The following is a 72,089-nucleotide window of genomic DNA, read 5'->3' on the forward strand; positions in this document are numbered from 1 at the left end:
ATAACCTTACATTTGAAACAATGCCTGTACAGATCGTAGACAGGAGGATCAAGCAGTTAAGAGGCAAACAGATTGCATTGGTAAAAGTCATTTGGAATAAAGACACTGGAGATGCTACTTGGGAACTCGAAGAAGAAGTTAGAAAAAATTATCCTTATCTATTTTAAGCAATAAAAATTTCGAGGACGAAATTTCTGTTAGTAGGGGAGAATTGTAATATCCCAAAATTTATGCAGTATTAAGAATTATTTTTTATGTATTTTAAATATTTATGGGATTATTAAAAGTTAAAAAAAATGTATTAAAGAAAAATAATAATAATAATAATATTTTATAATATTATGAATAGTAAATATAATATTATTTTAATGAATAGTAAATTTAATATTATTTTAATAAATAGTAAATGGCTGCTACAAAGCTACGGAAGGGGGCTGCGGAATTCAATGAATTCCTCCAAATTTCTTAATTTGAATATAATATTATTTTATAAATAGTAATCCTAATATAATATTATTATGAATAGTATTTTTCAATCATTATAAATAGGCTTCACATGGAATGAAAACACAAGTTTACGGAAAAAAAAAAATTTAGTGAGAAGGAAGAGAAAATAGAGAGAAGGAGAGAGAAAGAAAGAGGGAAAGAGAGGGAATCCAAAAGAGGAAGTTCTGCTCAAGTTGTAGCTCTTGTTTATTTAGGTAAGGGGGAGGAGAACCTTATCTTTTTAAAATTTTATATACTATTATGTGTAATTATTTATGCATTTATTTGATTATATTTATTTAGTGGGGTGCCCCTAACCTCACTATATTTATATATTTATTCAGTGAGGTGTTTCTAACTTCACTATATTTATATATTTATTCAGTGAGGTGTTTCTAACTTCACTATATTTATATATTTATTCAGTGAGGTGTTTCTAACTTCACTATATTTATATATTTATTCAGTGAGGTGTTTCTAACTTCACTATATTTATATATTTATTCAGTGAGGTGTTTCTAACTTCACTATATTTATATATTTATTCAGTGAGGTGTTCTTAACCTCATTTAACTACTTAACTTTTAATTACAATGTTTATTTATGTTATTATTATATTTATTCAGTGAGGTGTTCCTAACCTCATCTAACTACTTAACTTTTAATTATTATGTTTATTTATTTACGTTATTATTTAGTGGGGTGTTTCTAACCTCATATATTTGTTTAACCTTTAATTACTATTACTTATTCTATGATTATTCTTATCTATAATAATTATTAATATATTCACATTTTATATTGTTTAATTATTTTATAATAATTGTCATTGTCATTTAATTAATTAGTGCTTTTAATATATTTTATTTAAATTTGTGTTATTTAATTAAAGCTTAAATAATGATAAATTCTTAAATTTATTTTGAGTAATTTTTTATGATTAATATAATTTGTTAAAATGTCTTTTACTCATTTTAAAGATAATTAATACTCTATGGCCATAGATGATAAAGTTTGAATTATTTGTAGCTGGAGGTTTAACCTTGGGGATTTAAATGAGTAAGAAATGGAGGTGAAATATCTTTTGGTTGGTGTTATAATGATGCTCATTTATCCTGACTAGTCACTACAAGTATAATTCAAATTTTATTGTATCAAGAAAATCTAATATTTAATCTGTATATATATATATATTTATATATATATATATATGTTAAAATTTTGTTTATAAATAATTATGTTTATTCGTTCGAATTATTGTATTTATTGGATATTGTTCTTACTCCTTTCTTTTCTTTGTTTTTAAATTAAATATATTTTAAAATAGATGGATCAACTTGAGATTCCAGATCATTTTGCTGTTATTGTTACTGCTGTCCTACATGGAAGGAAATTGGAATATGGAGGCTATTTGATGGATCTGTTATAACTTACTTGTCAATCATATTATTTTAATTGTAATTTTCTTTCCGTTATGAATATATATATATTTTATTAAAAGAGTAAGGAAGAGGAATAATGTGTAAAATAATACGTTATTCTAAATATTTTAGAAAGATATGTCATGTATTAAATTCACAAAATATTCTTTTCTTTACTTTTATTTTTATTAAATAAATATATAGATATTGTTAATGATATAATTTTGAAAAATAATTATAAAATTTTATAATTTGTATTAAATAAATTGGGTATTAGAATTAGGCGTTACAATTATTGTGCATGCATGCATGTTTAATTCTGAGTTTGAATATGTTTTGATATGAATTAGAGTGTTCTATGGGTTCCTATGAAAAACCCTATGAGAAACATGCAAATTTTGAATATTTTTTGTTTTGGCTTTTGAATTTTTTGTAGTATTCCTTGATGATTATTGAGCATGAAAGTATATTTAATTTTGAGTTTGAATATGTTTTGATAGGGATTAGAGTGCTCTATGGGTTCCTACGGGAAACCATACGAGAAACAGACAAAATATGAACGTTTTTTATTTTGATGTTTGAGTTTTTTGTTGTATTCCTTGATATTTGTTGAGTGTGAATATGCATTTCGAAAACAAATAAGTTTTAAGCCATGTTTGAAGGTGTTAATGGTGTGAGAACTATCTTATATATTATTGTGTTAATGCAAGTGATGTGTTTCTATGAGCATGATAAGGATGAGAATCTCTTATATGTGACCTTGTGACTATGAGTATGAGAAATGTGAAATGTGAAATGTGAACAAGTGACATGAGACCTGATGTGATATGTTAAGTGAAATGTTGAGTCCATGAGTTTGTGAATGTGTGGCATGCATCATATGCATTTATGTGACGGGGTACGATATGGAGTACACCGTTAGGAAAAACCCTCTAAGTGTGAAACATCTTGGAGGAGTCCTAGGGGATAGTGCGGTTTGGAAGGCCCAGTTCTGTCTGTTTGTGTGCATGGGACGTATCTTGCGTAGCTTCGCTATCCTAATGAGACCCTAGCAGTACGTCCTTCTAGTTAAGAGTGCGCAGTTGAGTCGACATGTACTCGTAGACTACTCTAGGTATGTTGCTTTGGTAGCATACCACGTGATATGTGATTATGAGGCATGTGACTGACACCACATGCATGCATTTATAAGTTGAGTCCATGACATCATTGCATGATAAATGAATGTGCATGTGATATTGATTGTGTATGTGTATTATTTATATGTGATTTGTACTTATGACTTGTATTATGTTTGTTGTGTGTGCGTTCTTTAACATTTATTTTTGCACCTGAACCTGAGTAAGATGTTTCTCACTCCCTTGTTGCTCTTTGTATGTGATCATCAACATGAGGATGTTGGTGATGGGGCTTAGGCTTCAGTTGAGCGTGCTTTGATAGGATATGTGACATCGGGGCATAATTAGGCTTTTTAGAATTTTATTATTGTTATTTTGTTTTGAAAAAACTCATGTTTTATTTTCTTGTAAATTTTGCATTTGATCATGATTTACGTTTATGAATGTGAATTCTTTACTCTTATGTTAGTGGAACCATTGTTTTAATTTAAAATATTTTATTTACTCTGAGAATATGATTTTATAACTATTATATATGTATATTGGGGTAGAAGGTGTCACATTCTTGATACTTCTGACAATCAATTTTTTTTTTTGGTTCGTCCCTGGAGTATCCACCGCTGACAGCAGTGACTAATCTCCTCGCTACGTTGGAGGCACCTCAAAGGATGGGATAGCTGGCCCCAAGATTTAACGCGGCTGCATACACAAGGCAGGATTCGAACCCCTGACCTTGCTTAAGCGTGGATCAACTCCTACCGCTGAACCACACGCTTGGGGTTTCTGACAATCAATTTGGGACCATAACCCAACTCACCTGCATTAAAATTAACCTAATTAATTTTCTAATTGTTAGAAACTAAGCTTTTTAATAATACAACCTATTTGGATAAAATTTTCTACAAGAACTAAAAATTGGAAGGAAAATGAAATAAGCTTCACAAAATATAATTACCTTATTCATAAGTTAATTGGTAAAAACTTTCTAAATTAACTTATCCAAAATCTTAATTTTAACTTAGGTAAAAGCTTTCTCCAAAATCATATTTATAAGCTAGCAAGTTTTAACTTATAAAAAGCTTATTTAGATTTTCCTTCTTATTTTTCTATGCCATAGAAGTGCTTCTAGAAAAGTATATCCAAACAGAATTATATTAATCAATGAATTAAAAACAACAACTGCTACAACCTTTTACAAATTTACTACTACTAACACGAACCCCACTACCTATTTGTAGAACACAATCTCATCTCAACAAGAGAACAGAAGCAAAAAAGTAGTAGAAAAATCTCATAACAAATTAGCAGTAATAATAGTACTTCATGTGGAGAAATGCGAAGTTCAACTTCCTTAGATTATGAAGAAGAATGAGAAGAGAGGATGAAACAGTAACAAGCATTGGGGGAACAACTGTGGTTGATTCAAGAGAATGTGTAGTCAAAGACCGCGATTTTGAGGATGCGCCCTTCTCTATCTTGCACCTCCATGCGTTTGTTAGAATGAAGCAAAGCGTAATCGTAGCCTCCTCCAAAACGGCGTCATAGGTGACATTGGAGCAGGCCATGGTGCTGGCCCTAACCTTGATTTTCTCGAAAACATCATCGTCTTGGTGAGTTGTGAGGGTGTGGTAGTTGGAGAGGAGGGTGGAGGGGGAGGAGAGCGCAACGATGCAGGGAGAGGAGCAGAAGAAAAGAGAATTGGGATTGGGAGAGAAACAAGCAAAGTAGTGAGTGAAAAGATGGCACTACAAAAAAAAGTCAATTTAGCCACCGAAATTTGCGACGGAATTAGCGACCGAATAAAATTTGGTTGCAAATTTTATTTAGCGACCAATTTAGCGACCGAACTTTTAGTGGCAAATAATCGGTCGCTAAATCGGTCGCTAAAATTATAATTATTGATTAAAATAGCGACGGAACGGTTTCGGTCGCTAAAAAAATAAAAATATAATTATTTATAATAATTTTAGCGACCAAATTAAAATCGGTCGCGAAAATTATTATAAATAATTATATTTTTATTTTGTTAGCGACCGATTTTAATTCGGTCGCTAAAAAAATAAAAATATAATTATTTATAATAATTTTAGCGACCAATTTAAAATCGGTCGCTAAAATTATTATAAATAAAAATATATTTTATTTTTTTAGCGACCGAATTAAAATCGGTCGCTAATAAAATAAAAATATAATTATTTATAATAATTTTAGCGACCAATTTAAAATCGGTCGCTAAAAAAATTAAAAAAATGTTATTTATACTAATTTTAGCGACCAAATTAAAATCAGTCGCTAAAAAAATAAAAAATATTATTGTTTAAAATAAATTTAGCGACCAAATTAAAATCGGTCGCTAAATGTAAATTTTTGAAAAAATTTAGAAATATATTTCTTTTAAATGAAAGAAAATATAAAAATATATAATATGATTTTATAATGATAAAAATATTAATGATAAGAAATAAAAATTAATACCCACCCAATAAAATTAATTTATTTTTTAAAATAATACAAATTATATAGTTTAAAATAGATAATTAGTATATCATGATGTATTCAAAAAATTAGAAACATAATGCTATAAATAAAAATTAAATAATAATCTTTTTAATTGAATCTTTTTTAAAAAAATAGACTAATTTAAATAATAATTTATCTTGAAATTTTATTTATTTTTCTATTAAGAAATTTATTTCTCTTTTACCATGCTTAATATTTTATTACATTATTAGATAATATGAAAATACATAATTTATTGTGTTTTCCAATTTTGTTAAGATAAATAAACTTCTTTTCATAAATCTTATTTTATTTTCATTATTTTTCAAAATTGATTTAAACATCTAGTTCAATTGATATAAACACGTTAGTTCCATTAAATTAAAAATAATTGGCTTATATGAGGATTAATAAAAATTTATCGAACAAATATAAAATTGATAAAATATAATTAATGTTCCATTAATTTAATAAATAAAAATTATAAAATAAATTATATATATAAATGTATACAACAATATCACATGAGATTAATTACTTAAAATACGTTATACCATCTATCTTCGATTATATTCGTACTACTTTGGGTAGATATTGCTTATTTGAGAAGACATGATTCTATTATTATATATGAATATGATCCCACCATGAAAAAATGATTCAACAACAACCATATTTTGAAATATTTTTATTTTTTTTAATGATAAATTAATTTTTAATATAAAAATATTTATTTAAAATATATCTAATTATACATATATATTTTAAAATTATATTAGTTAGATATGTATATAATAGTTTATCTTAAAAATCAATTCATTTAGATATTATAAAATATTTTATTTTAAACATCAATTAAATAATACATTGCTACTTATAATTTATTTAAATATTTATAAATGAATATTACATTAACTCCATTGAATATTTTAATTATTGTCTTTAATTTTATTATATATAAAAATTATTTACAAAATATATTTTGAAATTATTTTCATGAATCTTGTTTTATTTCAATTGATATGTTAAAAGTTAGGCTTAATCATTCAATTCAATTGATATAATCGTGCTAGTTTCAATTTTTAAAAGCAATTGACTTATACAAAAATTAGTAAGAATTTGTGAAACAATTATAAAATGAAATATTTTTTAGTAATTTAAAAAAATTATTATCCTTTGATTTTAATTTACTCATAAATGTTCATAGTATTTAACTTATGATATATACACCTCCTTTTTATTACAATTACACCTACTTTGTTTAAAAAGGCTAAAATTGCTGATATTAATGATAAGAAATAAAAATCATTATCCTCCCAATAAAATTATTTTTTTAAAATAATAAAAAATATATAATTTAAAATGGACAATTAATATATCACGATGTATTAAAAAATGAGAAACATAATGTTATAAAAGAAAATTAAATAATAATCTTTTTAATTGAATCTTTTTTAAAAAAAATTAGACTAATTTAAATAATAGTTTATCGAGAAAATATAATTAATGTTCCATTAGTTTAATAAATAAAAATTATAAAATAAAAAATGTATATATAAATATTTACACCAATAACACATGAGATCAATTATTTAAAATACGCTATACCATCTATTTTCAATTATGCTCGTACTACTTTGAGGTAGATATTGCTTCTTTAAGGAGACATGATTCTATTATATATGAATATGATCCCACCATGGGAAACTGATTCAACAACAGCCATATTTTGAAATATTTTTATTTTATTTAATGATAAAATAATTTTTAATATAAAAATATATATTTAAAATATATCTAATATACATATATATATATATATATATATTAAAATTATATTAATTAAATATGTATATAATAGTTTATCTTAAAAATCAATTCATTCAGATATTAGAAAATATTTTATTTTACACATCAATTAAATAATACCTTGCTACTTATAATTTAAATATTTATAAATGAACATTACATTAATTCCATTGATTATTTTAATCCTTGTCTTTAATTTTATTATATATAAAATTATTTACTTAATATATTTTGAAATTATTTTCATGAATCTTATTTTATTTTAATTATTATTTTAAAAGTTAGACTTAATCATTCGATTCAATTAATATAATCATGTTAGTTTCATTGTTTAAAAACAATTGATTTATACAAAAATTAGTAAGAATTTGTGAAACAATTAAAAAATGGAATATTTTTAGTAATTTAAAAAAATTATTATCTTTTGATTTTAATTTACTCGAAGATGTTCATAGTATTTAAATTATGATATATACACCTCCTTTTTATTACAATTACACATCCTTTGTTTAAAAAGACTAAAATTACTGGCAGTAGAGCTCGAATCCACACACATATTTACGTGGAAAAAATCTTAAGTCTTCCCCATAACTAATTAGACAAACCACCTACTTGTTCTTTTTGATTAGTTTTTAATACACCACAATGTGTTTCCTTACTTTTTTCTTTATCAAACAGAATATATGACCATTTTGACGGAATTTTTTTTATTTGCACATTTATTTTAAAGTTTCGTGTTGAAATAAAATCCCAACACAGATTAACATATTTTATTATCTTTTCATTTTAATTTATTCTAAAATCTTGGAAATATTTAAGTTAACATCACTAAAAAAACACCATTATAAGATTTTAAAATTTATTTTTAATATAATTATTTATTAAAAATACTTTTAACCATCATATTCACCAAAAATATATTTTTAATTAAAATATATTTTAAAAATCTAGTATCAGAATATTTATTATGGTTTTAGTTATAATTTTTTATAATCTTTTGATTTAATATTGGATTTCTTTTGATTATAAAACATAGTAAATAAAATCTAAAATTTGTATCAGTTTATTTGATACAAATATTTAATTAATTTTAAGATATAATAAATTTAATATCAAAATATTTATTATGATTAAAGCATTTTATTTGAAACATAAGTTAAAATATTTTATTATCTTTTCATTTTAAATTATTGTAAAATAATTATAATATTTAATTATCATTCACTTACTTTATTAAAAAATGATAAAATATAATTAATTTTTAATTAATTTAATAAAATAAAAACTTTAAAATATATATCTAAAATATGTAATAATTTTTTAAATACAATTATTTAATTAATTTTAATATATACTAAATTTAATATCATAATATTTATTATGATTTTAGTTATAATTTTTATTATCTTTTGATTTAATAGTGGATTACTATACATAATTATTTATTCCCTTTAAACATACAAATAGGTAAAAAGAAAAATACTTAATTTTGTTTTACTAAAATATAGGCAAATCTAATTAAATAAACTTTGTTTGATTATTTTAATAAAAAAAATGCTATTTGAAATAATATGATTAAGAATATTTGATATAAAATCTAAAATTTATACACTTAATTAATTTTCTTAATTTTTAAAATTTGTATTTTTACTCACATATAGATAAATATATGTAAAAATATGATAATTTGATTTCCATATGTTATGTTTCTTAACTAATTTAAAAAGTATTATCTAATTCTTTTAAAAAAACTTAATTTCAAATTAAATGGAAACCCTAATATTCTCACGCCCAAAGACTCATCATCAACAATCACCCAAACTCCGTGCTGCGGCGTGTGGCGAACATGGCTGGGCAACTCCATCTACGCGAAGTTCGCCCCCTTCCTCTCTTTCCCCTCTGCCTGGGACTCCTTCATCAGCTCCACCACTCACATCCTCTCCAACTCTGTGTCTGCGCCCTCGTCTTCGAAAAACCCTTCGTTTCTCTCTCCCTCAACCCTAACCCCTCCCTCCACCTCCTCAACCCTACCTACCTTCAATTGCACGTCGACGACTATACTTCCCCCTCGACAACGCGCAACATGACTCTAAGGTCCTCCAAACAAAAACCCTACCTCTTCGCTTTCGCTTTCTTTTCGCAGTTACTTACATTCTTTTCTTCCTATTTTCAACACCATTCCAAAATTCCACTACACCTGTTCCCACCTGCACCATTTCTAACCCTCCCTCATTTCTGCACACAATCCGCTACTTTTTCTTCCATTTCCTGATTTCCTACTTTTCCTATTCTCGACAAACACTCATATTTACACACTTTTTCACCTTTTAAGCTCCTCTGCTCTTCTGGGCACCGCTAAAGGTTCTTATTTTTACCTCTTCTTTAAAAAGAGTGATTTTTATGACGGTGTTGTTGCTCAATGCTCTTTCTATTGGGCTGTTCAAGGCCTTTGATTCATTTGTTTGATGAATCAGTGGGTTTTGGTTTCTGGGTTGGTGCTTGATCTCCTTGGTTGGTTGGTTGTTAGTTGGTGATTTTGAATTGTTCAAGTTTTGTTGGGCTGATGAATTTTTTTTTTAATAATATTTTTTTATGACATTTGTTGGATCTTGGTATTGAAATTTTGAAGTTGGATTTTTGGTCCTAGGCTGTTCTGGTTGGTTGTTTTTGATTTTTTTGTTCTTGTTCTGGTGTTTTGTTTTTTCCTCATGCTTTCTGGCCTGACCGACTCTGAAAGATGATTTATGTGCATGTTGTTTACAGTGTTTTTGAAATCTTTAGCCTTGTTTGTTTGCTTTTCTTCTTCTAGGGTTCTCTGGATCTTGCATTTCTGGATGTGTTCTCTCTGATCAGGTTTTTTACTTTTGAATTTATTGGTGAATTGGCGGGATTGTGTTTTGTTTGCTTTAGTTTTGTGGTGATTACTTTTGAATTTCTCACTTTGCTGGTTTTTCATTTCATCTTCTTCAAGGTTGTTCTGGTGTTTTCCTTACGGAGAAAAATAAACTCACATGGTCTGCTTTTCACCGCAGCATACCACTCGAATCCATCAAGAGTGGAGCTTGATATGATCATTGATATTGTGGAGTAAGACCCTATTAATTTTGCAAATGCTAAATTTTGCTAGGACCAGAAGTCAGCCAAGGTCTACCAGATCTCTGTCTTTGGGAGGTAAGATTTTAAAATTGATAATAAATAGTGGTATAACTAACTCTCTTTTTATATTGAATCAAGCTTAGGTACTTTAAGCTTTAATCAATTTTAAAACTGTCTTTTCTAGCACTTCAGTATAGGGTAGTTTGGAGTCTTTGGACACTCTTGATGTGGCATATGTTGTTCGTAATTTGTGAATTCATTATTTGTCAAAATTCTGTAATTTATTTTATGTTTTGTTGGTTGTTTACTAATAATTCATCATTACATATCATTATAATTAAATTAATGTTTTAAGATAAATTTATTCTTTTTTCTATTTTTTGTCTTTTAGGCATGGATTATGTGGATCCAAAAAGGAAGAGCAATTTTGTTGGAAAAGTTCTTCTTGCTGCAGCATTAACAACACTATGCATTATCGTGATCACGAGATCTCCATCTTTGAATTCCCTTAGTCCGGTACCCTATATTCCTATGTGAGTTTTACTTAACAGTGGGTGTGGGTCTTATTCTTTATTTTGCAGGTTTTATTCCCAAATTAGTGGGATATATATGAATTTAAACTGATGGAAGAAAATGTGTTAGAGATTGAGTTGATATGCACATCGCATTGTTATTTCAAACAAGGATAACGAGTCCTTATCCAAGAAACTTTGCGTAAAAAATTATGCATGTTCGAAGGAAATAATGCGGTGTTATTATCTTATTTTTCTATCATGTCCACGTGCATCAGAATAAATATATCCTTTTATTATGTTGTACCAATTAGTGTTAAGTTTTTGACATTGAACACGCACGTATATAGCATTGATAAACCATAACTTTTTTCGAAATAGCCTCGAATATATTTATAGTTCTGCTCAATTATTATGTAATTAATAATATCAATATTGATTCTATGTAAACCAGGATGTTTGTTGAATCATGCAAGCGCTTACGTATCATGAAAGGAAAGGAAGCTATTGGACTGGGTTAGTATCTTAATTTACTTGCGTACTTTTACTTTTTACTTAACAAAACACTACATTTAATTATTAGTCATGATTCCAAGTATATATAATTAATCCTTCCATTAATTTGATTAATTAACATGGATGTTCTGTAGAAAGGTTCAAATTTTAATTATTGAAATAAACACATCTGAAAAGAAATTAAACTTGTTTATTGTGCCCCAGCACCAAGAGCCGTGGAGAAATGCAAGAACAGGAGCTAGACTAGAAGTTACGAGTCCATAACCTGCTCCATTGTCAGTGATGCCCAGTTGACTTAGTAATTGAAGCAAGGTTAAGCTGCAGCAGACACAGATGGACAGAGCAGGGTGTTCAAAATAGTTATTAATCTGTGTATCATTATGGTTTGTTATATAATATCTTTAATAATTTGTTTGTCTGTTGTAGCTATATATTTTTTGTGGCTCTATTGTGGCTGTTTGTGAAAAAATAAGCATAATTAAGGAACATAGGTAATATTTCTTGTTTTAATGTCCTGTCTATCCATAATTAAGGATATCTAGCAATATTCAATAATTGGCTTTAACCAGAATATAAGATATCTACAATATCTAATGGTCCTCTCAAGCTAGAGCATATAAAGTATATTTATTGAGCTAGTTTCAAATATTACGACACTTTCAGATTAACTCTCTTATGCCAGGGCCTAGTTTACCAACTACTACTATGGATGACCCCCAGACACCATGTTGAGGACGAGCAGCATGATCATGTTAATGATACACCAAAAGATTTTTGATTGTATGTGTATTTCTTTTTTATGATATCATATACTTGTTTTAGTTTTTATTATTAGTTAAATGTTATATACTCCTTTTGGATGTTTTTAGTTAGTTGTGTATTTGATGACTTATTTTAGATGTTTTATATTAATTGTGGTTTAGAAAACTTTATTTGATTTTTACTATTAGTTATTAGTTAAATATCATTTTTTTTATTCTTTTTATTAGTTGTGATTTTGTAGATTGTATCATATATTATATATTTTAATTACTTTTATTATGAAATTAGGACTATATATGCATTATCAACTTTAGTTTTATTGTTTTATTGTTAAACAGGTTCAAAATGAAAATGAAAATAAAATATATAGTGTTTAAGGTATAAAATTAGCGATCATGTCTAAAAATAAAGTAAGCCTAGCGACCGAAAAAAATCTATTTTTTTATTTTTTTTCAAAAATAAAATTATGTTTAGCGATCGATTTAGCGACCGAAATGAAAATTATTTTTAAAAATAATAAAATTTAGCGACCGATTTAGCGACCGAATCAGAAATTATTTAAAAAAAAAATAAAACAACACCTTTAGCGACTGATTTAGCGACCGAAATGAAAATTATTTTTTTAAAATAATAAAATTTAGCGACCGATTTAGCGACCGAAATTAAAATTAATTTTTTATTTTGAAAAATGTTAGCGACCGACTTAGCGACGGAAAGGAAAATTATTATTTAAAAATTTAAAAATAAATAACACATTTAGCGACCGATTTAGCGACCTTTTTTTCGGTCGCTATTTTGGTCACCAATATCCTATGGCGACCATAATCGTAGTGACCAATTAGCGACTGAAAATTTCGGTCGCTAATTAGCGACCACCAGTATTTCCGTCGCTAAACAATTTTGCGACCAGGGTTTTTGCAACTACTTCTAATCGGTCGCTAATTCGGTCGCTAAAGTAAATAGCGACCGATTTAAGCAATTTAGTGACCGATTTTTGTGGTCGCTAAAATCCTTTTTTATTGTAGTGTGGGAATTATGGAGAGGGAAAGAGAGAATCACCTTTTCTTCTTTTCTCTGTTTCTTCTTGCTCTGCTCTTCAACTTAGACGCACAAAGAGGAAGAAAAGGGCGAGAAAAATAGTTTGGACTCATAAATATTAGAGGAGGGAAACAATGAAAAATATTAGGAGGGAAACAAAGTGAAATATATATGAGGGAAAGGATAAAGAAAGAATATAATTAAAACCTCTACAAAAAAGAATTAAAACTCCCACTATTATCATCATTTTAAACAATATGTGAGGACCCGGTAAATCATTTTAATTTGTGGGTTCTTTTTATAACTTTCGCAAAATAACCCCTACTAAATAACACTTTTTTTTGTAGTTTAATATTTAAACATTTTTATGTAGATTTTTATAACTTTTAAAAGAGAAAACTATTACAAATAACTAAAATATATGGTTAAATATTTGAATATAATTTTTTTAGTAAATATTCATGAGTACTGTAGATATCCACAAATATTAAAATAATATATGGGTATCCACTCAATGGATACCCGCATAAATATGGGAACGAGTATGAAGCAGATATTTATCCAATGGTAGAGTATGTAGTAGGGAACTATTACCCGTATTTGTCTCGTCTAGTTGACATCCTTGCTTACCCATAAAGTAAACAAATCTTTCTCTCTCTTTCTCTCTCTCTCTCTCTATATATATATATATATATATATATTTGTTATACGTAACAGTACTATGATTAGATGTAACTTTTAACACTTATATCAATTTTTATACTTTTAATAGTTTTTTTTTTATAATGTCAACTATTGAATTATATAATATTTTTTTTTTGAAGCAAATGAACTTAACTCATTTCATTAATGATAAGAGATGCAATACATGGAGGAATAAAATCGAAAAAGTGGTGACTAGCGGAAGATCTAGCCACCCTTGCTAAAGTGTGGGCGACCCGATTGACTTGTCTCCTAATAAACCTAACCTGAAGGTTTTGATGGGAACGTAATAGGGATCTACATTGATTTATAATGATCCCATATTCTGAGTGAAGAACCTGCGTGTTGTTGAGATGATCCGCTACTTGCTTGCAGTCCGTTTCCACACAGACATTATCGTATGGAGAATGGATGAGATATTGGATTGCTTCCAACATAGCTGCTGCTTCTGCCTCATGGGGTGGTGGTAGGCCATGCTTCCATCCGGATATGGCAGTCTGGAATAATCCTCTTGTATCACGGACACAAATACCGAACCCAAAGGTAGAGGAATCGTTGAAGAGCGCCGCATCAACGTTGCACGTGAAAGTGTCGGCTGGAGGTTTGGTCCATCTGTGGTTCACTACGGGGGAGGCAGTTTGCGCCAAGTTCCTGTGTGTAGATCGCCATGCATGGAAATGTTGTTCCGTTAGCTGGATTGAGGTTTTTGGGGGAGGGGCACCCTCCTTCCATACTTTGTCGTTTCTCCGCCGCCAGTACACCAAAGCATGAGGGTGAACGATGTTAAGTCAGAACCTGTTAAGTGACCCAGCAGTTTCCACGTGGTGTCGATGAAGCTGATGCCTTGCTCTACTATATGGGCGATCCGCGGCCAACATCCTGAGTCTATCCATATGGATAAGGCGGCTGGGCAGCTATAGAAGAGGTGTCATTCGTTCTCTTGGTTTGCAGAACAATGGGGGCAAGAAGACGTGCATGGGACGCCTTTCTGTTGTAGGTTCAGGCGCGTGGGAATGCAACCTCTCAATAGTCGCCAGAGGAAAATCTGTGTTGAGTGAGGGATCTTCAAGCTCCAAAGTTTCATCCAGTCATCCTGCACTCTCAATGTATTGTTGGAGATGACATGTTCCATGAGATGGTGATATGCTGTGCGTACCGAGTAGGAGCCATTGGTGGTGAGCCTCCAAGTTAAAGAATCTGGGCGTGAGGGGTTCAACAGTGGTATAGATAGGATGGATTGAGCATTTTGATGATTGAAGAGAGTTTGAACTCGATGTGAATCCCACTTGTGAAGAGTGCGGTCAATGAGGTCGTGGATAGTGAGGGATTCGTATCCTTGAGGGGCTGTTGAGGTAACATACGAGCTATGTGAGTTGCGGAGCCATGGATCCTTCCAAATGTTAATAGAAGATTCGTTCCCTATACACCACCTGGCACCTTGCCTGACTAGAACCTGTGTAGCGTGGATGCTTCTCCAAATAAAACTTGGGTTGTGGCCCAGGCGGGCACCCAAGAAGTCCCCTTGAGGGAAGTATCTAGCTTTGAAGATCCGTGTAAATAGAGCATCTGGGTTGGACTGTAGATTCCACCCTTGCTTCCCAAGCATAGCCAAGTTAAAACCATGGAGGTGACGGAAACCCATACTGCCATACTCTTTCCGCATAGTGAGTTTATCCCAGCTTAACCATTTGATTCCTCGCCCTGTATGGTGGTTAGAGCCCCACCAGAAGGAGTTCAGCATTCTTTGAATTTCATCTTGAGGCTGGTTGGTAAGAGGAAGGTACTCATACAATAGCTGGGGATTGCTTGTGCCACTGCCTTGATAAGGGTCTCGCGGCCAGCCTTGGAGAGATGTTTGCCTGTCCAGTGGTTGATCTTCTTCCATATGCGATCTTTGACGTAGGAGAACACTGCCTTTTTGTTTCTGCCCACCATGGATGGGAGTCCTAAGTATTTTCCAGTGCCAATGCATTCGTGAACCCCCAGAATAGCGTTGATGGACGTGCGCGTTCGTGTAGTGGTATTTTTGCTGTAGTAAATCTCTGATTTTTGCAAGTTGATGGCTTGTCCGGATGCACTCTCGTATTGTTGAAGAATGGTGCGAAGAGTGGTGCACTCGCGTTCAGTGGCTTTGCAGAAAAGGAAACAGTCACCCGCGAATAGAAAATGTGAGACTTGCGGTGCGCCTCGACAAATTTTAGCCCCGTGGAGATCCCCTCTAGCTTCTGTTGTTCGTAATAAGGAAGAGAGTCCTTCAGCACATAAAATATAAAGATAGGGTGAGAGGGGGTCACCTTGGCGTAGTCCTCGCTCCGGTGAGATAGGTCCAACTCCTTCACCATTAACCATGACATGGAACGTGGGGGAGGCATAACACATACGCATCCAAAGAGCCCATTGGGCGTGAAATCCCAGTTTCAAGAGTAGAGCATGTATGTAGGACCAACTGACTCTGTCAAAGGCTTTACTGATGTCAATCTTTAGAGCAACCGTACCTGTTTGGCCTTGATGTTTGCACTTCATATAGTGGATTATCTCGGATGCTACCATTACGTTGTCAAGGATGGAGCGTCCTTCAACAAATGCAGATTGGTTTGGGAGATGCATTGGTGTAGCACATCTTTGAGTCGATTTGCAAGAACTTTCGAGACTATCTTGTAAATGACGTTGCAAAGTGATATGGGGCGCAGGTCCTTCATAGATGATGGTGCTTCAGTTTTTGGTATGAGGACAATGTTGGTTTGATTTAAAGGTTCTGGGAAGAAGCCTTGTTCCAACCATTGTTTCCCGGCATGGTAAATTTCTGGCCCCAACAGTTCTCAGAAATGCTTATAAAAACCTAGGTTGAGCCCATCAGGTCCTGGCGCTTTGTCTGCATGCATTGAAAAGAGGGCAGATCGAAACTCGCTGATGCAGAATGGTCTTAAGAGGTGCTCATTATCTGCAGTGGTGATGCGTTGAGAGAGAGACTCTATGACTGGGTCTGGCGTGTTGGCGGAAGCTGTGAAGAGTGTATCAAAGTACGTTTTGGCTACGTCCATGAGTCCCAGTTGGTCGTGCACTACCACATTATCATCGCGGGTGAGTTTCTGTATGAGGTTGGTCTTTCTCCTTGCACTGGCTATGGCGTGGAAATATTTAGTATTGCTGTCACCATCCTTGAGCCAAAACAGTTTTGACCTTTGCTTCCAGAAGGATTCCTCCTGCATGATAAGTGAACTGAGTCTTTCTTGAAAATCAAGGAGCCAGGATATGGACGCAGGGTCTTGCTTGTCTCTCAATGCCAAGATATGTTTCCTGCATGCTTCTATTGGAGCTCTAAAGTGAAGTCAGATCTTTCTCCCCCAGGCATCCATATCCGTTGCACAATGGTGTAGCTTGTGCAATATGTCGGGAGATTGTGCTTGTAGCCAATTGCGCTTCACTAGTGGTGTTAACGTTGGCTCTTTCAGCCATGCATTTTCAAACCTGAAAGCATGTTTTGGGCGTGTGTATCTTTGCCCCGAGAGATTGAGAAGGAGAGGGGAGTGATCTGACCTGGCAGCCACCACATTGAGGAGCCTACAGTGGGGGAAGATGTCCAACCAAGAACTTGTAGACATAGCTCGATCCAGTCTCTCCTCTATTTGGAGTGGTGTTCCTTTGCTTTTGACCCATGTGTACTTGTAACCCTCCAAGGGTAGGTCGATCAGATTGGCGTCTGTGACAGCACAACGAAAACCGTGTGGCAACCATGGAGGATGTGCATGGGTGCCGCGTTTATCATCATCAGTGAGCAGATCATTAAAGTCCCCCATGATACACCACGGGAGAGAGTTGTCTTGTGCTAGGTGGCGTAGAAGATTCCATGAATCTCGTCGTCGTGCTCGTTCAGGGAAACCATAGAAGCCAGTGAGGCGCCAAACAGGGTTGGATACGTGAGATACTTTCACGTTGATGAAATGTGGGGAATAGTTAATGAGTAGACAGTCAAAAGGTTTTTTCCAGAATAATGCTAGCCCTCCACTGTGGCCGGAGCAACTAACCGCGAAGGAAGAGTCGAAATTCAAACGGGATCATAGTTCATCTATACGAGAAGCTGATACAAGAGTTTCACACAAGAATAGAACGTTGGGGTGATACGTTCTGAGTAGGTCAAGGAGGGTAGGAACTGCACGCGGGTTGCCTAGGCCCCGGCAGTTCCAGCTGAGGAGACTCATGATCCCTGGTAGGCCTGATTCCCAGGGCCTACCTTTAAAAAATGAAGAGTGGAGATTCTGGAGTTTGTGTCTTCTAATGGGGAAGAGTGCTGGGCGTCGTCATTTGATATGGAAGCAACTTCGTGAAGATCATTAAAACCACGTTTTTTGCTAGTTGTTGTGATGTTTAGATCCTCATGGTCTTCTTCCATGGCGGAGTGATCAGCGCTGCCAGGTGGAGTGGGAGAAGTATTCTGTCGTTTGGGTGCAGTTACCATATTTTGAAAGATTTGAGCCATAATATCTTTCCGTTTTTGGATTTCCATAATATCCGGAAATTGGGTTGGTTGATTATGATCAGGAATAGTCCCCCCCTGATTTACGTGGAAGCCCGGATTTTTTGCATGGGAAAGAATATCATGTCGATAATCTTGGCCGGATTCATCCTGCAGCCACCCCGAGCTTCCGCCGCCGTTTCTGTTGTCGGCTTGGAGTGTTGCATTCCAGTGGCGTTTCCCGTCATCCTTTGGCAAGGCGAAAAGGCTGTCGCAGCAATCCTCTAAATGGCCCATGACGCCACAGAAAAAGCAAAATATCCCTAAACGTTCGTATTTGAAGATTACTGTGAGGGCTGCACCGCCTGCTCTTCTAATACGCTTGTCTTTTTGCAACGGCACTCTCACATCCAGCAGCACACGAATGCGCATGTGGCTTTGCCAAAGGGTCATGTTGTTCTTTTCATCATACTCCAGAAAAACACCAATGTGGTTACCGATTTGTTGGCCCACCTCGAGAGACATGAAGCCTGGAGGTATGTTGTGTATTTGGATCCAAAAAGGGCATGTGAAGAGGGGGATCATATGAGGAATGTCCCCTGGCTGGAGAGTGCCAAGGATGAGAAGGTGTCTGTCGAAAGACCAGGGGCAACCTTTGAGCACTTTCTGCATATCCATGGCGTGAAAAAATTTGAACATAAACAGGCTTGGGCTTATCTCTTGAATGGAGACTCCACGCCTGGGTTGCCATATCTCTGCCATCCGGACCTTCATCATCTGAACTCTGATGTTCCGTTCTGTAAGAAAGCGGCCAATGAGGCATAAGGAAATGTCGGTGGCATTGGTCTCTTGTTGGTCGTTCGCAATGATGAGTTCATCTTCTTCATGGCCAAGGTTGAGGTTGTGTATTTCAGGAGTAGTCATGGTGTGATCAGTGTATTGGCTAGGGTGTGTGGCCGCAATTAGGTTAAAACTTCTCAACGAGGAGAGAAAACATCCCACGAGAGGAGAGAAAAATTATTTTGTATATCAAATTTTACACAAGTTCAAAAATTATTTTGTAGTTCATCATAGTATTTTATTTTAATATATAATATGATATTGAAAATAGGTGTAAACATCCAATTTTAGATAACATATCTAGAAAAATTCAAATTATGTAAAATTTGATATACATAATATACATGATTTGAAGTATATACAAAATTCAACAACTAAATTGGTTAAAATTACGTTACACAAAAAATTATTAAAAATATAAGATTTAATTTAACTTTTAGACTTACTCTTGATATCAATTGATATTTACTCATATAAAACATATTTAATTTTATATAATTAATTAAAATTTATAAGAAAAAAATATTTTAATCTATAAATTATATCCATCTATATATATTAAACACCCGTGTAAATATATTTTTAGAAATTTTTCTTCAACGAGAGTCTAGAAATTTTTTTAACTTTTTATTAAAATTGTTGTTTATTTAAAGTAATTTTTATGAATTATATTTTAAAATAAAATATCAATAATTAAAAATAATCTTGTGTCATAATATAAATTATTTATTATAAATTTTAAATATAATTTATATATTTAAAAATATTTATATATATATATATATATATATATTTATATAAAATATTATTTATTTATTTTTATATATAATAGACAATCTATTATAAATTTTAGTAATATACAATAAATGTTTAGCATGTACAATGCCCATACTAAATTACTAATTATTATTAAATTTATAACAAAAATTTCTTTAAATATATAAATTATATCTTGCATTTATAATAAATAAATGAATTATGATATAAAATTACTTATAACTATGAACAATTTAAATTTTATAATTAAAATTCATAACAGATATAGGAATATATATCGAAAGAGATAAGTACCATTACAAATATTAATAAAATGGCAATGAAATAAACTAATTGTGTGAGAATAGTCTTACTCAAAAATAGAAAACTATTTTAATGGATTATATATATATAAAACTGATAAATTTACTCACTTCAAATAATGTCTATTTATATTTATTTTATTTAATAATTTATATTTTATATTTAATTTTAACATTCAATTATTAAATTAAAAGTTTTAAATATATAAATTAAATTCGCAAAATTTAAAAATTTTAAAAATTATTAGAGTCAAAGTTGAACGTCTTTCACATGTATAATCAAAATTATCTTAATCATATAATTATTATAATAAAAATTGAAAATGAAAATAATATTACTATTAATGTTAATTGATTCTTTTTATAATATAATTTATCTAATTATTAAATTTATTTGTTATATTGTTAATGTTTAAACTTCCATAAATGTAATGTGCGTAATCTGAACGTTTATGATGTGTTTTTCAAACTTAATTAGTATGATACAATATAATTAAGAAAATCAAGTTATATATATATATATATATATATATGTTGCTTCGTGGAAATTGAGTTCTAAGTTACTAGGTCTTAGTCCACTCCCCAACTCGCACCAACAACCCTATAAATAGCTACCCAATATCACGTTACCTTTCACACCAAATCAAACCCATTATCATCGATCCGAGTTAAGTTCCATGATGAACATGTTTCACATTCTTTTCCTCTTCACTCTTCTCTCATCCACTTCCTATGCTTCTGTCAACGATTTCTGCATAGCAGACCTAAAAGGTCCAAATAGCCCTTCAGGCTATCAGTGCAAGCCACCCAACACAGTGACAGTGGATGACTTTGTGTTCTCTGGCTTTGTAGCTGGAAACATCACAAACCCTTTCAATATTGCATTAACCCCAGCATTTGTGACCGAATTTCCAGGAGTAAATGGCCTTGGAATTTCTGCAGCACGGTTAGACATGGGCGTAGGAGGATCTGTTCCAATGCACTCGCATCCTGGTGCCACTGAACTACTCATAATGGCCAAGGGTAAAATCACTGCTGGTTTTATAACACCCTCTGGGCCATATGTGAAGAAACTGAAACCAGGAGATGTTATGGTTTTCCCACAAGGACTCATGCATTTTCAAGTGAATTCTGGTAAGGGAAAAGCCAGTGCTGTTTTGGCTTTTAGCAGCGAAAACCCTAGCGCGCAACTGCTTGATCTTCTCTTGTTTGGCAATAGTTTGCCTTCTGAGTTGGTTGCACAAACTACCTTACTTGATGTTGCGCAAGTGAAGAAGCTCAAGCCTCTTTTTGGTGGCAGAGGCTAGAACTGCTCATGAATGCATTCCTAATTAATGTTTGTTGCAATCATCCTAGTTAACAATAGTGTTGTGTACCGTGTGTGTTTCGGTGTTTGAAGATTTCGTAGGGGACAAAGTTGATTTGTTCAACTAAAAACAAATTAAAAACACCTTCGACGGGGTATTTGTTTTCTTCTATATATTGTAACTTTGGATTTAATAGTACCAATGTTTTTCGAGATTGATGCTCATGATTAAATGTACCGAGAGACAAGTTCAAAACGGTAGTTTTAATTTTTAAATAAAATAAATCAAATTTAATCGGTGTCACGAATTTAAGTTTGAGCATGTAATTGTTTTAATACCGAAAGGGACAATTTTATCTCTTATAATGATCCTACTTAACTCTAACAAATTCTCAATCATACTCTGATTAAGTAGATGAAGTTTATAAAAATCAAATTGACGGATAAATACTAAAAGTCTAAAACAAAATAGTTGACGCAAGTATATGAACTAATTAAAATGATTGATTAAACAATAAATAGAAACTACTTAATTGTTTTAAAACAAATTAATGGAAAATTCATGTTTAAAATTATTAGAATTCTAAAATGAAAATTCTCTCTCTCTCTTAAGTATATATAAATCCAGTATACATATAGTTGTCCTTAGTAAAACTATTTATACATATGAAGTGTATAGCAAGGATAATTCTTGGATGAATAAAACTTATGAGTATGATTCACGTAAGGCTTGATTCGTTAATGGAAAAAAAAAATATTATGTTAATAGCTAATTAGCTAGTATCATATAAATTTAATTTTGATATAACCTTTTCTTAAGAGAATTTTGATATAACCTTAATATATGTATGCCATTATTTTACCTTCGTTTGATTATGTTTCATTTTTATGTTACTGATACCATTGCATGACCATTAACTGATAGATTTAAGATTTTATATTCTAATAATAATACAAGTAAACGAGTCGGATTAGTCTGGCAAAGCCTCGGATTAGTTTGGGAAAGCTTTAGGAAACTGGGCGAGAGAATATAAAAAAATAGAAGTAAAACTTGCATTACCTTTTGGCAGGCCAGTCCAATCATAATGTTACCTAAGCTCTAATTTTAGGCTCTAAAATATTTTTTATTTATAAAATTTAATGAATCAGTTATATTAATATTAATTTTATTTTGTTGATTATTATTCTAGCATTGTAAAAACTGATATTTGATTCTAGTATTATAATGATTTTTTGTTAATTTTTTTAAAATATAATTGTCAATTTTTTTATCATTCTCTCATCTTAAAAAAAAAGTTTAATTTTAAAATTCGCTTTAAGTTTTAAAATATGTTAGACCGATAGGGAACAATTAAATTTAGCATAGGAATGGGAAGCCTGATTGGATTGGCAGCACGATAGATTGAGGTTGAATTAACCTGCCGGCTATTTATGGGTTCAATTTTTTATTATTATAAGAAATTATTCTATTATTTTCTTTTCCTTTTCCTCTCCCAACTATGTCAAAAGTAATATTGTAAAAATAATATTTACTCTACAATTGTCATCTTAACACAGGAGATATCTCCATTTATGTATGGGTAATTATATACGGGCATCATCACAACACATAATTATAACACTTATAGTTTCTTTTTATCCTTTTTATTTTCTTTCTAGCTATCACATTATATTGTTTATTAGGCTATTATATCTACACTTATTATATTATCTATTACATACTTCTCTCTCATTCTCTCCTAAGATATCAACTAGCGTAGTTGTGTTCATGTATAATTTAATTTCTTTTATTTATAATTAATCATAACTTTGGTAGGTCTTACCAAAAAAAGAAAAAAGAAAAAAAATAAAATAAATCATATATAAATTTGGCACATGAGTCACTGTAATGAGAAGGGGATCACAACCCGTGAAAAGCACGGTATGATGGAGGGAAAAACCCAATCATTGCTTGTTATTCGTTAATTGTTATGAAGCTATATGTGAATCGGTTAGCTACATTAATTGTAATATAATAAACTATTCTACTTTTAGAAATTTAATGTTTTTTTTTTTAATCAACGTTGGTCTTTTGTTCATGAAACAACAACAAAATAAATTAAGATAAAAAAGAATCTTATTTAATAATTAAAATATGACAAATTAAGGTTACAAAAAGTAAAAAAAAAAAAAAAAAAAAGTAAACACCCCTTCTATATTCAACTAACCTGACACACATCCGTCCCTGACCACAGATCGATTTATTCAACTTTTATATTAACTTGGATGGAATACATGATTATAATATTATTAGTATTATCTTATAATATAATACAATTATTTTAGGGTATTTTAATGATTAGCATACTTTTTAATGGTTAATTCACTTTATAGAGAGACATAATGTAACAGCCCAAGAACCCGCGGAAGGAGAACGAAGCATGCCATATATATGGGTGTGGACACCTTCCTTGTGTAGACGCGTTTTGGGGTGGCATGCGTGCCATTGCCAGAAACAAATCCGTGAGGGCTGCGGCCAAAGCGGACAATATCTACATGCGGGTTCTTGGGCTGTTACATTGGTATCAGAGCCGGTTCCCGGGCCGGTGTGCCAGCGAGGGCGCTGGACTCCCTTGAGGGGGGGTGATATAGTCCCACATCGGTTAGGAAGGAGAACGAAGCATGCCATATATATGGGTGTGGACACCTTCCTTGTGTAGACGCGTTTTGGGTGGCATGCGTGCCATTGCCAGAAACAAATCCGTGAGGGCTGCGGCCAAAGCGGACAATATCTACATGCGGGTTCTTGGGCTGTTACACATAATATACTTAATGAGATTATTATAATGTTGTGAAATATTATAATTTTAGCTAATCGATTACTATGTGAAACATCTTATAATACAAATTGAGAGTATTGTGTGATACATTTTACACACAAATAATTGATTTTTTTTAAAATTATACTTTTGTTCCCTTTATAATGTCTAATATGTAATTTTAGTTCTTTAATTTTATAAAATCTGTAATTTTGATATTTTTTTTTCTTAAATATTCATTTATTAATCATTAAAATTTTAATATTGGTTATGATATAATAATAAGTAAATAACATAATAATTGATATTTAATAATATTTGAGTAAAATAACACTTTTAACTTTTATTTTTATCTTATTTTCATCTCATTTTACAATTTTTATGAGATAAAAAGTAAACTAAAAACAAAATTTGACCCAAATATTATTAAGCATCAATTGTTATGTCATATATTTAATATTAGATCATGATCAATATTACAATTTTAATAATTAACAGATAAATATTCAATAAAAAGATCAAAATTACAAATTTTATAAAAATGAAAAATTAAAATTATGAATTTAAAAGTTAGGAAACCAAAATTATGGATTAGACACATTATAGGAGAACTACATAATATAACCTTGATCTTTAAAGTTACATGTATTAAACAAAAAATTAAATTTTAACTTTTAATTTATATTCAATTTTGTAATTATTCCTGTTCAAATTATAGCACACGAACAAAAACATATAAAAAAATTAATATTTGACTTAACATTTATCGAATAAATATATGATTTTAATATTTATGATTCAATATTATATAAATAATTTAGTTTGTACAGTGCACAAGTAATAAATGTTTATTATACATAACTAAAATTTAAAATAAATTACGTATATAAATAAACAATATGTTTAAAAGTATAAATTATATTTAAAATTTGAATAATAATTAAATATTTTTAAATATATAAAATTTAAATTTATAATAAATAATTTATATTATAACATAAGATTATTTTTATCTATTGATAATCTATTAATTCATAAATAATTATGATATATAAAAGTTAAATTAAATATGAAGTTGAAAGAATATCTAAAAGTCTCTCATTGAAAAAAAAAATTTTCTAAAATATTCTCGAGTAAGATAACTATTCATATTTTATATTTATGAGTTGATTTTTATTCCCTTAATTAAATATATATGAAATGAAGCCCTAAATATATTATTAGTCCTTTAAACTAGTATGGTACCGTACCTTCACATGGGAGATGCGAAGGCATGATTACATCCATATTCTACGCATATTTTAAGTAATTTATATTAATAATATTATTGTTCTAATCGATTGATTTAAAAAATGCAAAACTGTAAAAGAAAATTTTGAAAATGGTAATATATTCAAATGCATTTGTAATAACTAGAGGGAAGATCAATTGCAAAATGAGATTTGGAACAAAGTCATGGTATTGTCATAACTTCTAATAATTTGAGGAACATGATAATTTGAGTTTGAAAGAGAAAATTTTTCAGCACCACAACAAAATATATCTAAGAGATGTGTAAATTGAGACCATATAACTGCACATTAAAAAGTTGCATGAGATATTTGATAAAGAAAAAAAAAATCAAATGAATTCCAATTGAACAATATGCTTAATATAATAATAAGACAAAAAAAAAGTATGATTCTTAACATGAGCTATATACAATTTAGGTATTTGTTACATACTACATTTGGTTAATGTTTAACATAATGAATTTAATAGTCTGAATTAGTTGTTATAAAATTCATTAATTCTAATACATTTAGTCTTCATCATTTATTTAGTTAAATATAAGATTGTATTTGAAAAATTACTTTGCCAACAAGTAAGGCTAATTTTGTTATATGTAGAGAAAAGTCTAAGATTAAAGTTGTATTTGTAATGATTGTTTGAAATCTATTATGTAGATATAACATGTATAAGATACACATATATACAATATAAATAGTCCTTATTTATGTTAGATGTATACACATTAAAGATATATACACAACTAAACACATTTTTTTTATTATAATAGATTAATAGTCTAATACAAGTATACTAACTCGACAAGTATATTATGTTGTTGTAAAGTGATGGTTTTCTCATTGGTCCGCAGATGTCAATTGGATCAACGTCAACAAGTCTTTTGCTCTCCAAGTTTGTCTGGTAGAAAATAGTAGTCTATGTTGCTTTCCCAGAAGACATCCTTTACATGCTTCATTATTTTCTTTTAAAGTTGGAAAATCTCTCATCATATTCTTTTGATATAGTAGCTTCAAGGTTTGAGTGTTGAAGTGGCCAAATCTTCGATGTCATAGCCATGAATCACTAACTTGTTCTTTCATGACAATGTTAGTAGCATATTTAGAATTTATTGAAAAATATTTATTTCCTTTCTCAATTTTAACTTGAGCTATCTCTTTTCTTTTGTTATCGTAGATAACACGTATATCTCTTCCAAAATGAAAAACATAACCTTTCTCCATCATTTAGTTAATACTCCATATATTTTCTTTAAGATTGGAAACAAGTAGGACATTATTAATGAGTTTCATACCTGTCTTAGTCTCCACCATGATAATGTCTTTCCCTATTGACTCTACCATAGCATCATTGCCCAATCGTATTTGAACTTTGACAGATTTATCAATGTCTTTGAAGATGCTCGGATCATTAGCCATGTGATTACTGCACCCACTATCCAAGAACTATCTTCCTTTTGATTCATTGTTGAAATATCGAGTAGCATAGAAAATATGTTGCTTATTGTTTTGCTCTTTGACAAAATTTGCTTATTGTTGATTTTTGTTGAGGAAAATTTTCTCCACATGTCCAAATTTCTTGCATTGTTGACATTGAGGTTTTTCACGATGCTAATAATATTTTTCTAAGTGACTTGTCTTTTTACAGATGCCACATAGAAGATATTTTTCTTGATTGATCTTAAAGAAAATTCTAGAATTTTCTTTATTTCTAGAAATTTCTCTAATACTTTTATTTCATTTATATACTTTATTCTGAGATCGTAATGTTATTGGAAGGATGATAACGACGTGAATAGTCTTGAGAAATAATGTATGCTAGTTGAATAGTAATTGTTAATGAATAATGAAAAATTATTTGATTTAAGAAAGTAATATTTGTAATGAAGTGATAATTTTTCTATTTATAAACATGGTGCACCACCTTTGAATGATAGTCTAGATTTTTCAAGTTTCTAATTAGTTTACACTCTTTTTAATTTTTTTTCTAGATACTTATAATTATATTTTATAATTTCTAGAATTTTTTTTTCTTCTAAAATTTGCATCATAATTCAACAAGGACTAATGCATTTTGTAGTAATATATAGGAAGGAGAAAGTGATTGCTTTTTCTGCTTTTAGTAGCTCAGACCCTGGTATTCATTCATTTAATAATCATATATATATTCTCCGACAACTTATCTTCTCATATACTTGCACAAACTACCTTCCTTTGATGTTGCAGACTCGTTTTGGTGACTGAGGCTAAAGTTGGTGATGAATCCACTCAAAGCTGGTTTACGTTTTTTTAGTAATAATTAATTCGTCGACAACAAATTTGTGCTGTGTTCGTTTTATGTTGATCCCATTCTTTAAATAATCTTTGAGTGTCATATGATTTTATGTGATACTTCTTTTAATTCCTTCTTATTTCGGTTTTACCAACTTTGCATATATTAAGATAACAACTGGCAGCAGTTCAATTTAAAGAAATTCTCTGATAAACACATGTATACAAATAAGTTACCTGTGGTTGGAGTATGATATTATGAAACGTTGAAGACCTATAGTGCGCACGGCGCACGTAATTTTTAATTTATTGAATAAGTTCTCGAACATTTGAGCAATTTAAATAAGTTATCGTAATTTTATAGATATCCATTTGTCAAACTTACGTCTTTTTTTTTTTTTCACCAAAGATATATTCTCATATATAATGAGAGACTATTTTTTCTTTTTTTGAAATATAATATCATTAAAGTAAGTTTTAGTTCGAAATCTTCTATGCACACAAAACTAAAAAATTAAGCTTCTGTAATTTTGCACAATTTTATTATATTTTACCATTACTTAGCAGCTGGCACCAATACTCTGTAAGAATACAGAAGGGTCAATTGGTTGAACAGGTACATAAATGTTATAAACCTTTGTTACTCGTGTTTTACAATCAACATAGACACACTTGCTTAATTAGATAGATGACATAGATGTCAACATGATATAGTAATGTGTCAAGTGAAAAAAAGTTAAAATATTGTTCAAATGTAAAAAGATAAGAATTAAACCTTAATTACACCTTAACTTCTACCAATAACACTTAACCATTAAACTAAGGAATTTTTTTTATAATAATAATGAAACTTATAATATATATATATATTATAAAAATATACATTCATTATTATTGAATATATATATATATATATATATATATATTCAATTATATATATATATTATTGTTAATAATATTATTGATAAATTAATATGAAAATATTATTAATATATTAATTTATTATTACAAAATATTATAAATTTTTTAAATTTTATATTTAATCTATTAATTAAAATTTTTTAATTTAATAATTAATCTTAAAATTTAATATAAGTTATGAATTATTGAATAAAATAAAAAATATTATTTAAATAAGTGGATTTCTTATATTGGAGAAAAAATCTAATGAATTAAAAAAAATCTTATGAAATTGAATTTTTAAAACACGGGAAACAATTTTTTAATTATCGTCTACATCTTTAAAATGAGTTAAAATATAACCGGTTTTGTATCATACTTATAAAATAATTTTGTAAGAACCTTACAAAATGAGTTGTTTGTGAACTGTGTTGGAAAGTGTGTTATATTTTCGGGTTTGAAACACCTCCTTGCTCTCTTGTCCTTTTCTCTTAAAGTGAGTGTCGCAGTTCTGCTTTCTCTTAAACCCTTCTGTTTGGGGTTTTTATTAGGCGTGATCAGAAATTTCGGCCCCGACCGAATCCGAAGTGCCCGTAGGTAAGTTTCTTTGTGCGGTCGGTTTTTTGCAGTTTTTCGGTTTTTCGGGTTTGTTAGAGTCGGTTTGTTATGAGTTTTGTTGGTCAGGTTCGGGTTAAAAAATTTGAACCCGTGGATATCCATACCCGACCGATCCAAAACACTTAAAAGGTGTATATTTATTCTTTTAGCACCGCGAGAGAGAGGAAACCTAAACCCTAGCCGCTACTCACGAAACCTTCTCTTCTTGTGCTCAGAAAACCTAACCGCCGCCGCTCACAGAAACTACAAATCCTAACGCCGCGAGAGTAGTCATGTGAACCCTAGCACGATTCATTCATCTCCTTCTGCCACTGGATAATTGTTTTCTCCTCTCTGTCTACTGTCAATCTGCTTGTCTCCTTCTAACATCGCGAAGAACAGGTTTGTTCGTTTTCTTCCTCTCCTGTATCATTATTAAATCTTCAATAGTTCATACGGTATTTTTGTTTGCACTGATATTTTCTTTTGTAACTGACCAATCTGAAGGCGCCGTAGTAGTTCTATTATATTCTTGTGTGTTTGTATATCTGATTTTGTAACTGACCTACATCTAATGTTCATTATTTCAAGCTTCTTCACCATAATGGAAAAGTTTGTTTACACTTTTGAACCTTTCTACGCAATTTTCTGTCCCCTCGGTACTTTTGGTTAGTAAAGTTGCCCCTGTTTTGACATATTTATTCAAACATCAAACTAGTACCTTTGCAAGATATGATTCTACATGTATGCACCTAAAAAGGAAGCAAAAAAAATATTGCAATTTAATGTTTGCTCATGATATGAAGCTAATTATGACTAGTTTTTTGGATTTCTATATTTCATATGAGAGTTTGCTAGTTTCTTCACTTGCAAAGGAATTAATTATGGTATGGATACCTGTTAAACAATCCTAAAATCTGAATCTGAGTTTCCTGCTCCTATTATTATTTGATGTTTCTTGAGATTACTAATCAACAATGGAAACAGTTTCATTCATTATTTCTGTTAAGCATAGGCAAAATAAAAGCATTTTTACAATTTCTGATGCATTACTCAACACTCACAAGGCACAGAAGAAAGAAAAACATAAAAAGAAGATAAAAATCTTAAATTTAAAAAGATTCAGGTACTTACTGTTTATCATGTTATGATTTTTTTAATAATTGATTTGTGTTTTATTTTGAAAATTCTCATGTTAGCTATTTGTGTTAAACTTATTTATTTATAAATATCTGTTTCACTTATTTAGTTAAATTAAAAATTTTGTAATTGTTTACATTAGTTTATATCTATTTTATGTATTTTTTTTTTTGCTAATACTGTATGACATTTTAAATCATGAATTCAAGTTTATAACTCTAAAATAACAAATTAAAAGTTGTTAAAATACCATAAACACTTAAAAATTACCTATGACTTCATTATACAGTAATGGAGCAGTCTAGTCAATTCGAAGAGGTTGCAACTCTCACCATGACTGAACCAGCAACATCAAGAGGTGATGGTGGTGGTGCACAACCTATTGGACAGCCAACAGTTATAGCTGAAGCTGTAGAAACTAATCCTACTGCTACCCTCCCAATTAATACAAAAAAGAGGAAATTAAATGCAAGTGGGTCTCAAAAAACCTCTATAGTTTGGGAACATTTCAAAACACTATCTGAAAATGAATCTAAGGAGAAAATGGCTGAATGTAATCATTGTGGTAAACGATATAGGTGTGATCCAAAGATACATGGCACATCAAGTTTACTTAACCACATAGGAAAATGTCCTAAATATCCAAATGCTATTATTAATGACCCCAACCAAACATCCCTTACCTTGAAGAGAGATGTGAGCGGTTTGACAGTTGTAAGCCAAAGATACAATGTTGAAGCTTGTAGGAGGGCATTAATTGTCTTTATTATTTTAGATGAACAACCTTTTAGGGTGGTTGAGGGTGAGGGTTTTAAGCACTTTTGTAGACAGTTACAACCACAATTTATTGTACCATCAAGACATACAATAGCAAGGCTTTGTTTTCAATTTTATATGGATGAAAAACATAAGCTAAAGGCTTTCTTTAAGTCAAATTGTGCTAGGGTAGCTCTCACTACTGACTGTTGGACGTCTATTCAAAATTTAAACTATTTGGCACTCACAACACATTTTAGAGATAATGATTGGAAATATCAAAAAAGAATCATTAGTTTCTCAATAGTTCCTAACCACAAAGGGGAGACCATAGGAAAGAAAGTTGAGGAGGTATTAAAGGAATGGGGTTTGAGAAATGTGTCTACAATTACAGTTGACAATGCTTCAGCCAATGATGTGGCTGTAACATATTTGAAAAAAAGATTCAAGAATATGGGAGGATTAGTAATGGATGGTCAATTTTTTCATATGAGGTGTTGTGCCCATATACTAAATCTAGTAGTGAATGATGGTTTAAAAGATGTGCACAATTCAATTGCAAGTATTCGGACAGCTGTTAGATTTGTAAGGTCTTCACCCCAAAGATTGGCTAAGTTCAAAGAGTGTGTTGAATTTTCAAAAATTGAATGTAAAAAATTGTTATGTCTTGATGTTCCCACAAGATGGAATTCCACATATATGATGTTAGATGCTGCTGAAAAATTTCAAGTTGCCTTTGAAAAGCTTGACTTTTGAAGACTCAAGTTATCTAGAGGTTTTTGGGATAGCTGGTCCCCCAACTACAATTGATTGGGAGAATGTTCGAGCATTTTTAAAATTTTTGAAAGTTTTCTATGAGGCCACTAAGGTTTTCTCTACATCATCACATGTCAGCTTACATGTTGCATTTCATCAACTGTCATCCATTTATTTTGAACTTAAGCAATCAGCTATGAATCTGAACACTATTTTGGCCATGATGGGTTTTAATATGAAGCAAAAGTATGACAAATATTGGGGTAATATAAATAACATCAATCAACTGCTGTATTTTGGAGTTATTTTTGACCCTCATTACAAATTTGAATTTGTGGATTGGTCATTTAAAGAAATGTATTCAGATGATGCAAATTTTGCTGAAAATTTGTCCACTTCTTTGAAAGAAAATTTGTTCCACATGTATAATTGGTACAAGACAGATTATGAGAAACAAAATGAATCTGCACAATCCTCTCATGATTCAGCATTTTCTGTTTCTCATAGTGAAACTTCTGTCTTTGTTGAAAATCCATCATATTTGGCTAGGAAAGATGCTTTTAAGAAGCACTTGAGGGAAAAAAATTCTATTGATAGAAAAAATGAACTTGAAAGGTATTTAAATGAAACTTGTATAGATGCTGATGACACATTTGACATTCTTGTTTGGTGGAAACAAAATTCTTCAAGGTTTCCTATCCTATCAAAAATGGTTAGAGATGTTTTAACCACCCCAGTTTCTACAGTTGCTTCGGAAAGTGCATTTAGTACAGGGGGTAGAGTTTTAGATGCTTTTAGAAGCTCTTTAAACCCACAAATGGCAGAGGCACTAATTTGTGCTCAAAATTGGTTGAGGTCAACTACAACCCAATTCAAAGATCTTAATATCAATGAAGAGTTTGAAATTTCAGAAAAGATTGTTACAGGTATCATAATATTCTTTTGCTATGAAAATTATTTAATATTTGTGTTGTACATGAGTTAACTATCTTATTTTTAAATCTATTGTAGAATTTCAGGTAATTTTGGGAAGTGTTAATGAAGTTCAAGGAGGAGATGGATCGAGTGTCATAGTTGGTCCATCATCTCAATCACAGCCATTGCTGTGATTGGTCATACTTAAGATGTTTGTAATTTAAATGAACTTTTTTTTATATTTTATTTAGTAATTTATGCTTTTTATGTTTCTTGCTAAATTTTTTTTTCCAGATTGACCTTTTTGCTATTTTGAAGCCATTTGTTATAGACATGGCTATTGTTGTTCCTTTTGGAGAATTTTTCATAAATGATCCCTATGACACTTATTTTGCTATCAATGTTAATGTTCATTTGCAAATTGGGTCTTTTTTAGGTAACTTTTTAAATAGTTTTTTCAATTGTGTTTTTAAAAATAGCAACAAAATTTTATAAATATGATTTTGCTGATGTGTACATAAATGCCTATTTTTTTCAGGTATTTTGCTATTACACCTGGTGCTCCTGGTCTTGCCCAACAGTTTTTGTTTTCCACCTAAAAAGTTACAAGGTTATTGATCAGAAATGAAGAGAAATGAGGAATTTCACTTCTAGGATCACATGCTATGTTTTCCACCTGCCACTGAAAACTAGCCATGCCTGGAATTTCTTATGCTGGGGAGCATTGAACCAGCCATGGGAGGAGGTTTTGCTTCCCTCCTGTTACTGGACTCACTTCTGTGCTATATGAGACCATGATTCCTCTTTTTTATCCCTCCCTACCATTATTGTTATAACATAATACTTAAGGCTAGGAGGTCAACATTCTTTCTTCTCTTTGTATTTTGTTTACGCTTTTTGATTTTAAACATAGGATGAATATAATATAATAGGTTATATAATGTAAAAGTGAAGGAATTTCTTGAACCTTGCTATTTGTCAGAAAGATCGTGATGGTTTTTTGTTTTAACTTGGATGAATTATTTTTGATGTTTGGATTTTGTCAGTTACACTGCTGGATTAATTTTTTTATGTGACACAGTTCTTTCTTAAATTAGCAAACATCATAATTGTCAAGCTGTACTGAAGTTACTATCTTGCCTTATTTCCCATTGTATTGAACCTCTTTTTTAATGGCAAAGAACATTAAATTGATGAAGAACTAACTTTATTTTGGCAGGTTTTCCATTTCATTTATACATATGCCATGATTGTTGATATTTGTCCCTTCACTCGATGAGTTTGTTCAAGCATTTCATGATAAGGTAATTTGTCATCTTTGACTCATGCTTATATCTTGGATTCATTTCTGTTTTTCTGTTTAATTTTAATCTTATCAGAGTCGTGTCAAATTGTAAGTAGCATCCAACACGTCTCTCACTTTACTGCATGTGTTTTCCAGGACTCGATGTTACTTGGCAAGATTCATGTTGCCCTTCTCACACTTCTTCTATCTGACATTAAAGTGGAGCTTACTGATGGGTTTTCACCTCATTTAAATAAATCATGTAACTTTCTTGCATTGCTTCACTCGGTGAGTTACTGAGTTTCCTTACCCCCTGTTTGGAGGTTGTGAATTATTACATACTGCTTGTTTTCTATGTTTAATATAGGAATGACTAGCGATTTAACATTTATCTATTTTAGCTGAAGTACTAATTCTGTGTTAATTTTAATAATGATTTGGCAGGTCGAAAATCAAGAATATTCCCTGGACTTCTGGAGAAGATCTCTAAATTCTCTTACTTGGATTGAAATACTTCGTCAGGTGCTGGTTGCTTCTGGATTTGGTTCAAAACAAGGTTCCTTACGTAGAGAGGTCCTTAGCAAGGTATTTTAAAGTCCAAACATGCTTATTCTAGATCTGGTCTGGTTTATCTTGAGCATGTTTATATTATGTATGCATGTATTTACATAAGATCAAATATTCTAGAGGCCTTTGATTATTAATATAATTTTTTTGCATAAGCTTCGTATCCTAAACGACACACATCTGTAAGCCCTTGCTATACTGTAAGCCTATGCTAGAATGAAGATAATACCTAAATGGCTTGATGTTGCAATTGAATATATTGTTACATAGATTTTTATTGATGTGTACTGTGCTGTATCCTGGCATTGTTTCAGGGATCTGAGTGAGAATGAGTTAGTTGGACCCATTCCTCCAATACTTGGCAATCTGACTTTCACTGGAAAACTGTGAGTCTAACTTTGTACTATGTAATAATGCTTCCGTTATTTTTCTTATTGCCTGATTTATTCATTTAATTAGGTACCTTCATGGAAACATGCTCACTGGTCCAATACCTCCTGAACTTGGCAATATGTCAAAACTGAGCTACCTGTGAGTTGACCCACATTACCCGTATCACCATTTTCCTGTGTTTTCTGTATGTATTCACCGAGTATAACTTTTCACACAATTGAATGACAATCTCCTAGTGGGTAAAATTCCAAATGAATTTGGGAAGCTTGAACATCTTTTTGAACTGTGAGTTTTAGTCAATCAGTTACATTGTCGTTAGCAGGTTTCCATGCAACTCTTGTAAATTTGCTTCAATTATTATTTTAGGAATCTTGCCAATAATCATCTTCATGGATCTATTCCACACAACCTAAGCTCCTGCACTGCCTTAAATCAGTTGTAAGACCTCTGATTACTTTTTTATGTTTAACTGTTTAAAATGTGCATGTTGTTTTTCAATATCCTATGAATTTTTGTTTAGTCATTTGTTTTCGTTTGCAATAATGTCCATGGTAATCATTTAAGTGGTTTTGTTCCATTGAGCTTCCGCAGCCTTGGGAGTTTGACATACCTGTATGTTGTCTCAAACTATTGTGTATATAAAATGGCTTCTTAATGTTTATGAGGGATTCCTTCTAATATTTAACATTGTTTTATCTCCAGAAATCTCTCTTCGAACAACTTCAAGGGGAACATACCCGTTGAGTTGGGGCATATAATCAATCTTTATACGTTGTAAGTTTATACAGAAGAAAATATTTAACCTGTGGAATTTAATGTATGCTGAATGCTAATTGTTTTAAATACTATTTTTCAGGGATCTATCTAGCAACAATTTTTCAGGGCGTGTGCCAGCATCTGTTGGGTATCTTGAGCATCTCCTGACCCTGTAAGTTGGGAATTGTAGTGATCATATGTCATTATTATCATTGGCTTTCTTGTTGCTACTGTCTTGAAATTAATTTGTGCATTGTAAATGTAGGAATTTGAGTCATAATCACCTTGATGGTCTCCTGCCGACTGAATTTGGGAATCTCAGAAGCATTCAGATTCTGTAAGTTCTATAAACTTTTATGGGAGAGTAAAATTTATTTTCCTTGTAAGTTTTACACATTCATGATTATATGGATGCTTATTGTTTTAATCTGGCTCTAGTGATTTGTCATTCAACAATCTGTCTGGACAGGCTCTAGTGCTTTGCCTGGTTGATGGAAAGGCTGATGTGTACTCACTTTTCATGCCCTTTCAATGATTTTGATTTATAATGTAATTTGTATCACATGATCCATATATCATATAATTTTAAAGTTACTGATTATTTCCTTGCCGCTTTACTTAGAACTAAGTGCAGCATAACTTTTTTCATGATTTAGATTGGGATGGACAAGGACTCTTCCTTATGGATGCTGCCATGCATGAATACAGATCTCATAAGTTCACTTAGCAAAAGGGGAATCTTCAATGTACAAGAATTACTAGACATTCCCAAAGCAGCATTGCAGACTATAACTGCAAATTTTCCATTTGCAAATTTTCCATCTTCAAGATTGTATCAGCTTGTTGGATTTATTAGTTTATGGATTTATGGTTTGCTTTATTTTTGTCCTCTGTTCCTACTATAGTTTTCGTTGATTCTGTCCATATGTTTTTGGAAATCATCACTATCATTTCTCTTATTAAGGATTTGAATTCAATCTAAACTATTTAATGTTTAATTTGACTTTTAAAACATGAAATGGAAATATTTTTAATGTTAATAGTTGTAGTCAATTTTTTCTCTTCTGTACTTTTAGAACTAGTTGAGCACTCTTGTTTCAATTGACTATTAGAAACTGAAAAAACAAAAACCTGAAAAAAGATTATAACAAAAATAAGGCCCAACTCTACTGGTTTAAATAGTTGAGAAAAAAAGAAAAAAAAAATGTAGGTCCAGCCCAAATTAATTAAATAGTTGTTTAGATTTTGAAAAAAATAACAAATAAAAATATTGGGCCCAATATGGCCCAATCCGACTAACCCGATCCAATTAACCCGAGACCCGAAAACCCGAACCCGACAAACCCGAAACACTGTTCACGGTCGAAAATGGGCCTTCTTTTTTTTTTTATCAGTTTGGATTGGAGTTAATATTTTCAACCCGAATCCGTCCGAACCCGACCCGTGCTCAGGCCTAGTTTTTATATTCTAACGGAGGTTGTTTTGCAGGTATCGGAAGGCGAGGAATCAAATCCTAAAGTTGTGCATAAAGAAGAAGAAGAGAGCCAAGGGGAGCAACCAGGATCTCAAGAAGGGTAAGAGAAACAACCGTGGTGGCTAGCTCGTGTTGTGATCTTGTCACTTGCATGCATGCACATAGCGTTGGTTCCATCTGATGCATTTTAGTACTTGTGCTTTTGATTGTATGTTTGCATATGTGTTTCCTTGAGAGTGTGAATAGCGAGTGTTAGGGGTGAGCATAAAACCGAGACCCGAACCGAACCTGAAAAACCCGATAAAAAATATTACTTTTGGGTGGGTTCGGGCGGGTTTTACGGGTAAATCGGGTTAAAATTTTGATTTTATACGGGTTATATTGGGCGGGTTCGGTTTTAAATTTTTAAACCCGCTAAAAACCGAACCCAACCGAAAATGAGATAAGTTTATATTTTTATTATTTTTGTATAACTAAACAACAATGGTCCAAACTCAAAAGTCTTTATTTCAAGTATAATATAGCCATCAATTTGTAACTTTTTTTTTTCTTTTTCTCATAACTTAGATATTTCTTTTGTCTTCTCCTTCCTCATTCAATTTCTCAATACACTAGTCTACTTTTAGATTTTTCTTTTTTTTTCTTTCTTTATCTTTCTTTTCCATCTTCCTATCTCCATTTTGAGTACAACTTGTGTGACAGTGGTTTCTTATAGATTTTGTAATCTAACTTTAGATTTCTTTTGCATGTAACAACTATGAATTTTGTTATCTTTTATTTTTGCTTCTTTAGTTTGTAAATGTTTTATTTACGAATCTACTTACATCATCTATTGTTACCTTCATTCTATTTTTGTAAACTGTTTTAAAAATATTTTTTTACCGTTTTAAGCTTCACCTTCGTTAAAATAACTTGGTCCACAAAAAATCTCAAACCCGATTGTACCCACCCGCCCAAATCCGAATCCGTTGCAACCCGAACCGCCTCAAACCGAAAGCTCAGTCGGTCGGATATGGGTCACATTTTTCCAAAGTCGATTTACAACGGGTTGAACATTTTTCACCCGAACCCGACCAAACCCGCCCGTTGCTCACCCTAGCGAGTGTGTGAAAATAAAGTGAAAAACAAGTCTTCCTTGAATGTCGTGTCAAATGAGCTTGAGTTTATGATGTGTGTATAGACTTTTACTCTTGTAAAAGGAAGTTTTGAGAAGAAAAAAAAAGGCTAAAACCCTATTTTGGTCCCTTATAATCTTTTTTTGTTTCAATTTAGTCCTTCATTAATTTTTGGTCTCAAATTGGTCCCAAATTAATTAATTGGTTTCAATTTAGTCCCAAATTAATTAATTAGTTTCAATGTGGGACTTCCGTCCAAATTATTTAAACGGAGTTAACTTTTGGCCACGTGGATGCCACGTAGATGCATACGTGGCATCCACATGGATGAGAAAATTCTTTTTAAGACACCTGGACTCGGAACGGCCCGTTCTGAAACCGGAACGGGCTGTTCTGGTTGCAAAATTAAAACACCACCAGTGAAGCAGAACGGGCTGTTCTCAAATCAGAACGGGCCGTTCTGCTTTCAAAACATGCCGTTCTGAAATCAGAACGGACCGTTCTTCTTTCAAAACGGGCCGTTCTGAAATCAGAACGGGCCGTTCTGAAATCAGAACGGGCCGTTCTGCTTTCAGAACGGGCCGTTCCAGAACTGTGAATAAAATATTCTTTACTTAATTGTGTTTTTGATATTATAATTATGCAATTTTGATCTCTAAGGTTTTAATTGAGTAATTTCAGTCCTTAAAAGATTATAATTGTGTAATTTTAGTCTCACAATTTTTAATTGAACAACTTTAATCTCTCAAATATCACAATTGTGAAATTTTAGTCTTTCTCATTAAAAATTTAATAATTTAATAATTTTAGTATATATATATATATAATGTTTTAAAACTATATAATTATTTGTTTATTTAAATTAACGTATATTTTTTTTAATGTATCAAATGATATATATTTACTATTACTAAATAAATAAAATTTATATATTATTAGTATTTTAATATTACTGATAAATTAATATCAATAATATTTTTACCTTTTTTATAAATAAACTAATAATTTGATAAATATAACTTAATATATATTAATATACTTTTACAAAAATATAAATATATAAGATCAGATATATATTTCTAATTAATATACTTATATTTTTGTAAAAGTATATTAATATATAACAAGTTATATTTATCAAATTATTAGTTTATCTATAAATATATTAATAATATTATTGTTATAATATCGAAAATTATAATATACGTTAATTTGAATAGATAAATAATTATTTAATTTTAAAACATTATATATATATATATATATATATATTAAAATTATTAATTTTTAATGGGAGAAACAAAAATCATACTATTGTGATATTTGAGGGACTAAAATTGTTCAATTAAAAATTGAAGGACCAAAATCGCGCAATTGCAATTCTTTAAGGACTAAATTTATGCAATTAAAATCTTGGAGATCACAAAACTGCAGAGTTGTAATACTTGAGGGATAAAAAATGCAATTAAACCAATATTCTTAATTAATTTTATTAAAAAATATAATAATTAATAAGATAAAAGGAATATCACTTTATAATTTTTTGCAACTTATTTAACATTAAAGGAATAAAATGATAAAAATTAATAAGATAAACATAATAAAATAAAATATAAAAAAATATTAATATATTTATTTTATTAGATATAATAACATAATTAAAATATAATTATTAATATATATTTTATAAAAGGGGAATGCTAATGTACTCCCACCTATTTTTTAGTGGGAGTATGTTAGCAAGCTACACCAATTTTTTAGGACAGAAAAACCACTCATTTATTTTGATTTGGTTAATTCGTACAAAGAATATTATAGTTGTAACGACCCGGCTGGTCTAGGGATGGCAAAACGGGCCAGCCCGGCCCGTTTTGGCCCGGCCCGCCATTGGCCCGCCAAAAACGGGGCGGGCCGACCCGGCCCGCCAATGTAAAACGGGCTGGAGATGCTGGCCCGCCCCGCCTAAGGGTGGGCTGGCGGGCTGGCGGGCCAGCCCGCTTACAAAAATAAAAAATAAAAAAATGGAAAAAAAAATTTATTTTATGGTTAAATAAATTTTTTTTGCTACAAATAAATAAATATAATCATATGAAATTAAAAATGCATACATATTGTACTTAATATATGTTCAACAAAAACAAATTACAAACTTAAAACAAAATCAAATTGAAATTAGTCCATTTACACCAAAATCAAAACTAAATTATAAACTTACAAATTATTTATACACTAAATTTTTTGATAGTCCACAAACAAGTTTAAATACAATTAATTAACTTTAAATTTTTATTCTAAGAATATTAAAAGCTCTCTTGAAAGAAGATGTCTCTACTTTTTTTCTTAATCATCTTCATCCTCATCTTCTACATCAAAATAAAAAACATAAAAATAATTAAATTAAAATATATATATATATATATGCGGGCCGGCGGGTTGTGGCGGGCCAGCCCGCTATTTGGCCCGACGGGTTGGCGGGCTTGGCGGGGCGGGCTTGGCGGGTTGGCGGGTTGAAATGCTTGGCCCGGCCCGCCAATTTTTGGCGGGCCAACGGGCCGGCCCGCGGGCCATGGCCCACTTTGCCATCTCTAGGCTGGTCACTACACACGGTATAGCACACTAAAACACCAGACAGATAGAACAAGTATATAAATATAGGATCTAGAATATATAAATATACAAGATTCCAGTCTGACTAGAGTTAAAGTGTACCAAGGAAAATTACAACCAAATGCTACTATCCCAAGTAGCTACAAGCAAAATATCCACACAAGCAAATTAACTCCAAAGTCCGCCGGAGACTCATCCCAAGAAGCCCACCTATTCCTGCTCTGCTCCCATACATAGTATGATCATCGCAGTTCCAACCACATGGAAAACATGCAAGGGTAAGCTAGTATTCTTTAAAAATCAAAACATACTAGTAAAGGATTAGCAATGTAAATAAATTCATCGTTATAATTATCAACACAACTGCACAGCTTATATTGTTCAACAACATCAGCACCGTAATGCGGTTATAACAACACCGACTTAGCGGCAACAACAGCACCACTCTAGTGGCTATAACAACACCGACTTAGCGGCAACAACAGCACCACTCTAGTGGCTATAACAACACCGACTTAGCGGCAACAACAGCACCACTCTAGTGGCTATAACAACACCGACTTAGCGGCAACAACAGCACCACTCTAGTGGCTATAACAACACCGACTTAGCGGCAACAACAGCACCACTCTGTGGCTATAACAACACCGACTTAGCGGCAACAACAGCACCACTCTGTGGCTATAACAACACCGACTTAGCGGCAACAACAGCACCACTCTGTGGCTATAACAACACCGACTTAGCGGCAACAACAGCACCACTCTAGTGGCTATAACAACACCGACTTAGCGGCAACAACAGCAGCAACAACACCACCTCAAGTGGGTATAATCAGTATACAGTTCAGCATTATATAGTACAGCAAATCAGCATACAACACAGCTAAGTAGTATTCAATACAACTTACTATTCATAACTGAGTTCAACATCCTTATAGTACAATACTGTTAAAAATCAACATATAGTTCAGCTCGACTCAATAAAATTTGACACAGTTCAAAAATATTCATTTATTATATTAATCATCAAACAATTAATAATTTCAAAAACTAACTTCCCTTACTTGGATAATCCTGAACCAAAACTCGGGCAGAACCTCCTCCTCTCTCTTTCTTAGATAGGAACCGAAATTTGAGCAGAACCTCCTCCTCTTTCTCCTCTTTTCTTTATTCTGACAGAACCACCTCTACCGGATTCCTCTTCCTTTTTCTCCTCCTTTCCTTTCCTCCCTCTTTCTCTAAGGATTTTCTCTTCCCAAGGTATGAATTTTCATAACTCCCCAAGCCCCTATTTATAGAAATTCTGTCTCACCTACCCGGTACGGCCGTTCCAAAAATCGGAACGCCCGTTCTGGGCTCGAAAAATCTACGTAAATTTTTGAACTGGAACGGCCCGTTCCAAAACCGGAACGGCCCGTTCCCAATTTCCAGCAGAACGGTCCGTACTCCTTTTGAAACGGCCTGTTCTCCCTTTAGAACGGTCCGTTTCACAATCAGAACGGCCCGTTCTCCTTGTCGGAACGGCCGTTCTGAGCCCGTTCTCATTCAAGATTCTTAGTTAAAATTTAAAGCTTGGAACGGCCCGTTTTGCTTTTGGAACGGCCCGTTCCAAGTTACCAAAACACCCTTCAAACTTTTTGAAAATTGCGAAAATGCCATCAATAATTACAATAATACCCCTATACCTTTATAAAATTCACGAAAATGCCATTTTAATAATAAATAATAATAATAAATAAAAAATAAGGTATTACAATTCTCCCCAACAACAAAAATTTTCGTCCTCGAAAATTAACTTACTTAGAAGAGATATGGATACTGTTCACTGAACTGACTTTCTACTTCCCAAGTTGCCTCACCCGTAGTTGCATCCCAAAGAATTTTCACCAATTTTATGGACTTGCCACGAAGCTCCTTCAACTTATGATCAATTATAGCTACCGGTTTCTTTTCATAAGTCAGATTCTCCTTCACCTGCACCTCATCCATCTCCACCACATGACTCGGGTCATGAACATACTTCCTCAGCTGGGACACATGAAATACATCGTGTAGGTTTGAAAGAGACGGTGGCAAAGCCAACCGATAAGCAACCGGACCCACACGCTGTATTATCTGATAGGGACCCACGAATCTTGGTGTTAACTTCCGAGTCTTCAGCGCTCTACCCACACCAGAAGTCGGAGTCACCTTCAGAAACACATGTTCCCCCTCAGCAAACTCTAAAGGCTTACGCCTTTTGTCAGCATATGATTTCTGCCTACTCTGGGCAGTCCTCATTTTCTCCTGAATCATCTTCACCTTTTCAGTAGTCTGTAGGATCAACTCCGGTCCCACAACCACTGACTCACCATCCTGATACCAGCACAGAGGAGTCCTACATCTCCTGCCATATAAGGCTTCAAACGGCGCCATCCCAATACTAGCATGGAAACTGTTGTTGTAAGTAAACTCCACAAGCGGTAATACTTCCTCCCAACTACCCAAGTGATCTAACATACAAGCCCTCAGCAGATCCTCCAAGGACTGGATTGTCCTCTCTGACTGACCATCCGTCTGTGGATGATAAGCAGAACTCAGCTTCAGCTTTGTGCCTAAAGCTCGGTGTAGACTCTGCCAGAATCTGGAAGTGAACCTCGGATCTCGGTCGGAAATAATACTGGAAGGCACCCCGTGCAACCGAACTATCTCCCTTATATACAACTGCGTCAGCTTCTCTAAGGACCACTTGATGTTGACAGGCAAGAAATGCGCACACTTGGTCAACCGATCAACAATCACCCAGATAGCATCACTATTCCTAGATGACCTAGGCAACCTCACGATGAAATCCATAGTAATGCTATCCCATTTCCATTCGGGAATCTCAATCTGTTGCATTAACCCACTAGGCTTTTGATGTTCAACCTTTGCCTTCTGACAGGTTAAACAGGCCGCCACATACTCAGCTATCTCTCTCTTCATACCAGACCACCAGAAAGTCTTCTTGAGGTCTTGGTACATCTTAGTCATACCTGGATGTATGCTAAGTTTGCTCTTGTGACCTTCCTCTAGCACAGCTCTCCTTAGCTCAGCATCCTGAGGTAGGCAAATCCTGCCTCTGAACCTTAAGATCCCATCCTCTCCCAGCTCAAAGCCTACAGCTTTATCGTTACCCAACATTCCAAGAAGCTTCACCAGTTCGGTGTCTTGCAACTGCTTAAGTCCAACTTGCCTCAAGAACTCATTAGTTATGGTAACTGCCCCACAACTAATGTGATCCTGAGCTAACTCCACACAGAGATTCAAATCTCTGAACTTCTCAATCAACTCCAGCTCTCTAATCATCATACTTGTCATGTGGATGGATTTCCTACTCAGCGCATCTGCCACCACATTGGCCTTGCCTGGATGATACATCAACTGAAAATCAAAATCCTTCAGAAACTCCATCCACCGCCTCTGTCTCATGTTCAGCTCCTTCTGATCAAACAGATACTTCAGACTTTTGTGATCACTGAAGACACTGAATCGAGCTCCATACAAGTAATGCCTCCAAGTCTTTAAGGCAAACACCACAGCTGCTAACTCCAGATCATGAGTGGGATAGTTCCTCTCATGAGTTTTCAGTTGCCTTGAAGCATACGCCACCACTTTCCCGTTTTGCATCAACACACACCCCAGACCCTGATGAGAAGCATCACAGTACACATCAAAAGGCTCACCAGAATTCGGTAACACCAACACAGGAGAAGTAGTCAACCTTCTCTTCAACTCCTCAAAGCTCCGTTCACAGGCATCTGTCCAAATAAACGGCTGCTCCTTCCTCGTCAACTGGGTCAGAGGCGCTACTATCCTAGAGAATCCTTCAATGAACCTCCGATAGTAACCCGCTAAGCCCACAAAGCTCCGTATATCCGTGACAGTCCTCGGGCGTTCCCACTGCAATACCGACTCCACCTTAGCCGGATCAACAGCAATCCCCTTAGCTGAAATCACGTGGCCCAAGAACTTCACCTCATCCAACCAGAACTCACATTTTGAAAGCTTAGCATACAATTGCTTCGTTTTCAAAATCTCCAACACTGTCCTCAAGTGCTCTCCATGTTCCTCCGGGGTCCTTGAATAAACTAAGATATCATCAATAAACACTACCACGAATTTATCCAAGAACGGCCGAAAGATCCTGTTCATGTAGTCCATGAACACAGCGGGGGCGTTGGTCACACCGAACGGCATCACAACATATTCATAGTGACCATACCTAGTCCTGAAAGCAGTCTTCGGTATATCACCCTCCTTCACCCTAATCTGGTGATATCCTGACCTCAAATCAATCTTAGAAAACACCGTCGCGCCCCTCAATTGATCCATTAAGTCATCTATCCGGGGAAGTGGATATTTGTTCTTAATGGTCAATTTGTTCAGCTGCCGGTAATCAACACACAGTCGACTACCCCCATCCTTCTTCTTTACCAACAACACAGGAGCACCCCACGGCGAAACACTTGGTCGCACCAACTGCTTTTCCAATAAGTCCTCCAACTGATCTTTCAGCTCAGCCAGCTCAGCAGGAGCCATCCTATAGGGAGCTACTGACACTGGTCCCGCACTTGGAACCAGGTCAATGCTGAACTCCATCTCCCTAACAGGAGGCAACCCAGGCACCTCGTCAGGGAACACCTCGGTATACTCCTTCACCACATCGATACCAGCTAAGATCCTCTCGGTCTCCACACTCGTGGTAGCAAGCAGAAGACAGCACTCTGCCCCATCCCTCAGCAAGGACTCAGCTTGAACAGCTGAGATCAACAGCTCATCCTCCTCTTGAGGGAAGATTAACCGCCTATTGGCACAGTCTATAAGGATGCGATTGGCAGACAACCAATCCATCCCTAAGATTATGTCAATATCCACCAAAGGTAAACAAATCAAGTTCACCTTGTACTTCTTCTCATACACCACAATTGGACAACCCACGCACAATTCAGAAGCAATCACAGAAGTAGAAGCGGGCGTCGACACAAGTAGTCTCAACCCCAACTCACACACAGGCACACCCAACAAAGCAGCACATGCATATGATATAAATGAATGCGTAGCACCAGAGTCAAATAGAATCATCACATCCTTACCAGCGGCCTTGCCCTTTCCCTTCACAAGATCAGAAGAAGTCGAAGCCTCAGCACCCGTCAAAGCAAACACCCTACCAGCAGTAGTAGGTCTGTCACCCCTCTGTGTATCAGCTCTCTGTGCACCACTCCTCTGAGTATCAGCCCTCTGTACATTACTCCTCTGAGTGCTCCTCTCTGGTCTATCCCCCGTAGGACAATTTGCCGATTCGTGGCCCATCTGAAGCAACGGTTCTCCGTGTGCGGACAGTCCCTGATAAAGTGGGGCCCAGCACACCTGAAACATCTCAGAGTGGCACCTCCACTCTGTCTATCCCCACTAGCAGCACTGAAAGATTGCCTATAAACAGAACCCCCTCGCTGTGGTTGGGGCTTGTCATATGGTTTCCTCTGACTCTCACCCTTCTTGGACCCATATGGTCCTCCAATAGTCCTTACAGTACGGTTGCCACCTTCCAACTGCTCAACCACCTTCGCCTTCTCCACTAAGGCTGGGAACTCCGTGATGGCCATAGGCACCACCATCCTCTTCAGCTCATATCTCAATCCATCTGCAAATTTCCTGCATTTCCAAGCCTCAGGCATAACCTGCGGATAAAAACGGGCCAGGTGCTCGAATTTTATCGCATACTCAGAAACTGTCATCCCACCCTGATGCAGTCGCATAAATTCAACCTCCTTGGCGTGCCTTACACTGTCAGGAAAGTATTTCTCCATGAACACTGTCCTGAAACACTCCCAGTCAACGGTAACTCCTCTAGCAATAAGCATCTGATAGGTGCCTCTCCACCAATGCTCAGCCTCTCCCACAAGCATGTACACAGCATATGCTATCCTCCTCTCTGGAGGACATCCCAGTACGGTAAAGATCTTCTCTAATTCACGGATCCAGCGGTCAGCTACCTCTGAATCCCCATCTCCAGTAAACTGCGGAGGGTTACACTTTCGGAACTCAGCAAGATCTCGGCTCTCCTGTGACCCTGCAGGTCTTGCTGCACTAACTGCAGCTCTCTCAACCTCCATCCTAGCAAAATAGGTATTTTGTTGTTGCATAGCCATGGCCAACATCTCGAGGGCACGAGCTATCTGCTCATTTGTCCTAGTCATCTTCTACAAAGATAACAACTTCTTTAGTAAACAGTAACTAAGCCACACAAACACAACAAATCACCACAACAATTAACACAACAATCAACACAACAAGACAACACAACACAGAGTTTAGCACAACAAAAGCCTAAAGGAACCACCCCCAAAGAGTGTCCATTAGACTCGAACTGCTCTGATACCATTAAGTGTAACGACCCGGCTGGTCACTACACACGGTATAGCACACTAAAACACCAGACAGATAGAACAAGTATATAAATATAGGATCTAGAATATATAAATATACAAGATTCCAGTCTGACTAGAGTTAAAGTGTACCAAGGAAAATTACAACCAAATGCTACTATCCCAAGTAGCTACAAGCAAAATATCCACACAAGCAAATTAACTCCAAAGTCCGCCGGAGACTCATCCCAAGAAGCCCACCTATTCCTGCTCTGCTCCCATACATAGTATGATCATCGCAGTTCCAACCACATGGAAAACATGCAAGGGTAAGCTAGTATTCTTTAAAAATCAAAACATACTAGTAAAGGATTAGCAATGTAAATAAATTCATCGTTATAATTATCAACACAACTGCACAGCTTATATTGTTCAACAACATCAGCACCGTAATGCGGTTATAACAACACCGACTTAGCGGCAACAACAGCACCACTCTAGTGGCTATAACAACACCGACTTAGCGGCAACAACAGCACCACTCTAGTGGCTATAACAACACCGACTTAGCGGCAACAACAGCACCACTCTAGTGGCTATAACAACACCGACTTAGCGGCAACAACAGCACCACTCTAGTGGCTATAACAACACCGACTTAGCGGCAACAACAGCACCACTCTGTGGCTATAACAACACCGACTTAGCGGCAACAACAGCACCACTCTGTGGCTATAACAACACCGACTTAGCGGCAACAACAGCACCACTCTGTGGCTATAACAACACCGACTTAGCGGCAACAACAGCACCACTCTAGTGGCTATAACAACACCGACTTAGCGGCAACAACAGCAGCAACAACACCACCTCAAGTGGGTATAATCAGTATACAGTTCAGCATTATATAGTACAGCAAATCAGCATACAACACAGCTAAGTAGTATTCAATACAACTTACTATTCATAACTGAGTTCAACATCCTTATAGTACAATACTGTTAAAAATCAACATATAGTTCAGCTCGACTCAATAAAATTTGACACAGTTCAAAAATATTCATTTATTATATTAATCATCAAACAATTAATAATTTCAAAAACTAACTTCCCTTACTTGGATAATCCTGAACCAAAACTCGGGCAGAACCTCCTCCTCTCTCTTTCTTAGATAGGAACCGAAATTTGAGCAGAACCTGTGACACCCTCTACCCCGCATATCATAACTCAATAAATTTAAATATAACATTTAATAATCAAACATGTTTAAAGAGTATCACATTTTTAACAAACACAATCAGCAGAAATTACAAAGAAATAAATCTCAAGTTTCCAAAATAATAACATTAACATCCTAATCTAATCTTATCTATGCCCCGATGTCACATGTCCTATCAGAGCATAGCCCATAAAGAAGCCTAAGCTTCACGACCAACATCCTCAGCCTCATGCTGATAATCACCTGTATAACGGTTAAAGAAAAACAACACAAAGAAAAAGGGAGTGAGAAAACATCTCACTCGGCTCACAGTGTAGGAATATATATACTAGATAGCCAAACACAAACAAAACATATATAACATAGATTAACAATATCACATCTTACTCATTCAAGGCATATCCATTTGTCATATAATATCAAAAGACACATGTATGGACACGGACTACATTTTATCATGCATGTGGCGCCAGTCACTTATCACGTAGTATATTGCCGCTAGCAATACACAAAGAGTAGTCTAGGAGTACATGCCGGGACACAACCTCTGCGCACTCTCACTAGAAGGACATACTACCAGAGTCTCGTCGGGATAGCTAAGCCGCGCAAGATACATCCCATGCACACAATGGGCGAGACTGGGACTTCCAAACCGAGCCATCCCCAAGGACTGATCCCCACAGCTTTTACACTAGGGGGCCTTCTCTGGCGGCGTATTCCATATCGTACCCTTATCACTTTATGCAAATGATGCATGTCAAACAAGACTCTATGCATTCTCATATCACTTTATCACTTTCCATGGTAATTTCTCTTTATCACATTTCATATCTCATTGTCACATTATCACATTATCTATCTCATGGTCAATCATATCTCATGGTCATTTCACATCATATTTCATCATCACATCATATCATTAGAAACATCACATTCACATTATCATATCATATTCATAACTTTCACAATCATAATCTCAACAGAATTTCTATTCATACACACATATTAACCAAGCAATTAGAACATACAAACAATATAACATACAACAAACACAGGATTGGGGGCCAATCCCACTACCCAGCATACAATCCCACACCCAGAGCGAGATTTCTCACTCCCCCCCTTACCTGGATGACAAGCGCTGAAACTAAAGAAGAACTTCCTCCTCTAGGCTCCTTCTACTAGGATAGAACCACCTCCTATGGATTCCTCTAGGTCTTCAAAGAGAAGAAGAGGAGAAGAAGAGAGTATAAGAGAAGAGAGAATGAGAATTGAGGGATGGTTTGCAATGGAGAAGTGAAGGGCTATTTATAGCCTTCAAGACACATTAAAAAAATGGAAAATAATGAAAAAATCTTAGACAAAACTAAGTGGAATGAATTAGTGAGATGAATTATTAAAGTTGGTGGGATGAATTAATGGAGTTGGTGTGAATTAATGGAGTTGGTGCCATGTTCTTTTCCTCATCGACTTTAGCTACTGATTTGGACCTTATAGACAGCCGAATCTGAAAATATTTCCTTCATGAAAGTTGTAGGATTTTCTCTTATCTTTCCATAGCCACCAAGTTTGTATCATTTGAACAACCACCGACCAAGTTATACCCCACAAACCGAGGCTTGCCAATCAGTCCAGCGAGAAACAATTGTATCAATCAAATTCCAATTTTGACCTCCTAAACGACCGATTTTGCAAATGGCTATTTCTGTAAAAGTTGTGCGTGTTTCTCTTAGATTTCCATTGACACCAATTTTGCATCATTTGGACCATCACAGCCCAAGTTATGCCCTAAACACCGAGGTTTGCCAGTCAGCCCAGCGAAAACGATTTTATTGAAAAGAAAGTTTACAACTATCTAATTAAGCCCAACAATATACATATATTTCTAAAGCCTACAATTAATCATAAATGGAGTGTAAATTATCTATAATTGAAGTAAAATATAACCACCAATTTATGACCAAATACCACATAATAATAATAATAATAGTAATAATAACCATTTTGAAAACTAGGGTGTTACAATTCTCCCCTCCTTTAAGAAATTTCGTCCTCGAAATTTACCTGAAAACAGGAATGGATAATCTTCTCTCCCCTTGCTTTCTAGTTTCCATATAGCGCCTTCTTCAAAGTTCATTCCCAAATAGCCTTGACTAAAAGAATTTCCTTACCTCTTAGTTTCTTTACCCTCTTATCCTCAATCCTCAAAGGTATAGTCTCATAGGTGAGGTTATCCTTTAACTGAATGTTGTCGGATTCCACAATATGAGATGAATGTATTTTCTAGGTTGAGAAACATGAAAGACATCATGAAGATTTGATAGGGATGGAGGTAACGCAATTTGGAAAGCTACATCACCAATTCTCTTAAGGATCTGGTAGGGACCAATGAATCGTAGAGTAAGCTTGCGAGATTTAAGTGCTCTACCAATTCCAGTCCAAGGAGTTACTTTAAGGAATACATGATCTCCTTCTTCAAACTCAAGGTCTTTCCTTCTTTTATCATGGTAGCTCTTCTGCCTACTCTGTGATGCTCTCATTTTCTTTTGGATTGTCCTAACCTTTTCAGTAGTTTGTTGAACTATTTCAATTCCTAATATGGCACTCTCTCCAGATTCTGCCCAACACAAAGGTGTTCTACATCTCCTACCATACAAAGCCTCATAGGGTGCCATCCCAAAATCTAGAGGTGAACCTAGGATCTCTATCCGAAACTATACTAGTAGGAACCCCATGCAACCTTACAATCTCACCTATGTACAACTTGGTTAACCTTTCCAAAGGGTATCTAATGTTAATGGGAATAAAATGGGCAGACTTAGTTAATCTATCCACAATGACCCATATAATCATCCAAGTTCTTCCATGTCCTAGGTAATCCTACTACAAAATCCATCGAGATGCTATCTCATTTCCACACAGGCACATCTAAAGGTTGCAGTAAACCTGAAGGTTTCTGATGTTCTCCCTTAGCCTTCTAACATACTAAGCAAGCATACACAAATTCTTCTATCATAGGCCACTGGAATATTTTCCTAAGGTCTTGGTACATCTTAGTGGCTCTTAAATGGATGCTAAGAGTACTCTTGTGTCCTCCCTTTAAGATCATCTTTCTAATTTCAAGATTACTAAGCACCCAAATTTATTCTTGCACCTCAAAACAACATCAATTCCAATTTTTTTTTTTTTTTTTTTTTTTTTTTTTTTTATAAATTTTAATCATATTCCTACTAATCTTTTCCACTTGGTTCACTAGAAAAGATTCTAATCTCATCCATTAATTCACTAGTTATTTTCAACCATAGTCAATTCAATGTTCCTAAAGGTAGTCTCACACATCAATCATAAGTCCCTAAATTCTCCAATCAAATCCAATCCTTAAATATATTAGTGATCATCGTAATCAAGGCATCTGTCATAATATTGATATTACTTCTATGATCATCTGTAAAGATCAAGCACCTAAGCATGTTATACATATCAAATCACTAATTTTACTGCTCCATCTTCAACCAATTCAAACCTCTATCCATCACCTTATTCTATAGTCTCATATCTTGTTACCAATATGAATCAACTAATTGTATTTCTCCAATTTATCTCAATGATCCACTTGTTACTCGAGTCACACCTAGTTTTTCACCACTAGGAGTAATCTCACAAGTCAGACTTAAATCCCTAAAAAGATCCTTCTTTCTAATCATAAGGAAAAATATAAAGGTTTCCTACTCAAAACATTGGTTACCACAATGGCTTTGGCCAAATAACCAGTAAGATCAAAATCTTATTCCTTAAAAATTTCTAACTATCTTTTGGTCAATAGATATTTAAAACTCTTATGATCGCTAAATACCTCAAGCTTAGAATCATATAGGTAATGTCTTCAAATCAAGGTCATGGGTAAGGTAATTCCTTCTCATAAATTCTCAATTTTCTAGAATCATAAGCTACTTATCTGTTCCTTCTTGCATCCACACTCTATCCAATCTTATCTTAGAAACATAACTATGTTCCACAAAAGACTTACTAAAATCTAGTAGTATTAACACTAGTCAATCTTGCCTTAAGAGTTGGAACTACTCTCATACTTACTATCCCACATAAAGACAATACTCCTCTTAGTGAATGTAGTTAAGGGCAAAGCTATCTTAGAAATTCCTTCAATAAATCTCCAATAATAATAAGCTAACATCATAAAACTCTTATCTTTAGATATCTCCCCACTTAAATACAACTTCTACCTGAGACATATCCATGTTTACCTTAACTGGAATTTACAAGAACTAGAAAACTTATCTTATACAATAAAAATAATAAATAAATCAATCAATCAATCAATAAATAAGATAAAATAAAATAGTAATACTTAACATACAACCGTCTTGAATATATCTCCACCTTCAACTACAATATGATCATATCACACCCTAAGATCAATCTCACTAACCACACGACATTCACCAATTGATCCCTAAGGTAATCTATCCACATATCAACATACATGCTTACTAAATCATATTAGAATACCATCTTTAAACCTTCAAATATACCATCGATAAGCATGTACATGAACAAACTTTATCACATAGCATTATACAACCTTTAAACAACCTCTCAATCCTTATGCAAACACCCCAAAACAAAATCAATTCTTATCCTTGCATTGCCTAACGATTCAAAAATATCATGAAACCATACATATCCCTTCAACAATGTTTAAAGAAAATGATACCTAGAGAGTTATACTTATTCAAATGATCTCAAACCTATCTCAAAATAAAGATAAGAGAATAAGCTACAACTCCTACGAAGACATAGAATTCTAAAAAGATCATCTTCTTAGCTACAAATTTCAAAAACCGCAGCAGATATATTCAGCGCTTATAACTAGACCTTTGATCACCAAAGTAGCTATAACTAGAGTTCTATACCTCCGTTTTACCTGATTCCAGTTCCATTAGAAAGATAACGTCCAAAGCTACTACTTTTGTGAAGACCATAAAATCTGATTCTGTCAATATGATACTCATACAGGCACAACAAAATTTTAACGAAAATAATCCCCATATTATACAGCAATAGTGTACTAACATTTCACAAAATACCTCAACCATTCCAAACTCACTCCTTTCCACCTTAAACTCATATTCAAGCTTTCCATTACAATCCTAGACCAAAACAGCTCACATATTTAGTGCAAAGGACTTAGAGAATAATATTCACATATTGCCTAAACCATAAAAGTTAACATGAAGCACCAATACTCAAGGAACGTTTCAACCTCTCATCAAAATATCAAAACTCCAATTCTCAGATACAACCTCCTTGGATTCAATCGCTACTACTATAGATTCCTAAATTTCATTAATCGTAAACTTTTGACAAATTAATGTCTCTCCTAATTCTAAGGTCTCAATAGGCTTTATCCGTACTATTGGTACATAAGCTCACCATACGAGTGATACTACTCAACCACTACTTCTTACGTAAGCAAGAAGTATCAAACAAATAAGCAATTATGAAAAGAGCAATCAAAAATAGCATCATCAAATTATATCATGTCTATCAAACAAATCCTGAGAACACAATGCACACAACATAATCAATCATCATATTAGCACATCAATCAACTCATCACATTATTAATCTACCAAACAAGCATAGTAGACTCATAACTCACGGTCGATTAGATCGACTTGCTCTGATACCACTAAATGTGACACCCTCTACCCCGCATATCATAACTCAATAAATTTAAATATAACATTTAATAATCAAACATGTTTAAAGAGTATCACATTTTTAACAAACACAATCAGCAGAAATTACAAAGAAATAAATCTCAAGTTTCCAAAATAATAACATTAACATCCTAATCTAATCTTATCTATGCCCCGATGTCACATGTCCTATCAGAGCATAGCCCATAAAGAAGCCTAAGCTTCACGACCAACATCCTCAGCCTCATGCTGATAATCACCTGTATAACGGTTAAAGAAAAACAACACAAAGAAAAAGGGAGTGAGAAAACATCTCACTCGGCTCACAGTGTAGGAATATATATACTAGATAGCCAAACACAAACAAAACATATATAACATAGATTAACAATATCACATCTTACTCATTCAAGGCATATCCATTTGTCATATAATATCAAAAGACACATGTATGGACACGGACTACATTTTATCATGCATGTGGCGCCAGTCACTTATCACGTAGTATATTGCCGCTAGCAATACACAAAGAGTAGTCTAGGAGTACATGCCGGGACACAACCTCTGCGCACTCTCACTAGAAGGACATACTACCAGAGTCTCGTCGGGATAGCTAAGCCGCGCAAGATACATCCCATGCACACAATGGGCGAGACTGGGACTTCCAAACCGAGCCATCCCCAAGGACTGATCCCCACAGCTTTTACACTAGGGGGCCTTCTCTGGCGGCGTATTCCATATCGTACCCTTATCACTTTATGCAAATGATGCATGTCAAACAAGACTCTATGCATTCTCATATCACTTTATCACTTTCCATGGTAATTTCTCTTTATCACATTTCATATCTCATTGTCACATTATCACATTATCTATCTCATGGTCAATCATATCTCATGGTCATTTCACATCATATTTCATCATCACATCATATCATTAGAAACATCACATTCACATTATCATATCATATTCATAACTTTCACAATCATAATCTCAACAGAATTTCTATTCATACACACATATTAACCAAGCAATTAGAACATACAAACAATATAACATACAACAAACACAGGATTGGGGGCCAATCCCACTACCCAGCATACAATCCCACACCCAGAGCGAGATTTCTCACTCCCCCCCTTACCTGGATGACAAGCGCTGAAACTAAAGAAGAGCTTCCTCCTCTAGGCTCCTTCTACTAGGATAGAACCACCTCCTATGGATTCCTCTAGGTCTTCAAAGAGAAGAAGAGGAGAAGAAGAGAGTATAAGAGAAGAGAGAATGAGAATTGAGGGATGGTTTGCAATGGAGAAGTGAAGGGCTATTTATAGCCTTCAAGACACATTAAAAAAATGGAAAATAATGAAAAAATCTTAGACAAAACTAAGTGGAATGAATTAGTGAGATGAATTATTAAAGTTGGTGGGATGAATTAATGGAGTTGGTGTGAATTAATGGAGTTGGTGCCATGTTCTTTTCCTCATCGACTTTAGCTACTGATTTGGACCTTATAGACAGCCGAATCTGAAAATATTTCCTTCATGAAAGTTGTAGGATTTTCTCTTATCTTTCCATAGCCACCAAGTTTGTATCATTTGAACAACCACCGACCAAGTTATACCCCACAAACCGAGGCTTGCCAATCAGTCCAGCGAGAAACAATTGTATCAATCAAATTCCAATTTTGACCTCCTAAACGACCGATTTTGCAAATGGCTATTTCTGTAAAAGTTGTGCGTGTTTCTCTTAGATTTCCATTGACACCAATTTTGCATCATTTGGACCATCACAGCCCAAGTTATGCCCTAAACACCGAGGTTTGCCAGTCAGCCCAGCGAAAACGATTTTATTGAAAAGAAAGTTTACAACTATCTAATTAAGCCCAACAATATACATATATTTCTAAAGCCTACAATTAATCATAAATGGAGTGTAAATTATCTATAATTGAAGTAAAATATAACCACCAATTTATGACCAAATACCACATAATAATAATAATAATAGTAATAATAACCATTTTGAAAACTAGGGTGTTACAGAACCTCCTCCTCTTTCTCCTCTTTTCTTTATTCTGACAGAACCACCTCTACCGGATTCCTCTTCCTTTTTCTCCTCCTTTCCTTTCCTCCCTCTTTCTCTAAGGATTTTCTCTTCCCAAGGTATGAATTTTCATAACTCCCCAAGCCCCTATTTATAGAAATTCTGTCTCACCTACCCGGTACGGCCGTTCCAAAAATCGGAACGCCCGTTCTGGGCTCGAAAAATCTACGTAAATTTTTGAACTGGAACGGCCCGTTCCAAAACCGGAACGGCCCGTTCCCAATTTCCAGCAGAACGGTCCGTACTCCTTTTGAAACGGCCTGTTCTCCCTTTAGAACGGTCCGTTTCACAATCAGAACGGCCCGTTCTCCTTGTCGGAACGGCCGTTCTGAGCCCGTTCTCATTCAAGATTCTTAGTTAAAATTTAAAGCTTGGAACGGCCCGTTTTGCTTTTGGAACGGCCCGTTCCAAGTTACCAAAACACCCTTCAAACTTTTTGAAAATTGCGAAAATGCCATCAATAATTACAATAATACCCCTATACCTTTATAAAATTCACGAAAATGCCATTTTAATAATAAATAATAATAATAAATAAAAAATAAGGTATTACAATAGTAATTTAATTTAATTTTAAATGAAAACAAAATATTTTCTCTCTCTTATTAATTTCATTCTCTAAATCATTTCTCTCTCTTATTAAATTTCTTCTCCAACTCATTTCTCTTTCTTATTAAATTTTTTCTCTAACTTATTTATCTCTTTCCTATTAAATTCTTTCTTTAACTCATTTCTCTTTCATCTCTCATGATGTCTCCCTTCTCTCTCTCTGAACAAATAAAAATTTATTAATAGAAAAAATAAATGAATTGGAGAATGAAATTAATAAGAGAGAGAAAATATTTTTATTTTCATTTAAAATTAAATTAAATTACTACAATATCCTTTGTACGAATTAACCAAATTAAAATAAATGAGTGGTTTTTTTGTCCTAAAAAATTGGTGTAGGTTGCTAACATACTCCCACTAAAAAATAGGTGGGAGTACATTAGCATTCCCCTTTATAAAATTATTAATATTTTATATATAAAAAAATAAAATAAAACCGGAACGGCCCGTTCTGAAACTAGAACGGAACGTTCTGGTGCATTTTGGGTGTGTTAATTTTGCACTTGAAACGGGCCGTTCCGGATTCAAAATTAACACACCAAAAATGCATCCAGAACGGCCCGTTCCGGTTTCAGAACGGGCCGTTCTAGGTCCAGGTGTTTTCAAAAAAATTCTCATCCACGTGGATGCCACGTATGCATCTACGTGGCGTCCACGTGGCCAAAAGTTAACACCGTTAAAGCAATTTGGACGGAAAGTCCCACATTGAAACCAATTAATTAATTTAGGACTAAATTGAAACTAATTAATTAGTTTGGGACCAAATTGAGACAAAAAATTAATGTGAGACTAAATTGAAACAAATTTTTTTTATAAAAGACCAAAATAGGGTTTTAGCAAAAAAAAAATGTCAATCACTGAAAGACTGATATGGCATTAAATGCATATCTTTCATGATAAATATCAAAGATTTTCTTAGCTGCTTATATCTTTCTAAGTGATTAATGCATTAAAAAAATTAAGTTTTAAATTTTTATTTACAATTTTCTTTTTGTATGTTTTTTATTTCTTATTTTGAAATTTTCATTTTTAAATTCTTTAAATGAAAATATTTTTTTTCTTTTCATATCTTGTTCTTTTTATTAATAACTGATATGTTAACCTGTACAATAGACAAATTAAGTTTTATTATATAATAAAATTTATAATAAATTATATATATATATATATATATAAATAGATATTATATTTAAATATATAAATTATATTTAAAATTTTTATAAATAAATATTTTTAAACATATAACTTATATTTTATATTTATTGTAAATAATTTATATTATACCATAATATTATTTTATTTATCGATAAATTACTTTAAAAATATTAAAATTTAAGTCATAAATAATTATGATATTAAAATTAAATTAAATAATAAATTAAAAAAATTTCTAAAAATTCTCTTATCAAAGAAAATTGCCTAAAATCACATTTGAACAAGATAGATGTTTGTATTTAAAATATAAAAATTAATTTTTAAATATTAAAATTTAATTAATAAATAAAAATTAAATCAATTCCTATATATTAAACACGAATATCTATTTTGCATGAGAGTGATTTTAGAGTTTTTTTTTAACAAGAGAGTTTTTAACAATTTTTTTTTACTTTTTATCTAATTCAGTTTTTATTTATCATAATTATTTATAAATTAAATCTTAATATTTTTAAAATAAATTATCAATAAATAAAAATATTATGTTATAATATAAATTATTTATAAAAAATTTAAAATATGATTATAAGTTTAAAAATATCTATTTATATACATTTTAAAAATAAATTATATTATCAAACATAATATTTATTAATATTTTGACTTATGTAATTCACATGCTAAATATTTATTATATATTCAAACATAATATTTATTAATATTTTAACTTATGTAATGCACATGTTAAATATTTATTATATATAATTAAATTTATTAATAAATTATATATATAATTAAGTACTATATTTGGATATATAAATTATATTTAAAATTTGTATAAATAAATATTTTTATACATATAAATTATATTTTAGATTTATGATATATAATTTATATTTTATAGACAATTTTTTTATTAATAATTTATTTTAAAAAATTAGCATTTAATTCATAAATAATTTTAATAAATAAAATTAAATTAGGTAAAAAGTTATAAAAATCTCTACAAACTCTCTCATTAAAAAAAATATTTAAAAATATTCTCGTACAAGATAATAGTTCCTATTTATTATATAAGAGTTCATTTATATATATATATATATATATATATATATATATATATAATTTATTATAAATTTTAGTTAAAATAAGAAGTTAAAAGAATCTTTTATCAAATAAAACCTACTAAAGAATCTTTGATGAAGTGAGTACTTGCTCTTCATACCCCAAGTGTGGTAGTTCATGTCTTTCATTCTACTGTAGTGCCAGATCTTGAGTGAGATTTAAGATTTAATAATTTAAAAATATTTTTAAAATTAGTTAATGATTATTTATAACTAATTTTAAAAGTCAACTTTTAAAATTAGAGTTCATTCGATTTTAAAAGTTTTCTTGTTATATTATGCCTTTAGCCATGTGTAAAAATTGACAATATTAAAACCTTTTTATTAACAATTATTCTTTAATTTTTTTTAATATTTTTATTTAAAAATAAATTTTTGTTTGAAATCCTAATTGAAATTGTAATAAAAAGAAAATATTTATTTTGTAACTACATTTATAATCTAAATTCTAAACTCTTTACCCATTGTTTTGTTTAAAGTCACCGTCATTTTCAAAGTATGTTATCATTCTTTACTTTACAGATTTTTTTTTCCCTTCCACCTCATGCAAGCTTTTTGAAGAAGTTTCTTCTAAATATAGTTTTTTTCTTTCTTATTTTTCTTCTTATTTATTATTTTAGTTTTCTTTATTCTCAATTTTTCTATTAATTTTGTTTTCCTCTTTATCTCCATGTTTATCTTATGTTTACATTTTGTTTATGTATTTTATTATCTATGTGGCAAATGATCATATAGGTTTGCACTTGATGGTTCTTAACATTTTTTGCTTCATCGCTACATATACTAATGTAAAAATAATATTTTTTTTCTTATTTGATTTGTTCAATGAATTTAAGATATTCTTCTTTTTTTCAATTTCTTTAATAAAGTTTAGTGATTCTTTATTTTAGGATTTCTATCTAGGTGTTTTATTGATTGATTAATAAAAAAAAAATTCTCTTACATTTTTTCTTCATCGAAAAACATATTTTTTCATCTTGACTCCATCCAATAACTTGCTAACTATGTAACAACATTTTTAATCAAATAAAAAAAATGCATGATAAAGTTAATCTTTTAAAATTTGATAAAAAAAACTTACTTTCATAAATAAGTATGTTAACTACAAAATGAGTGATTATTAAATTTTAAATATATCAGTTACAAAAAAAAATCATCGAAATAACTATGATATTTATAAATAATTTCACTAAAAGATGATTCTATTATAGAATATTTTATTAATTTATCAAAATTATCTAAAATTTTAAAATTTAAATATATCAGTTACAAAACAACGTGTACAAAAATTATGAAATTTATAAATCTTTTTTACCAAAGATAATTATATTATAAGAAAATTAAGTCACCGAACTAGGAAATTTACATTATTAGACTTCCCAATATTATGTTACGTATAATAATTGGGATTACTAAGATTTGTTTTAGTAACATTTTTTTTTTAATTTTTTAACATTTTTTTATTAAAATTTAGCATATACCATAAATAAAAAGTATATCATTTAACTTTAGAAATGTCTAAAAAATAAATCAAGATCAAACTTTAATTTTGTAGTTATAAAATCAATTATTAATATTTTGTTAAAACAATTAATGCATGATAGTATATATATATATATATATATATATATATATATATATATATTTTAATTATTTTGTTATTATGATTAATATCAAATAAATAATTTTACAAATTTTATAATATTATTTATTTCCACTATTTTATAATGATATTGAAATGTAAAGGAAAATCTATATTAAATATAAGTTGATTCTAGTTCTATAACTACAAATTAATTATTAATTCTATTAAATTATCAATAATGCGATATAACCAAATCTTAGAGAGTTAATATGTAAATAAACTAAATTTATGAAACTAAAATAATTTTTCATATTTATTTATAATATAGTTGTAAAATAATTTATTTATTTTTATCATTTGATATTTAAATTTTCAAAATCATTTAGCATCTAGAAGTCTAATAATTATCTATACCTGTTTCATTTTCCTTATTTTTTGTATATATTTTCATAGTTTAACTTCAAAATATTTAATTGAAAAATATAATATTATTTCTGTTAGCATGATTTCAATTATTTTATTATCATGCTTTTACAACTCATTTGCTTAACTACGTAGAGTATGATGCTTATATTCTTTATGATATTATGTATTCTTCAATTAAATGATTTTAATTAGAGGTAAATAACCCATTTTTATGATATTAAATAATTTATATAAATATGAATTTCATTAATTGTGCCTCATATAAAATTTACATTGTTTTTTTTTCTTTGTACACATTTTTATCTTATTATTTTATTCTAATTTAATATAAAACTGATTAAACAATCTTTATTTCACACATAATTAAGAAGAAAAAAAATACTCATGCATATTCATAAGTTACTTGAAATTATAAAAGGCGTACACCAAATCCACACTATCAATAAAAGAATAATCATATATTTATAATATTTTAATATATAATAACTTTAATGTATTTTATGATTATTAATTAAATTCATTGATTTGATAGATTGTTGTATTGGTTTAACCTTGTACTTTAACTCATTGTTTCATGGATATAAAATATAAATTTTAAAAAAATTAAAAAGTTTTTTTAGAAGATTTATACAATAATTTTAGTGTATTTTCTATTTAATTTTTATTATTTGTGCATTAAAATATAGAGTATCGGAATTTAATTTTTTTTTTCTTTCCTTAAATTACTATATTCTTTTGCTTCGAATTTTTTTTTTAATTTAGAATAATTAGTTTAGGTTTAAATGTTATTTTAATCTCTCAAATTTAAATTTTTTTCTTTTAGTCCCTATAATTTTATTTTAATATTTATACTCATATTAATTTGTTAGCAAATCTATCAAATATTATTAAATAAATTTTTTTTACTATTATTCCTGTTAGTGAAAATATCACATTAAACTTAACTGATGGTGCATAATTGTCTCAGTTTGTCACTTTTAAATATATTATTGATAATTTGAGGGACTAAAATATTTTTAAAAATTACATAGACTAAAAATTTAAACTTGAGGGATAAAAAATTTCATAAATTTTAGGGATTAAAATACATTTAACTTATTTATTTATTTAATACATACGCATAAATGATTTCATTTTTATTCTTGATTTTTTTAGCATTTCTCAACAAAGAAAAAAATTGTCCTTCAATAAATATTATTTTGAAACATTTCATATTAATTTAATATAAAATCTAATTATTTATATAATTTAAAAATACACACACTTGTATAGGAGAAATTCATTTGATTCAAGAGTATATATATAAAGAATTACTCTACTCAATAATGGACTATTTAAATTGAATTTGAACAACTCATTTGCTAACACACATATATAGTATAATTTCATTACAAGAAATGTTATATACAACGGTTTACAAAAAATGTTAATATAAATATAATATATGTAAATATACATTTATTTTATATATAATTATATATAATTTTAATGATAATTTTAAATAAAATTTAATAACATATATTATACGTCATTGCAGCTTATGCATATAATATTTAACAATATACTGACACATATTGTTATACTTATAATGTAGGAAAAAGATATTTTTAATCACAAATATTATGACACAATAAAATACATGTTATATATGATAATTTTATATTATTATTTGTTAGTTTTCTTGTGTGAAATTTTTTTTTGGCTATTAATTAATAATGTTGTACCGTCCACCTTATCTTAAAGTGGATTGGCAAGTGAAGAAAGAAGAAAAAGAAAAAAAGGAAAAAAAGTAGTAAATGTGATTAGTGTGATTTGACTTTCGAGTTAATCTGGTCAGTGATGAAAATAGACCATTCAACCGCCAAAACAATCCGAATTTGATGATATCTTATTTTGATAATTAATTTCTATTTTTTTTTTAACGCCAACCTAATTTCTATAGTTAAAAATAGCATAAATAGTAAAAATAGATCCAGTTTGATATTATACCATCTTAGTAGTTAATTTCCAAAAGTGACCTAATTTGGTGAATTAGCCTTTAATACAATTAGACTGACATTCTATTTTCTGCAAATCTTTTATCTCCTACTAGCCCTATAAATATATAGCCAATTCCACACTCTCCTTCATATGTTCTAAATCCATTCATCCAAGATGAAGAATATGGTTCTCATTCCATTCCTTTTGGCTCTTCTTTCATTCACATCACATGCTACTGATGATAAAGTAAATAATTTCTGTGTAGCAGACCTCAAGGGTCCAAATAGCCCTTCTGGCTATCAGTGCCTGCCACCTAATAGTTTGACAGTAGATAACTTTGTGTTCAGCCTTCCAGTTTCAAACACCTCAAACCCTATCAAAACAGGAATTAGCTCTGCGTTTGTTAACGACTTTCCTGCTCTCAACGGTCTTGACATCTCTGCATTAAGTGTGATTATGGATAGTGGTGGATATATTCCAATGCACACACATCGCGGTGCCACTGAACTAATAATCATGGTGGAAGGTCAAATGACTGCTGGATTCTTAACACATGATGCATCTTATGTGAAGACATTGAAACCGGGAGATCTTATGGTTATTCCACGAGGACTTATGCATTTTGTAGCAAATTATGGGAAGGACAAAGTGGTTGCTTTTGCTGCTTTTAGTAGCTCAAACCCTGGTATTCATTCATTTAATGATATATTCTCCAACAACCTACCTTCTGACATACTTGCACAGACTACCTTCCTTGATGTTGCGCAAGTGAAGAAGCTTAAGGATCGTTTCCATGGCAGTGGTTAGCTAGGTTTGCTAGCTTATTAATTCATATTTTTTATCTAATAGTCATCATCAACGATAAGCTTGTTCGTGTGTTTAACCAATAGCAACTAGGATTGCTATAGCTTGTTGACGTGTTGTTCCAATAATCATAATTAAGAATAAACTTGTTTGTGTGTTTCACTTTTCCATTCTTTTTATCCAATCTCAAATATTAATAATTGTCTATCGAATAACTTGTTGCCTCACTCGTTGTGACAGAAATAACTACGGGAAAATAACAATTAGATTGGTGAAGAAGAGAAATGAAAAACGTTCAAATTTTTTGTTATAAAAACTATTTTATTTCTTAGCTTTTCGGACATTTTTATTAGCATACAAAACATGAGTATCTATAAATTTATAAGAGATTTATTGGGTGTGACAGTTTTCTTTTTTTGTCAATTGAAGGCATAAATCAGTCCAATAAAGATCAATTAAAATCAGGCGGCTGACCCTATTTTTTTAAAGTTTTTTTTTTTTTTTTGTGTTCGTGAAATGAAAAAATAACGTATTCATAAATATTTGAATATTATTTATGATCCTAATTTTTAAAATTAAAAGTGTAAATATACAAACAATAAAATAGTTGCATAAAAAATGACTAAACACATAGTACATGCTTACAAGACCAAGTTTTCGTTAACGATCATTAAGCAATGGAAAAATAGACCAATTATAGTGAAACATTTGTTAGAATATAAAAATTAAGTGGCTCATAATTAAGATTGATATAATCGTTATAGGTTTCATGGATTAGAGTGTTTTTAGTTGCCAAATCCTCAATTAGGTGAAATAGAATATCTTTGATATGATTTGGAGTCAGAACATTTAATGTGAAGATTTTCTTAGAAAAGTTATGTCGAGAAAGATAGGTTTAAGTAAAAAAAGCAAAGAAATGAATAATTTTTTTTATAAAAAAATACTTATTCTTGTGACACCCTTACTACCCCAACACATATATCGAAATATAAAAAAATTAAGGAAAATAAACTTTTTAAGTTGGTAAAAGGGTTCACATAATACTTCATAACTGTTCTGACTGAAAAATAAAACTTGAAAGATAAAATTCAAGAGTTTACACATTTTTCAAAGAAAATAACATTTATTACAATACTAAATATTCTATCCTAGAGATCCTCTTGCCCCGATGTCACACTATCAGAGCATTTCCCAAATTAACGGATGGCATTCTATATACCACTTGCAGTTGGATCCTCTCCACCTAAAATATCAACAATTTATACGGTGAGAAAAGAAAAATTATCTATATGCAAAATACATTCAATCATATCACAGTATAATTTCATCATAACTCATTATATAGTGTATATATATATATATCAATTACTCATCATATTCACATACAACATTCGTGCCAATCCAACAATTAACACTATGCCAAGGCCTCGCCACATCTGACACAAGTGATACAGGTTAATTGCCTCACTCAACCCACACCAGACCAGGGTCACGCCCTCCCTGTAGCATCACTTACCCAGGGGCCGTGCCGTCCCTCGCCATTTTGGTGTGAGGAAACACAATCACATTACAATCAATACAATCTCTTGCAATTAACCCTATGCCAGGGCTGCCATAAGCGACATAAGTGGTGGTGTTAACTGTCCTACTCATCCCACATCATACTAGGGTCACGCCTTCCCTATAGCACCACTTACCCAGGGGTCGTGCCATCCTAGTCATCAATGTGAGACATCACAAGCATAATCATACAATATCTCAACTCATAATTCAAATTCACATCAATATCATCCATCAAATAACGTAACAATAACTAATATAATAATCAATAGAATAATTAGTATAAACTATAAACAGCGTATCAGGGGTTATACTACTCCTACCATGCTCATCCTTATTTCATATGAAAGATAAGAAAATTTCCTATAACTCTCATGAAGACATCAAGTCCTAATTCCATCATCTACTTTGTGAAAAATGATAAAAACCGCAACAGCTATAGATAAAGCTGACAGCTTGACCCCTCTTCACTAAAACATCCATATCTGGAGTTCTAGACCTCCTTTTTGGGTGATTCCAACGCCATTGGAAAGCTAAAATCCAAGGCTACAACTTTCATTAAGACCTCAAAATCAAAATATTCACGCTCAGCGCCCAGACTTGCACTCAGCGCGCCCAGCGCATTCTGCAACCAGCAACCCGTACTACCCTTACAATATAGTGAAAAAATAGGAATACATATATATATAGATAATAATAAAGAAAATATAAATTAACTCCAGTAAAGGTGGCAGTGCCTCCTAGTTAGGAATCCATTTATATTTTCCAAATCATAAAAATATAACAAAGATGTAAATTTTAGTCTTTTATCAAGAACATTTAAATTACAAAATAATAGGAGGCTCAGCCTTCCATTCAGATAAATTCCAAATTATAAATTAATAGGAGGCTCGGCCTTCCATTCAGATAAATTAAACGTGATTTTAAGAAATTATTCCTCTACCCAATTCCCTCATGTACTCTACATATAAATAATCCCCTTTTCCCCCGTACCTGGATGAATAGGAACTTGGGCAGAATCTCCTCCTCTTTTTCTTAAATCGGGACCGGAATTAGAGCAGAACCTCCTCTCTTATTCTCTCTTTTATTTCTCTAGAATTTCTTCTCTCTAAAATTATGAATTTTCAAAAACCTTAAGCTCCTATTTATAGAATTTTTGAAGTTACTATGCATAGGTTACTATTCATTAAAATAATATTATAAGTTACTATGCACTATTCATTAAAATATTCAAATTCATTTATAAATGGAAACTTGCTTCCCTCGTGAGCTCCCTTCAGCAGCCATTTACTATGCAATTGCATAGTAAAATACGTATATATGAATAGTAAAATACGTATATATATAAATAGTAAAATACGTATATGTAAATAGTACAATATGTTTACGTGAATAGTAAAATTCGTATAAAAATATGATAAACTTTCTAATAATTCCAATACATAAAAATAAATTTTTTTTTTTGGAATGTTACATTACTCCCCTCCTTTTAGAAATTTCGTCCTCGAAATTACCTGAATTAAACAAAAATGGATATGAAGTTCTCATCTTCTCCTCTAGTTCCCAAGTAGCACTTTCTGGTATAGCTCCTCCCCAAATAACTTTTACCAAAGGAATTTCTTTACCCCTAAGTTGCTTTACCATTCGATCCTCGACTCTCACCGGGGTAGCTTCCATCGTCAAGTTCTCCTTAACCTCAATATGATCCGACTCAATCACATGCGAAGGATCATGAATGTATTTTCGAAGTTGAGAAATGTGAAAAACATCATGAAGATTTGATAGATTAGGAGGCAAAGCAATTTGGTAGGCAACATTACCGACTCTTTTAAGGATTTGAAAAGGACCAATAAATCGAGGAGTAAGTTTTCTGGATTTCAATGCCCTGCCAACCCCAGTCCACGGAGTGACTTTTAAGAATACATGATCACCTTCTTGAAATTCTAAATCTTTTCTTCTCCTGTCAGCATAATTTTTCTGTCTACTCTGAGCTGTCCTCATCCTTTCTTGTATCAATTTAACTTTTTCAGTGGTTTGTTGCACAATCTCAGGTCCTAAGATGACATTGTCCCCAAGTTCATTCCAACACAAAGGAGTTCTACACCTCCTACCATACAAGGCCTCATAGGGTGCCATACCTATGCTAGAGTGGTAACTATTATTATAGGTAAACTCTATCAAAGGTAAAAGACTATCCCAACTACCCCCTTGATCCAACACACAAGCTCTAAGCAAGTCCTCCAAAGACTGAATAGTCCTCTCAGTTTGACCATCAGTTTGAGGGTGGTAAGCTGAACTAAGTCTCAGTTGGGTTCCCAAAGCTTGTTGTAGGCTCTCCCAAAATCTAGAGGTGAATCTAGGGTCTCTGTCTGAAATTATGCTAGATGGTATCCCATGTAATCTCACGATTTCATCAATATACAGTCTAGCCAATCTCTCCAGAGAAAACCTAATGTTAATAGGTAGGAAATGTGCACTCTTGGTCAACCTATCAACTATAACCCAAATGGAATCATGCCCTTTCCTAGTTTTAGGCAAAGCAACTATGAAGTCCATAGAGATGCTATCCCACTTCCACTCGGGTATACTCAAAGGCTGAAGTAATCCTGAAGGTTTTTGATGCTCTATCTTAGCCTTCTGACATACCAAACAGGCACTCACAAATTCAGCTATATCTTTCTTCATCCTAGGCCACCAGAATATCTTCCTGAGATCTTGATACATCTTCGTTGCTCCTGGATGAAAACTAAGCTTGCTCTTATGACCTTCCTCTAGTATCAATCGTTTAAGTGTAGGGTCACTAGGCACACATACTCGGTCTTTAAATCTTACCACTCCATCTGCACCCAAGGTAAATTCTCCTCCAATCCCTTGTCCTATAGCCTTACGTCTAGCCTCTAGAAATGAATCCACTAACTGAGCTTCTCCAATTTCCCTCAACAACTCACTAGTCACCCGAGTCATACCTAATCTCACACTATTATAAGTCACTTCACAAGTCAAACTTAAGTCTCTAAATTGGGTCAAAAGATCCATCTCCCTAATCATAAGAGAAGACAAATGCAAAGATTTCCTACTCAAAGCATCAGCTACCACATTAGCTTTTCCTGGATGATAATTAAGATCAAAATCATAGTCCTTAAGAAATTCCAACCATCTCCTTTGCCTCATATTTAAATCTTTTTGGTCAAATAAATACTTAAGACTCTTATGATCACTAAACACCTCAAATTTTGAACCATACAAATAATGTCTCCAAATCTTAAGTGTGAACACTACTGCTGCTAATTCAAGATCATGGGTGGGGTAATTCCTCTCATGTACTTTCAATTGTCTGGATGCATAAGATATGACCCTTCCTTCTTGCATTAATACTCCACCCAAACCCATCTTAGAAGCGTCACAGTAAACTACAAAAGTTTTACTAAGATCAGGCAACACTAAAACAGGTGCACTAGTCAACTTTTCCTTAAGGGCTTGGAAACTATCCTCACATTTATTATCCCAAACAAATATAACTCCTTTCCTAGTCAAGCTTGTCAAGGGTAATGCTAACTTAGAGAATCCCTCTATAAATCTTCTATAGTATCCAGCCAATCCAAGAAAACTCCTAATCTCACTAACTGACTTAGGTGCCTCCCAATTCAGCACAACCTCAACTTTAGATGGATCCACTGTTATACCTCTACTCGAAATTACATGCCCTAAGAAACTCACCTCCTCTAGCCAAAAATCACATTTGGACAACTTAGCATAAAGTTGTTTCTCCCTGAGTGTTTGTAGTACTACCCTTAAATGTTCCTCATGCTCCTCTTTAGTCTTGGAATAAACTAGTATGTCATCTATAAAGACAACTACAAATTTATCCAAATACGGATGAAGAATCCGATTCATGTAATCCATAAAAATTGCAGGAGCATTCGTCACACCAAAAGGCATTACTAGATACTCATAGTGTCCATAACGGGTCCTAAATGCTGTCTTAGGTACATCTTCACTCTTAACTCTAATCTGATGGTACCCTGATCTAAGATCGATTTTACTAAACACACAAGCACCTACCAACTGATCCATAAGATCATCTATCCTAGGCAACGGATATTTGTTCTTAATGGTCACCTTGTTCAACTGGCGATAATCTACACACAACCGCATACTACCATCCTTCTTTTTGACTAGAAGTACGGGTGCTCCCCAAGGTGATACACTAGGCCTCACAAACCCCTTTTTCAACAAGTCTTCTATTTGTTTCTTTAGTTCCACTAACTCTATGGGTGACATCCTGTAAGGTGCAATAGAGATAGGTCCTGTTCCTGGAACTAAATCTATGGAAAATTCTACTTCTCTTCTGGGTGGTAAGCTAGACACATCAAAAAAGACATCCGAAAAGTCACACACAACAGGCAATTCATTTACCAAAACATTTTTCTCGGAATTTAGAGAAGCTAACAACATGTACACTTGGGCATCTTCTTGCAAAGATACCTTAACTTGGTTGGCAGTCAAATAATCCTTACTCACTTTTTCAACAGACTCCTCAAAAATAATAGATTTACTAGCACAATTCAAAAGGACATGATTGGAAGATAACCAGTCCATACCCAAAATAACATCTAGTTGACTTAGAGGTAAACAAATTAAGTCAACCATGAAATCTCTACCTTCAATAGTCAGAGGACACTTTGAACAGACATCAGAAGTGATTACCGATTCACTAGTAGGTGTTTTGACAATTAACTCAAAAGACAAGGAAGAGACAGGTAATTTTAGTTTAGACACACACGCATGTGATATGAAAGAGTGAGTCGCACCAGAATCATATAAAACGGTTAAAGGAGTTCCATTAATGAAACACATACCCTGAATTAAGTCTTCGGATTGAGTAGCTTCAGCACCACTCAAAGCAAATACTCTTCCTGTGGTTCGAGGTTTGCTAGCGCTCCCTCCAGCCTCTGTTATTTCTTTCCTACTCTGAGGGCATTCACTAGCTTTATGTCCCTCTGCTTTACATTTGAAGCATATCATTATCCTTTGCATCCGACAATCAACTGCCTTATGACCTGGCTTTCCACATTTAAAACAGTTGTTGTGTGGAACAAAACCCACACTTCCCCTTCCAGAAGTTTGGCTAACCATTGGAACTTGGCTTCTTTGTTGGATAGAACCCTGATTATTCACCTTAGAACTTGAGTCCCCTGTAAACTTGGTATAAGGTTTACCCTTGGATGAACCAAACTTATTATTTCTCATTGGTCCTCCACTTTTATAATGAGTTACCCTAGCTCGGTTGTCCTCATCATAAACTCTGCACTTGTTCACCAATTCATGGTAGTGTGTGATCCCTTGATAATTGAATACTTGTTTGATTTCAGGGCGCAGACCGCTCACAAACTTCACACATTTGTCCTCCTCATTGTCTACGCCATCATACATAGGACAAAATCTAACCAAGTCTTCAAATTTAGTCACATATTCAGCCACTGAATTCTCTCCTTGTTTTAATTCAAGGAATTCTACTTGTTTCTTATGTCTCACGTCTCGGGGAAAATATTTCTCCAAGAACAGTCGTTTGAAATTTTCCCAGTTTACTTGAGTTCCCGCAGCCATCATTCTTTGTAAAGCACCTTGCCACCAAATACCAGCCTCCCCAGAAAGCATAAAGACAGCTAAAGTCACTTTCTGTATCATAGGACATCCCATAGCTTGGAATATCTTTTCGACTTCAAATATCCAGTCAGCAGCTCCGTCAGGATTATAGCCTCCACGGAAACTTGGTGGATTATTTCGCTGAAATCTCTCTAGCCAATCAATGTCTGGTCGTTGGTTCAAATTACCAAGAGCCTGAGCCATTGCTTGCAAAGCATCGGCTATTGCACGATCGTTTCTACCTCCTGCCATTATTTTCTGTGTTTCCCCAAAAAGTTAACAATCATACTCTAAAACAACAAACTCAATCAATCGTCATATTATCAATAAGTTCAACAATTAATTTTGCCACATCATCCATCTACCAAACAAGCACAATAGACTCATAACTCACGGCCGATTGAATCGACCTGCTCTGATACCACTAAATGTGACACCCTTACTACCCCAACACATATATCGAAATATAAAAAAATTAAGGAAAATAAACTTTTTAAGTTGGTAAAAGGGTTCACAT

At 32.6% G+C, this 72,089-nt stretch overlaps 5 protein-coding genes and 2 long non-coding RNA genes across 7 annotated transcripts; 4 read left to right on the forward strand and 3 right to left on the reverse strand.

The window, feature by feature from the left end:
• Window positions 1-14,090: 14,090 nt before the first annotated feature.
• On the reverse strand, window positions 14,091-14,852 carry LOC145957793 (uncharacterized). Its single transcript, XM_083074200.1, has 2 exons — window positions 14,755-14,852; window positions 14,091-14,610 (listed from the first exon to the last, which is right to left on the reverse strand). The coding sequence occupies exons 1-2, from the start codon at window positions 14,850-14,852 to the stop codon at window positions 14,091-14,093; spliced, it is 618 nt and encodes a 205-aa protein (XP_082930326.1).
• Window positions 14,853-17,288: 2,436 nt separating this feature from the next.
• LOC145957794 (uncharacterized) lies at window positions 17,289-18,158 on the reverse strand. The gene is made up of 2 exons (XM_083074201.1): window positions 18,082-18,158; window positions 17,289-17,979 (listed from the first exon to the last, which is right to left on the reverse strand). The coding sequence occupies exons 1-2, from the start codon at window positions 18,156-18,158 to the stop codon at window positions 17,289-17,291; spliced, it is 768 nt and encodes a 255-aa protein (XP_082930327.1).
• A 2,792-nt stretch (window positions 18,159-20,950) lies between these two features.
• LOC109801730 (auxin-binding protein ABP19a) lies at window positions 20,951-21,850 on the forward strand. Its single transcript, XM_020362845.3, has one exon. The coding sequence runs from the start codon at window positions 21,009-21,011 to the stop codon at window positions 21,636-21,638; it is 630 nt and encodes a 209-aa protein (XP_020218434.1). The 5' UTR covers window positions 20,951-21,008; the 3' UTR covers window positions 21,639-21,850.
• Window positions 21,851-29,456: 7,606 nt separating this feature from the next.
• Window positions 29,457-34,390, forward strand: LOC109789713 (zinc finger BED domain-containing protein RICESLEEPER 2). The gene is given in 3 exon segments (XM_083074815.1): window positions 29,457-32,129; window positions 32,131-33,267; window positions 33,351-34,390. Coding segments are annotated over 2 exon segments (2,205 nt in total). The 5' UTR covers window positions 29,457-30,920; the 3' UTR covers window positions 33,127-33,267; window positions 33,351-34,390.
• A 114-nt stretch (window positions 34,391-34,504) lies between these two features.
• On the forward strand, window positions 34,505-36,397 carry LOC145957714 (uncharacterized). Its single transcript, XR_014433723.1, has 4 exons — window positions 34,505-34,629; window positions 34,786-35,586; window positions 35,668-36,229; window positions 36,323-36,397. It is a non-coding gene; the product is annotated as an uncharacterized LOC145957714 (long non-coding RNA).
• Window positions 36,398-47,520: 11,123 nt separating this feature from the next.
• On the reverse strand, window positions 47,521-56,548 carry LOC145958188 (uncharacterized). The gene is made up of 4 exons (XR_014433837.1): window positions 55,725-56,548; window positions 49,988-54,840; window positions 48,759-49,103; window positions 47,521-47,913 (listed from the first exon to the last, which is right to left on the reverse strand). It is a non-coding gene; the product is annotated as an uncharacterized LOC145958188 (long non-coding RNA).
• A 7,158-nt stretch (window positions 56,549-63,706) lies between these two features.
• On the forward strand, window positions 63,707-64,528 carry LOC109793820 (auxin-binding protein ABP19a). Its single transcript, XM_020353293.3, has one exon. It carries the CDS (start codon window positions 63,737-63,739, stop codon window positions 64,367-64,369), a length of 633 nt encoding a protein of 210 aa, XP_020208882.1. The 5' UTR covers window positions 63,707-63,736; the 3' UTR covers window positions 64,370-64,528.
• The last annotated feature ends 7,561 nt before the right edge of the window (window positions 64,529-72,089 follow it).

This window comes from Cajanus cajan, chromosome 5 (genome assembly GCF_000230855.2).
Source record: "Cajanus cajan strain Asha chromosome 5, NIPB_CcT2T_4, whole genome shotgun sequence".
Taxonomy (NCBI): Eukaryota; Viridiplantae; Streptophyta; class Magnoliopsida; order Fabales; family Fabaceae; genus Cajanus; species Cajanus cajan.

Excerpts from the sequence above, each read along its gene's own strand:
- LOC145957794 (XM_083074201.1), bottom strand. The coding sequence starts at position 18,158 with ATGAGTCTCCTCAGCTGGAACTGCCGGGGCCTAGGCAACCCGCGTGCA. Across the intron at positions 17,980-18,081 it reads CTCCTTGACCTACTCAGAAC|TTGCTCCGGCCACAGTGGAG; the intron begins GTATCACCCCAA and ends CTTCGCGGTTAG.
- LOC109793820 (XM_020353293.3), top strand. The coding sequence starts at position 63,737 with ATGAAGAATATGGTTCTCATTCCATTCCTTTTGGCTCTTCTTTCATTC.
- LOC109801730 (XM_020362845.3), top strand. The coding sequence starts at position 21,009 with ATGATGAACATGTTTCACATTCTTTTCCTCTTCACTCTTCTCTCATCC.
- LOC145957793 (XM_083074200.1), bottom strand. The coding sequence starts at position 14,852 with ATGGATAGACTCAGGATGTTGGCCGCGGATCGCCCATATAGTAGAGCA. Across the intron at positions 14,611-14,754 it reads ACTGCTGGGTCACTTAACAG|GAACTTGGCGCAAACTGCCT; the intron begins GTTCTGACTTAA and ends ATCTACACACAG.